This window comes from Henckelia pumila, chromosome 1, assembly GCF_033568475.1.
Source record: "Henckelia pumila isolate YLH828 chromosome 1, ASM3356847v2, whole genome shotgun sequence".
Taxonomy (NCBI): domain Eukaryota; kingdom Viridiplantae; phylum Streptophyta; class Magnoliopsida; order Lamiales; family Gesneriaceae; genus Henckelia; species Henckelia pumila.
In genome coordinates, this window is record NC_133120.1 from 99,598,376 (window position 1) to 99,662,927 (window position 64,552).

At 34.3% G+C, this 64,552-nt stretch overlaps 6 protein-coding genes across 8 annotated transcripts; 4 read left to right on the forward strand and 2 right to left on the reverse strand.

Annotated features, from left to right (window-relative positions):
* Positions 1 to 4,753: 4,753 nt before the first annotated feature.
* Positions 4,754 to 9,119, reverse strand: LOC140886037 (phosphoglycolate phosphatase 2). The gene is made up of 11 exons (XM_073292569.1): positions 8,920 to 9,119; positions 8,725 to 8,792; positions 7,189 to 7,281; positions 7,039 to 7,110; positions 6,445 to 6,516; positions 6,242 to 6,301; positions 6,108 to 6,160; positions 5,756 to 5,853; positions 5,581 to 5,680; positions 5,155 to 5,258; positions 4,754 to 5,068 (listed from the first exon to the last, which is right to left on the reverse strand). The coding sequence occupies exons 1-11, from the start codon at positions 9,023 to 9,025 to the stop codon at positions 4,968 to 4,970; spliced, it is 927 nt and encodes a 308-aa protein (XP_073148670.1). The 5' UTR covers positions 9,026 to 9,119; the 3' UTR covers positions 4,754 to 4,967.
* A 17,371-nt stretch (positions 9,120 to 26,490) lies between these two features.
* Positions 26,491 to 30,227, forward strand: LOC140877908 (farnesyl pyrophosphate synthase 1). The gene is made up of 11 exons (XM_073281512.1): positions 26,491 to 26,729; positions 27,923 to 27,947; positions 28,093 to 28,208; positions 28,306 to 28,392; positions 28,487 to 28,603; positions 28,687 to 28,775; positions 29,086 to 29,137; positions 29,232 to 29,327; positions 29,470 to 29,514; positions 29,610 to 29,699; positions 29,787 to 30,227. Exons 1-11 carry the CDS (start codon positions 26,598 to 26,600, stop codon positions 29,985 to 29,987), a joined length of 1,050 nt encoding a protein of 349 aa, XP_073137613.1. The 5' UTR covers positions 26,491 to 26,597; the 3' UTR covers positions 29,988 to 30,227.
* A 698-nt stretch (positions 30,228 to 30,925) lies between these two features.
* Positions 30,926 to 33,782, forward strand: LOC140874709 (protein phosphatase 1 regulatory inhibitor subunit PPP1R8 homolog). The gene is made up of 3 exons (XM_073278065.1): positions 30,926 to 31,110; positions 31,559 to 32,168; positions 32,723 to 33,782. Exons 2-3 carry the CDS (start codon positions 31,711 to 31,713, stop codon positions 33,525 to 33,527), a joined length of 1,263 nt encoding a protein of 420 aa, XP_073134166.1. The 5' UTR covers positions 30,926 to 31,110; positions 31,559 to 31,710; the 3' UTR covers positions 33,528 to 33,782.
* A 492-nt stretch (positions 33,783 to 34,274) lies between these two features.
* Positions 34,275 to 37,889, reverse strand: LOC140876071 (zinc finger protein CONSTANS-LIKE 10-like). Its single transcript, XM_073279928.1, has 5 exons — positions 37,571 to 37,889; positions 36,689 to 37,304; positions 35,229 to 35,456; positions 34,811 to 35,112; positions 34,275 to 34,735 (listed from the first exon to the last, which is right to left on the reverse strand). The coding sequence occupies exons 2-5, from the start codon at positions 37,196 to 37,198 to the stop codon at positions 34,606 to 34,608; spliced, it is 1,170 nt and encodes a 389-aa protein (XP_073136029.1). The 5' UTR covers positions 37,199 to 37,304; positions 37,571 to 37,889; the 3' UTR covers positions 34,275 to 34,605.
* Positions 37,890 to 49,516: 11,627 nt separating this feature from the next.
* On the forward strand, positions 49,517 to 53,793 carry LOC140882523 (calcineurin B-like protein 3). Of its 3 annotated transcripts, XM_073288694.1 has the most exons (10): positions 49,517 to 49,923; positions 50,000 to 50,083; positions 50,787 to 50,940; positions 51,190 to 51,272; positions 51,394 to 51,453; positions 51,792 to 51,900; positions 52,235 to 52,287; positions 53,030 to 53,110; positions 53,269 to 53,381; positions 53,477 to 53,793. In XM_073288694.1, exons 3-10 carry the CDS (start codon positions 50,817 to 50,819, stop codon positions 53,532 to 53,534), a joined length of 681 nt encoding a protein of 226 aa, XP_073144795.1. In that variant the 5' UTR covers positions 49,517 to 49,923; positions 50,000 to 50,083; positions 50,787 to 50,816; the 3' UTR covers positions 53,535 to 53,793. The 3 variants fall into 3 exon arrangements, with proteins under 3 accessions (XP_073144795.1, XP_073144878.1, XP_073144716.1); XM_073288777.1 differs by lacking the exon at positions 50,000 to 50,083 and having other exon boundaries at positions 51,816 to 51,900; XM_073288615.1 differs by lacking the exon at positions 50,000 to 50,083 and having other exon boundaries at positions 49,518 to 49,923.
* A 1,091-nt stretch (positions 53,794 to 54,884) lies between these two features.
* Positions 54,885 to 58,542, forward strand: LOC140882451 (subtilisin-like protease SBT5.4). Its single transcript, XM_073288504.1, has 11 exons — positions 54,885 to 55,090; positions 55,215 to 55,324; positions 55,458 to 55,555; positions 55,662 to 55,826; positions 55,983 to 56,091; positions 56,210 to 56,744; positions 56,884 to 56,978; positions 57,059 to 57,304; positions 57,392 to 57,506; positions 57,593 to 57,806; positions 57,904 to 58,542. Exons 1-11 carry the CDS (start codon positions 55,019 to 55,021, stop codon positions 58,437 to 58,439), a joined length of 2,295 nt encoding a protein of 764 aa, XP_073144605.1. The 5' UTR covers positions 54,885 to 55,018; the 3' UTR covers positions 58,440 to 58,542.
* The last annotated feature ends 6,010 nt before the right edge of the window (positions 58,543 to 64,552 follow it).

The window sequence follows — 64,552 nt, forward strand, 5'->3', positions numbered from 1 at the left end:
GAACATGAGCAACATGATGTTCAACAGTAATTCTCATTGACATACAATAGTCATTGAAAGTTTGGGAAGTAAATTCTCCAGCATTATCAAGTCTTATTTTTTTGATTGTATAATCGAGAAATAGATTCCGCAATTTTATTATTTGAGCCATTAATCTTGCAAATGCCACATTCCGAGTTGACAATAAGCATACATGTGACCATCTGCTGGAGGCATCGATCAATACCATAAAATATCGAAATGGTTCACATGGTGGATGAATTGACCCACAAATATCAACCTGAATATGTTCAAGAAATATGGGTGATTCTATTTTGATTTTAGTTGGCGATGGTCTTATAATAAGTTTTCAAAGAGAACATGCTTTACATTGAAACTTATTATTCTGAAAGATCTTCTGGTCTTTCAATGGATGACCATGTGCATTTTCAATAATTCTTCGCATCATTATTGAACCAGAATGTCCCAATCGATCATGCCAATTGGTTAATATTAAAAAACTATTAACCATCATATTTGATTCGATTGGCCTTATATGTGTATAATGCAATCCAGTAGAGAGCATTGATAATTTTTCAACCACATATTTCTTTCTTGATTTATATGTGGTAAGACACATATATTTCTGATTTCCATCAGTTATCGTCTCAGTATCATACCCATGAGAATATATGTCATTAAAACTCAACAAATTTTTTTTTGATCCTGGTGAATAAAAAACATCATTTATCAAAAATTTTGTATCATTAGGTAAAAAAAATGTGCTTTTTCACAACCTTCAATCAAGTTTACAGGACCTGATATTGTATTCACCATTGTTTTTGTTGGTTTTAATTCCAAAAAATATCTTTTATCTCGGAAAATGATGTGTGTTGTACCACTATCGGGTATGCAAACTTCCATGGGTTTATCTTTGCTCATAGCATTTTCCATACTTCAAAAAAATGCAATAAATAAAATCAAGGATAATATTTATATGCAAAGTATAGAATGTTTCATAAGAATGCATGAAAAATATAGCATGTTACATTTCAGTCCCACCAATATATTAATCAATGTTTTCGAAATCATTTGAAAAAATCGGCAGCATTGAAATAAGTTGAACCACTTAAATGGTTACTGTTTTTCAACAAAATTGGTCTATTTTTCTTTTCCCTTTATCGATACTTTAAAGAGCTTACATAAGTGCTCAGGGATATGTGACCAATGTATTGGAGTGTCACATTTATAACAAACACTCTCATATCTTTTTGAGTGATTTTTATTTTAACTCATATTTTCATGCAGCCTTTTTGGGTGGTTCGTGAATTTTAAGATTAGTTATTGAAGTAACTATCTCGATTATTTTCATATCCACGGCCGTAACCACGACCGCGATCATTTCTACGTCCACGTTCATGACCACATCCTCGACCTCGACCAAAATCTAGTTTATGCCTTTGATTTTGGTTTTCATTTTTTACTTACGACATTTGCTTCTGGAAATGTCGTAGATACATTGGGTCGGGATTTATGATTTCTCATTAACAATTCTTTGTTATTTTCTAGTGATATCGAGAGCAACGAATTTAAGCTTTGTCAAATTTGACATGGTGGTACCAGAAAAATAATAATGCATTTTATAAGTTAATTTACATTAATATGGCAATACAAAATAATAGAATAACGAAGATTACAAGTGCGTGCACAAATAGAGAAAAAGTATGTGGTGGAAAATCACTGGTGAGTACAAGACCCGTGAGCATGATGATCATAATCGTTATGAAAAATAGCCTTAGAAATGCCATCATCTTCATCTTCGAAAAATCGAGGAGAAATTATTTTGAGAGAAAGAGTGAATTTGGTGTGATTGAAAATGAGTTTGAGTGAACATATTTATAGGGCAAAAACTAGCCGTTTGTTACCGTTGGGGTAAGAAAAAAAATTCGTGATAATCATGTGATGCATATAATGATAATCATAATTAAATAATTATGTATATCATATCACATTATTATAAGTTCGATGTCATAGACAACCTTTTAAATAATAATATGAGATTATACGAATATGATTAGTATATAAATACACAATAATATATATCATATCACGTTATTATAAGATCAGTGTCATAGACAACCTTTTATATAATAACATGAAATTATACAGTTAGTATATATACATAACAAATATATATCATATCACGTTATTGTTTAAAAACCTTAGAGGCTTTTATACTTGTCGTATCCCTTACTGGGAGTGTGGGATGTCGTCTTAACATCCTCCCTGGATTTATAATAAGTTTTTAAAAACTAATTTTTTTTTGATCATTTCTGATAATAACATGATATTATATATTAAATATATACACAACAAATAAATAAATAATAAAATAAATATTCTTACTTTTGTTACCTTTTTCTTGTGTTTTGGAGCTTGGAAAAATATGGAGGACTTTTAGAGCTTCGTGTTGATATCGTGTTGTGAAAAAGTAAAAATTTATAATAAAAAATAAATACTCCAAAACTCAAAATATATCAAACTCTACACTTTATAATATTTTTTTCTCAACTCAATTGTATTTTTCATCACAAATGAAGACCTATTTATAGATCCACATTTGAGATTAGTCCAAAAATTAATATATCATCATCTACATCATCACACACTAATTTTCCACATTTTACAACTCAATATTCAACATTCAACTTAAATAATAATAATAATAATAATAATAATAATAATAATAATAATAATAATAATAACAACATATTTTCAACAATAAAAGAAAATGTGAAAAGCACTTTTTTTAAGCAATCTCAAACATGGTAGTGTTTGTTGGTGTATAATTGTCACATCGATTGGATAAAAAAAAATGCTATTTAGTTGTCCTAGTAAAGATCATTGGAGTATGAAATTAAACTATTATGGAGCGTAAAAATATTTGTCTAACTCTATTTATGAAATTCCGAGGAACTTTAAACTATACATGAAATTCTCAGGAATCTCAAAAGTGTTCAAACACACAATAAATTACTAGCGTTTTGTTACACGCATTGCGTATTAAACAATTTGTTTTTTATAATAAAATTATATTTTAATTAAAATTGTTAAATAAAATGATTGTACTATATATTAAATACAAAAATTAGGATGAAAAATGATTGAAATAATTAAATAAAAAAAAAATTGATCAAATAGCGGAGTAAAACGGTTTATGGTTGTTACTTAAAGTGCAGGCACCACGAGTCCTGATGGTGAAGGCTCTAAGATTTCATTGCGTGCAAAAGACAAATAATATATTAAACATCAACAACATTAGTTAGAGAATGTTTCGTGAATAAAACAATTGATCAATCTTATCTTGTAATTCTCTATTATTTGAATATATTCTAAGATTTCGTAAGAGAATTGAATCCCAGAACTTTCACCATAAAAGCACCGTAAGGCAGAAAACAAGAAAGCTGAAGCATTCCATGAGAACCAGAAAGAGAGGACTAGATAACGGTGAAGGCTCTGCGGCGGAGTGCAAAAGTCCAACTCCCTGGCCGCCGGCGCCGCCTCTCCGTACCTTCGAACCGCGGCCTCCGCCTCCTCTTCCTCCTCTCGCCACCACGTGATCCGCCGCGAGCACGATGGCTGTTACTGTGAGTGCAAACACCACGAGTCCTGAGTTCGACAAGGGCTTGCTCCTACCCATCGCATTCGTATATGTTATTGTTAGCCACCAATATATATATACACACATACATATATGATATATGATGGGCAGAAAATCTACGTATACATATTATGTGTATATATATAATTCAAAACCCGTTAAAGATCAGTTGGAGTTTGTTACATAAGTTCCGAGAATTGAGATTGAAAGGGTCGTATATCTTTATCCTGTAGATATCGATATATAGATAGATGTAAAAAGAACGCAACATTTGGGGGGGGGAAACACAATCACGTTTCATCATCCGTGCTACATTGGTCGATTTCATTGCACATTTCCATGGGCACATGAAGTCGTGAACTTTTAGAGGTAAGGTGACAGCTTGCCAATTAGTATTGACAAGGATCTTTCGTATAAATAGTATTTGAGGCTCATAACTAGGGTTCAAACGAACTGAACCTGTTCGTGAGTTTTATGAGCTCGCTCGATAAAATTTGATTTATATTCGAGTTTATCGAACTCGAGCCGAATTTGAACATGTTCGAACTTTTTTTCGAGTCGAGCTCGAACCGAAATTATATTGTTCATCGCGAACCTTAATATTTAATTAATATAATATAATTATATAATAAATATATATACATTTCAAACTTTTTTCGAACATTTCGAGCTTTTCGAACCATAATATCCGAATAGTTCACCAATAAGTTCGAATATTTCGAGCCGAACTCGAACTTGAACTTCATTTCGAGCCAAGTCCGAGCCAAAATATTTGAAATTATCGAACTTCGAATCGAGCTCGAACTTGAATATACTATTATCGAGCCGAATTCGAGCCTTAAAATTTTACCATTATTCGGCTCGATTCGGTTCATTTGCACCCCTAATCATAACGCGGACGCCACACATAAAACACGTGTTCTCTATTTTCTCTAAAAGCTTCTAAAAGAAAAGTATTCGGAACCCACCTGCTTGTGTTTTCAATTTATGATTTATAAGATCCATATATATATATTTTAAAACTATATATATATATATAAATTTAACTGCTTATACACAACAACAAATTTAAAAGAATGGAGTGGTAAAAAATGATCAAAAAGATTTCTTGCCATTAGGAAAAAAGGAAATAGAAGATGAAGAAAAGTGTCATATACAAACAGACCATAGAATGCTAGTATTTTTTTATCACATAACAGCTGAAACCAGAACAGACAATCTATGAGGAACTAAATTTTCAGAATTGGAAATATCATCAGATAACGGAAGTTTAACACGTACAAATAATGGTTGCCTATAGCTAGCTTACTCAGGCTGGAATAAATCATCAATCATCCAATAATGCAATGATATCCGACACCGTGTTCGTGTAATGCTCGGGCCAAATATGATTTGATGGGTCTTCAAGAGTTGCTATATTTGTCACGCCTACCAATTCAAGGTACAAATGATACGCAAAAGCAGCAGCAAAGAAAAAAAAATCATAAACAAACTAGATAGATTTCAAATTCAACCTGAAAGAACAAGTAGAGTTCTACAACCGGCATTCTGTCCAAATAAAATATCAGTGTCAAGTCTGTCCCCAACCATGCACATTCTTGAAGTTGGGATGTTATATCTGAGGCAAAAAAAATAATAAGATGTAAATGTGTTTAAAGTGGACAATGTCAATTTTTGCCTCATGTATCTTAATCGAAACAATAGAGCGACATATCAAATTATCATTATAGTCCTACTAGCTTATCCAAATTACCCCCACCACTTCCCCTGCTGAGTTGGTATTTGACAAAAGCGCCAATAGTAACACTTAGGGTTATAACAGGCGAGTTTAATCCAAGAGACTGGCTTCTTATGTAGGCAACGGACTTAAAACCTTCAATACTACTCAAAAAGCTTCATATTAATGTGACACTGCACCCATGATTTTTAAATCGACTTACTTCTGAAGTAAAAAGTCCATCATAAAGGTTGATGGTTTTCCGACTACAATAGGCTCTCTTTGTGTCGCGCCACATACTGCAGCAACCATGCATCCCGCACCTAAACTCAAGAAAATGTTAACGTCTAAAGTCTCTTATCAATGACGATGAGGTTATCGAAAAGAAAAAAGCTTACCAGGCCATTCTTGCAGATCAGTAAGATGGCCAACTGCATCCCGATTTGTAGCAATAAAAAGACACCCTGGATTTTCCCGTATGCAAAGAGTTCCATATCTTTAGATGAGTAAAATTGGGTGCTTTAGATAAAATTTGACTGATCAAGCCCTAAAATATATATCTACATAAACGAAATAAAAGCATGGATAAATTGACTGATCAAGCCTCATCATGGCCATAAGGTAGAAAAGCAAACTTCGGCTTGACTTGTATGGTATGGTGTGATATTAAGTTATACTACCATAGCATATTGACGATATATGCAGATGATTTAATCAAGTAAAAAAAACACCAAGGAAAGTGAGACTTACTGTAGCTTGTAATAATTTATATACTGGTCAAGTCCAACCACCACAGCTCCTACCTGGAATGAGAACCAGCAATTCTGAATCAAAGAACAGCATATATATGAAGATAGAATACTGGGGAAGTTGTTAAATTTTACACTCTTGTCGTGGTCAAACAGAAAGTTTGGTCTCAACTGGACAGCCTTCTCCCCATCTTCCTGCAAATTGTTAACATAGTTATTCTTCTAAATTCAATATAAGAGGAATAATATTCAATTGACTCAAAGAAAACAAAATACTGAAAGTTATAGATGACATTAGATAAAAAGAATCTCGAGATTGAAACAAAAAGAACACTTACAGTGCCACCAAGACTGGTAAATCCCGCGAGCTCCAGTTCCTCACGTATGCCTTCTTCACCAATTACATAAACCTGAAAACACGATGCAACAATACGAGGCCCTGAAAACAATGACATGAAGCAAAAAGAAATTTGGACAGTATAAAGATTTTTCCCCAACTATATATAGCCATAAAAATATCCAAGAGATTAAGTTCCTATTCAGGACTCAGGAGTTATGTTCTTTCTCTTGAGACCTTGCTGCTACCTCTATCTAAAAGCAGATCATGTGACTTATTTTGTTCGGTCCCTTTAATATGAACATGTATAACTAAGAAGAGGATTTATAAATCAGTGTACAAGATCCCGTGTTACATGAGATGATACTCATGTAAGTTGAGGATAAAATGCTTTCGATCTTGATTTTGATTTTGATTTTGATTTTGATTAAACAAATCATTGGCCTGAATCTTCCTTATGACAAGTTAATAATGGGGTTATATACAACACTTTTTCTTACCCATGTGATATAATGGTATCAACCTCTAGCGCACCAGAAAATCTTGCTGCCTAAAGAATACAGTAAGACAAATAGCAAGTGAGGTGAGATCAAACCTTCTTATCTTTAGGAAAGGAATTGACCTTCAAGTACATGGCAGCAGCAAATGATGAGGAAAATATTTCATCCTGAAACCAGTACAGGACTCAGTAAATATTTATAAAAGACATACTGCATTAATAAGAAGACTGACCAATGTACCAAACCTCGGTAACGGAAATTCCAAGGGAATTGAACTTCTTCGTATATTGCCTTCTAGACTTGGTTGAATTGTTAGTCACGAACACTAGCTTCTTTCCCTACGAGGGAAATTTACGATGTCACAGACTCACAAGACTGAACTTGGAAAAGGAGAATAAACAAGGAACTAAACCGAGCAATAAATAATTATCAAAGCCATATACCAATAAAGAGAGGTTGAGGGCAATTCACAGTTTTTAACTAGATTAAAAATTAATAATTATTTTGGGTTGGGATAAACTGCACGTGGCACCCAGCTGCTTGGTCCAAGGATCAAGCAAATATATGTAGACATCACACGTGATCATTCAAAACTGTACTAGTAATGCCATAACAAGGAAGAAGTGTTGAAAGAACCATAGAGTTTGTAACATAAGAAAAACTTCGAAGATGAGTTTTCTGCTTCGTTGTGGCACAATATGTATTGCCGAAAAGCACAATGCAACAACAAAAATAAATGGGAAAAAAAACCTTCGCTACAATCACCACTAGTAGAAGTGCTAGCTTCTTTCCCTACGAGGGACATTTACAATAATGTCACAGACTCACAAGACCGAACTTGGAAAAGAAGAATAAACAAGGAACAAAACCGAGCAATTAGTACTTATCAAAGCCGGATACCAATAAACGGAGGTTGAGGGCAATTCACAGTTTTTAACTAGATTAAAAATTAATACTTATTTCGGGATGGGATGAACTGCATGTGACACCCAACTGTTTGATCCAAGGATCAAGCAAATATATGTAAACATCACACGTGATCATTCAAAACTGTACTAGTAATGCCATAACAAGGAAGAAGTGTTGATAGAAGCATAGAGTTTGTAACATAAGAAAAACTTCGAAGATGAGACTTCTGCTTCGTTGTGGCACGATATATATTGCCAAAAAGCACAATGCAACAAAAAAAAAATGGGAAAAAAAAAACCTTCACTACAATCACCACTAGTAGAAGTGCTAGCTTCTTTCCCTACGAGTGACATTTACAATAATGTCACAGACTCACAAGACCGAACTTGGAAAAGGAGAATAAACAAGGAACAAAACCGAGCAATTAGTACTTATCAAATTGTATACCAATAAACAGAGGTTGAGGGCAATTCACAGTTTTTAACTAGATTAAAAATTAATACTTATTTCGGGATGGGATGAACTGCATGTGACACCCAACTGTTTGGTCCAAGGATCAAGCAAATATATGTAAACATCACACGTGATCATTCAAAACTGTACTAGTAATGCCATAACAAGGAAGAAGTGTTGATAGAAGCATAGAGTTTGTAACATAAGAAAAACTTCGAAGATGAGACTTCTGCTTCGATGTGGCACGATATATATTGCCAAAAAGCACAATGCAACAAAAATAAATAAATGCGAAAAAAAACCTGCGCTACGACCACCACTAATAGAAGTATAGAACCAACAGACAGTTCAGCACATCACTAACATGAATAGTTATTTACAGCTGAAAATAACTGATAAGAAGCGAGAGATTAATTAACCATTGATCTAAGAGCCTCTAGAGTCTCCGGAACGCCCTCGATTAAAGCATCTCCCTTCCATATCACACCTGAAATATCCAAATCATAGATTGAAAAACAGACGCAAAAAAATACGCCTTTAGATTTCAGCAACTAGTAAATGTCGATGATGTTCTTTGGATAAGTTTTGAGAAAGTGTGTCTGTTACGTACGGACCATCGCAATCGAAGAGAAAAGCATCGACGGAATCGACGAGGTCTCTGGTGTTTGGAGGCGTTAGAATCTGACAAATCGCCGTTGGTTTCGAGTTCTCTCCGTCCATCGCCGCCGCCGGACAGTGGAGGAGGTGGTGTAGCACGTAGAGAAGTAGACGTTAAAGTCAAGAGGCGATTTCAACTTGGTCCGTTCTTTTTAAAAAAAAATATTGTTATGAGATTGGGGTTGATTGTCCAGGGGCCAGAGATTTATTATAAAATTTTATTTATTATTTGATAAATATTATTGATTTTTCATTGGTTAAATAAAAAAACTAAAAAATAATATATGAAATGCAGAACTGATAGTAATAGTAAATCGTATTCATTTGTTTATATTTTTTTAAAATTAAATAGACTAAACTTGGTAATACAATTTATGAATGAACTTCAATATTTTTTTGTATCAAACTTGATTATTTTTTAATTTAAGATCTATTTCTAAAATTTTTCCCCACAATTTGATTAACTTGGATACAAACCAAATTATCGATTGTTTGGTTTCAGGTTTCGGTATAGATTTCGGGAAAATTTTTAAAATATTCTACTTTTATTTAAAAACTCGAATAAATTTTTTTTTTCTCGATTGTTCTTTAAAAATTTATACTTGAAATTATTTTTTAAAAAAAATTAGAAGTTCTATTAAAATTTTAACCAAACTCATGCTTTTATTTATTTTTTTCTTTTTCCTGTCAAAGTATCAAACACTAAGAAAGCTTTTTATGGTACTTGTCAAGTAAAGCCTAAGTTGGACAACCAATTACATCTCTTTATATATATTGAGTTATAGTAGACCAATGCGTGTGATCCTTAACAAAGAGTAGAAAATGGTATATAAATAATTCGAGGTTATTAATTTTTGAATTCGATCAAAATAATGATAGAGTAAACATGTAGTTTCGTTTGGTTTTAAGATTTGACATGAAACAGATTCAACGATAAGTTTTTTGTATAATCCCCACAGTAAATTGGGGACAGGTATACGATGAATGAAACAGATTCAATGATAAGTTTTTTGTATGATCCCTACTATAAATTAGGGACACGTATACGATAAACCTATATAGCAAGTACTTCGTATCCGTTCTCGCTTTACGAAAATGATTAACCCAAGTTGTTATTGTAACAACCTTGTTTTCTTAAAGATTTAAAAATTAAAAAGTAAAAATGCTGACTATTTTTTTTACAGTTATTTGCACCAAATATCCCTATGAAATATTGAAAATGCAGAATTTTTCCCTGTGAAATTTTAATAGAAATCTTCAACCATGACCTTTTGTAACATTATGTTAAGAATAGTCAACCAAAGTCCCACATTGGAAGATTATTAGGAATGGTCAACCAAAGGCCCACATTGGATGACCAAAAAAGTCCCACATTGGAAGTTTAAGTAAAAAGATCATGGATTAAAATATGGAATGATATCTCCATTGGTATGAGACCTTTTGAGTGGGTTCCCAAAATCAAAACTATGAGGGCTTGTGCCCAAAGTGGACAATATCATATCATTGTGGAGATATCTGAATTCCATTGAACTAACAAATGGCGCCGTCTGTGGGAATGAGTCATGATCTGATAAAAAACAAATGTTGGGTGGAATCCTCGGAAACTCATGGAGAATAAGTGTGAGACCTCGATTAAAGATCCGTGAAAAAGCTCTCGAGGGACGCTCCCGAAAATTCATGTAAGGCGTGTGCTGCAACGCATTGAAGGTGAGTAGGCTCGATTGGAGGGACGGATTGAGGGGAGGCCTGGTGGAACTTCGTTTGAGGGGAGGATTGTTAAGAATAGTCAACCAAAGTCCCACATTGGAAGATTATTAGGAATGGTCAACCAAAGGCCCACATTGGATGACCAAAAAAATCCCACATTGGAAGTTTAAGTAAAAAGATCATGGATTAAAATATGAAATGATATCTCCATTGGTATGAGGCCTTTTGGGTGGGTTCCCAAAATCAAAACCATGAGGGCTTGTGCCCAAAGTGGACAATATCATACCATTGTGGAGATATCTGAATTCCATTGACCTAACACATTAGCACACGTGCCCCTTCATATGAGTGATTGTTGCGCATGCGCCCCTCATGCGATTGTGCAAATATTTTGATTTTTTTACACCAAATACCCCTATGAAATATTAAAAATACATGTTTGACCCATTGAGAGTATACTTTTTAAATCTATTCAACTCATGATACACGAGTTTTATTAAGATTCAATTATAAAATATTTACCAAATATTTTTCATTTTATGAATTTTTGTTTTAATTTTAAATTTATTTCGTAATTAATTTGTTTTTGGAAAAAATATTATTACTCACTTCGTTATTTTATTAAATTCATTTCGTATTTCTAATTTTTTCATTAAACATGCATTCATAAATAATAATTTAAACACCGAAACGTACCAAAATATTAAATCAAAATGATAAGTTCATGCATATTTTGATTTTGGTACTTTTAGGTTTTTAAATTCTTATTTATGAATGCATGTTTAATAGAGAAGTTGGAGACACAAAGTGAGTTTAATAAACTAATGATAGCAAAATAAAGTAATAATTTTTTTGAACCAACACATTAATTAATAATAATAAATTTAAAATAAAATGAATAATTAATAAAGTAAAAATTTTTGATAAATATTTTATAATTGAGTCTTAATAAAAAGTGTGTATTTTATTTACTGCGAATTATGTAATACATCTTTTCGAAAAATTTAGATTTTGTTTCCAACTATATAGTACTAAATCAAAAAGTAATATGCATGAACTTATTATTTTGGTTCAATATTTTGTTACTTTTAGGTATTTAAATCTTTGTTTTATGAATGCATGTTTAATATAGAAATTGGAAAACGAAGTGATTTTAATAAAGTAATGATAGCAAGATAAAATAATAATATTTTTTAAAAACAAATTAATTAAGAATAATAAATTTAAATAATAAAATTATTAAAATGAAAAAAATTGATAATATTTTGTAATTGGATCTTAATAAAAATTGTGTATTATTATTTACTGCAAATTGTGCAATGCATCTTCTCGAAAAATTTAGATTTTGGTTCAAAACTTTATAGTCCTAAATAGGGGTGTTATCGAGTCGAGTCGAGCTCGAGTAGCACACTACTCGAGCTCGAGCTCGGTTGTAGTTCGAGTACTCGAGCTCAACCTCGAGCTTTTATATTATATATATATATATAAATTAAAAATATATAAATAAATAAATAAATAAATAAAATATTATATTATATATGTTATAAAATAAATATATATATAAATATAATAAATAAATTAAATATTATAAATAAATTAATATATCAATATAATATAATATTATATATATTATATTTATATTTATATATATTTATATTATTTTTTAATATATATATGAGGCTTGTCGAGTAGCTCGCGAGCTACTCGATCACATAGTTTCAAAGCTCGACTCGAGCTCGATTGTATGCTCGAGCTACTCGAACTCGAGCTCGAGCTCGGTCAAATCAAGCTCGAGTCGAGCTTTGACCGAGCTACTCTCGAGTTGCTCACGAGTAGCTCGGCTCGTTTACACCCCTAGTCCTAAATCTAAAAGTAATATGCATGAACTTATCATTTCGATATTTTTAGCCTTTAGATATTTAAATCCTTGTTTATGAATTCATATTTAATAGAGAAGTTGGAAACACAAAGAGAATTTAATAAAATAATTATAGCAAGATAAAGTAATAATATTTTTTAGAAAAAAAATTAATTAAGAATAATAAATATAAATAAAAATATAAAATTAGTAAAATGAAAATTTTTAATAAATATTTTATAATTGGATCTTAACAAAAAATGTGTATTATTATTTATTGCAAATTGTGCAAAAAATGCATATTCACGAAAAGTAATATGCATGAACTTATCATTTTGTTTCAATATTTTGATGCTTTTAGGTATTTAAATCATTGTTTATGAATTCATATTTAATCGAGAAGTTGGAAACACAAAATTAGTTAATAAATAATGATAGCAAGATAAAGTAATAATATTTTTTTTATAAACAAATTAATTAAGAATAATAAATTTAAAATAAAAATAAAATTAATAAAATGAAAAATGTTTGGTAAATATTTTATAATTGGATATTAATAAAAATTGTGTATTATGAGTTGAATAGATTTAACAAGGGGTCAAACATGTATTTTTAATATTTCATAGGAAATTTGGTGCAAAAAAAAATCAAAAGGTTTGCCCAGTCGCATGAGGGGCGCGTGCGCAATAATCACTCATATTAAGGGGCGAGTGTGCTAATTTTATAAAAAAAAAATCAGGGTTGAAGATGCCTATTACAATTTTACAAGAGAAAATTGTGTATTTTCAATATTTCACAAGTGTATTTAATGCAAATAACTCTTTATATATATATATATATATATATATATATATATATATATATATATATATATAGGGAAGGGATTTAACATAAAATAAAACAAAATAAAGGTCCTTAAAAATAACTCAAACAGTTTTCCAACAATTTTCAGTATTACAAAACTAGAATAAAACGTAGTAATTACCACCAATGAAAAATACTATAGTTTCTTAAAACCTTAAAATATTCAGCTTCCAACATAATAATAAAATTCATTAACAGTTTTCTAAATTTGCGGAACTTCATGGTCTTGGATGGGTGCATGTCTTCTCACAACCACCGTCCTCACCAGAATACACTGCATCATTATTTCTCACCTGCATCGATGAAGTCTAGTGAACTTAAAGACCCAACAAGTAATACCGGAAATAACAAATACATATAATAATAACTTTAAAATTTCGATACCCTTAACCCTTTAAAATCCTCGACCTCAACACAAGCAAGCAAGCACACACATGCATACTGTGGGGATCCGGGTTGCTAATCTCATCTTAGGGCAATAAATGATTAATTAACAATTAATCAAACAATACAAGAATAATAAACCAAGAGCTAATTTTTTTTTTTAAATAAGGCCCCTCGCTCGATCGGGTAAATGTTACCGATCGAGCGAGCATAAAATTGCAGCTCTCGGTCTGAATCCATTTTGGCCTCGCTCGATCAGTGAAAATCTCCCGATCGAGCGAGCCCAAAAACTTACTCCTCTGTTTTGGCAAAATACAGGCCTCGCTCGATCGGTGAAGATCACCCGATCGAGCGGGCACCCTGTCCAGAGAATAAAAATGCTTCTTTGCTGTATAATTGATTCCAAATCTCATACAAACTTCATATAAATTTCTCAACATTATTCTACATAATTTACATGCATTCAAACTCATACTAAGTGATCTAGAATACATGAACTCTCAAGTATAAATCAATACTTGGCAAAAATAATATATACAAAGGTTCTTGCTTTCTAACATGTTTACCAAATCTTAAATACATGTCATCTGCTTAAAACCCGAATCACCACATGCTAACTCTCTTCACACATACAAACAAAGCAACAGCCGGATAACTCCGGTGAGAATAAATCTCAGTATGAAAGACATGCATATACATCATGAAAGCATATGGAATCTATATGCTATAAAACTCTAAAATCATAAAACATGTAATAACATGTAATTCATAGAATCATCATCGCCGCTTAAACTCTTAACACATAATGATTCATCTAAAGCAATAACACACATTCATATCTAGAATAGTGTATCACAACATGCTAGCATTTATAACTGCATAATCTAAACCATAAAAAAACTCTAGGTTAATGCATAAATGCAATGCATGTGCCAAGGAAAAGGCTATCAAATCTGATATCAACAAAGCTTAGTTCTTTGGGATCCCGAGGAATAAAATAACTATCAAACCACCGACACTCCCAATCGAGGCGGCATCAAGTATCTTAATCCTCTGACTTTGGTGCAATTATAGAGAGTCTTCTGGCTCTGAAAGCGAAGGCTGCAATCCATGCCACTCAACTATAATTCTCCAAACGTCATTTCGCAATCTAGGCTAATCTGCCCTTATGCTTTACATGCTGGAGTTCAAGATGAATGCAACATAAGCTGTATGCATTAAAGACTATAAAACATCTTGAACATATAATCACATAATCAATCAAAGCATCAAAACTCATATAAATCACATAAAAGCACTGAAACAACTACGTATGTGATTTCAGGATAACTCGAAAACCACCACGTTCTCGAATTGTTCTACCTGGCAGGAATAATGTCGATTCATACCTGTGATCGGGATTCAATCATCTTGAATCATTGCAAAGTCTTGCAAATGCTGATCAATAACAACTTTCCAATTCTGTCATCTCAATGCTAGCCAAATCGGTAATCAAAATCTGCTCATTTCAATCAGTGCTACTTGAAGGTATTCTTGATTCAACTTCAAACACTTCAAGTCATTCGAACTCGAACTCGTCGATTCGACTTCGATAATCTTCAATTCAAATCTGAAATGATTTATAACATAGCTAAACATCAAGTTCAAATATGAATCGATGTTTCATTAAAACTTATTCAGTTCAAATCTTGCTAAGACAATCGGAATTCTATCGACGTCGCAACTATTCGAGTTCGATAAATCTTTCGATTCAAATATCATTATATCTTCATTCTAAACATAATCTCATATTCAATTCATCCACAATAAACTTGAAGATGAGCTCTAGACATTTAAAATGCATAACAATTCAAAATCTTGAACCGGCGGCGTAACGGTACGATTTCGATCTTTCCAAAAGCTTAAACATCAATATGATTACCACCTTAACATAATAACATCAACAATATCAGCAGATTATACACGTGAATATCATCCATAAAAATCAGATTTTCGAGAAATCTTTCAATATTCCAAAATATGTCCAAACGACGATTTTTTCTCGATCCGTCTTGGATATGCTATCGTCGTATATGCTAGAACATGTTTATACAATCAAATCTTAATTCTAACAACAACTTAAAATTCAAACATGGTAGAACTTCATAAAACTTACGTCAAAACGTAGCACTCGGAGCTGTGATCGCAAATATATGTTCAATTGGAAATTCTACCGGACAGATCAAAAGATATCGGAGTTTGAAAAGGCAAAAATGTCTTAACCCTTCTCTTTTCTTTTCTCACGGTTTCTTTTCTGATTACCCTCTGAATCCCACGTGAATGAGGGCTAGGAATATGTTAATTTAGATATATATTGGCCTAATTGCAATTTAGTCCCTGAATTCTTTAATAATTGCAATTTGGTCCTCGGCCAATCTTTTAATTCAATTTCAATCCTAAATAATTTAAGAATATTAGAATTCCAATCTAAACTCTAAATATTCTCAAATTAAATATTCTCGGATTAAAATTAAATCATTTCGGACCTTATCGCATTTTAGTCCTTGAACTTCTCAATATTTGCAAATGGGTCCTTTCTCGGATTTCATACTCAAATTAAATCCTTGATATTTATCATCTTGAAATTCACATCTTAAATTCCATAAATATCAATTCAAATGTTTTTAATCTTTTAATTTAAGAATTCCGGATATTAAAATCTTAAAATCCAAAAATCCTCAAATTAAATATTTCTGACCCGAAATTGAAATCTCTAATTTCTTAACTTCTTCAATTCATCTTTTCACTTTTATTTGGAATTTAAATCTTAAATCCCGTAATTAAGAACTTAATATTTTCGGGCCTTACAATTCCTCCCCTCTAAGGAATGATTTCGTCCTCGAAATCGCATTCGATCTTACTACTGATTCTCGTAAGCGTATAACTAACTGAAGTAATACTTACTTCAATTCTCTGAGCTTTCGATATCTTTTCTTCTATCGTATCTTAATTTTTCTTTCTGATTGCTTCTGCAATACATATAATCACTGAGTCAACTTATATCTAAGTTGCTCTTTCTCGTGATCGAATTCTGCATCAGTTCATCTGTCTTGCTTAACATCTTATCTACTTCTGTTGTATCTGAATTGAATGCACATACATATTGTAGCTGATATTCTTTAGCCAATGCATATGGATAACAATTCATCTATCTGACAATTCGAGTATTAATCCATAAGCTAGATCAAATACTCATAGGAATCAATTCTGAAACCTCTTTCTGAACCTAATGATTCTCGAAAAAGAACTTCTTAACTGATCATTTTGTTCAGGCTTCAAATCTATATTTGTTACTCATTTGCTCATTCTGTCTATACTGTTCTATTCTTATTCTGTTCAAAGCCATCTTCACCTTCGCTATCATTTCGTGACTCATAGCTGGTCTGATAGCTGATATTTCTGAAATTTTATTTCAATATAAAGACAATTCTGTGTTTCTGATCAATCAATCATCAAAATACTGTCTTTATATCTATCAAATAGCTGTTACAGGAATTATGGTAATCACGTGGCAAATAATCAATCAACTAGTACCGAATCTAGTACTATAGTTTTGAGCATATCCTCAAAAATCTGGATAATCACATCTGATAGTCCACTAATCAGAGGATGGTATAATGAAATCTCATACAACCAAACACTCAGAACATCTGACAATCAATGCCACAATCTAGAAAACAAATCTAAAGTCTCTATCTCGACAATAGATTTCAATAATTCCTGTAATCTGATTATCTTGCTAAATACATCACAAGTATCTTTTTATGTTTGTATCATATCTAATACAACATATTCATGAATCTGTCGATATCTACTACAATCTAAATTGTAAAATCATGACGATTTGAGTAGATTCGAACTAAAGTCGTTCACAAATTTGATCTGATTTCAACTCTTATGTAACTAATCTGTTACATAAACCACTTGCGTTCTTCTTTTCTGCTTCTTTTACTGGAATTTTCGTATTGGTACTGTCAATTATGTCGTATCTGCTTTCATTTCTTTCACCAATACTCATCTCCAAGTAAAGACTACATGTACCTCATACATGTTTAGACAACTGAATGGATATTAAATCTGTTGTCATATGCCTCTTTCAGAATCTGATATTCCATGTCTAGAATATCTGGCATAATCAAACGATTAATCACCACAAACATTCATCTGTTCTGCTCTGCTGTCTTATCTCTTATCTTAATCTAGCATTCTCAATCAATATTCTATTGCTTGATCTAAGATCAATATTGTTTTTATCTTTCCAAACTAATTCAAGTTTATCTTGGATCGCAACAATTCTGATTGTTTAAGTATTTGTCAAGCATAAACATACAACAAGTACAGATCTGTACCCAATAAATCCAGCAATTAGCTAAAACCCAAAAATCTTGCTAATAGTCTGAATCTGAATTTCTATCAGTTACAAGCCAAATTCTTCAAGATAAACTGAATATTCACATCAAATAATCCAGAATTCTCAAATTTCAAATCAAAGGAACTCGCTCAAGTCAAGGTCACCCAAAATCAAACATTCTGAATGACAAAATCTGCACAGTGAAAACAACTCACTTGCATATCAAAACTTAAAGCGAGTAAATCAAATCAGACTCTAGCAAATGAATAAGAGTCAATCAAAATCGATCGAGGTCGAATACAAAAACCTCAGAATCGATAGCAAAAAATTCAAGAATCATGATTTCTATGATGGAATAGCTTCAGCAAAATTGAAGAAAAAGCTCAACTGTAACTGATTTTTCTTATTCTCTATTGATATAGTTTCATTTATTAATTCTTAATTCTCAGCTGACAATAGTCGAATATACTCTTTTCGACTTAACTTATTGTCATAGAATTAATCATCATTTCGGTACTACATAACTCTTTTCTACTAAATCTGCTAGCTGTTTCTGAAGTTCTTCAGTTCAAGTAATGCTCTTCTATACTAATTGTCATAATACCATTGTACTAGACAACACTCTATATAGAACTGCATTCATGTCGTAGAAAGGTCGAAATATGGCATTAAACTATTTCTGTACATTCTAACCACTGACATAGCTGTCAATTCTAGGTTACTGTTGTACTAGTTCAATATATCGACTAAACTTCTACTGACATTCTTCTACGGTCATCGTGATATAAACAGTACCGACATAATAGAAATTTATTTCTGCACCTCATATCAAATAGATCTCTACTCATTGCTATTGCTGATCTAACTTAATCACTGCACATAATCAATCAATTCTTATCTGATACTCAGTTATTGCATTAATATCTATAATGTATTCTAGCTTAATATCTCACGTCTGATATTAGCATATTCAATTTTATTTCCTCAAGTCTGTATTTCATAGAATCTTACAAATATATTCCATCTACTCAAAGGCAAAATTTCAGCAAATACGATGAATACAGGCTCATCAGATACAGATTATAGCATAACAAATCACTGATCTATGAATGTATGCTATGCAATCAATATATAAGCGGTTAACTATAATTAACTCACTTACCTGTAATATTCTTATCTGATACAACTTGAGCCTTATTTTCTGTACTTTCATTGCCTATGACCTTATCTGTCATTCACATGTTCTCTCAATCTGTTTCAGCTAAGGAAGCTATGCTTATATGTCTTCATCTGCTGGCATTTAGACTGAATCAATCTTTGCTGTTGTTGCCACTATCTCTTGCTTCATAGCTATACTGCTATGGAAGTTGTAGTGGAGGTGATGATCATAGTGTTTCCACAATTACAGAGGCATGAATAAAATTCAACTCTGCCTCGTACTACCGGTTCATGATTTCGTTCTTCTCTTACTGGCTTGAAATCAACTTATGTGTCTCTACTATTCTATCATCTTTAGCAATTTCACCAACTTCTTGCTAAGTCCTGGAGTTGATATAAAATCAGGCTGGTTCTATGTTCATCTGAATATGCTTCTCTTGAACAACTGATCCACCTCTTCAAATAAACTCCTTTCTAGACATATCATATTCTGTATCTTTCTGAGTTGATGATTCATAGCTTTGGAGTTGTTCAACTAACATACTCCTCAGTGCAATCGGCTCAAAAACATACCTTAACATTGTTCTGTTCTATCTGCGGTTCTGTTCTATCTGAGGTTCTCATACTCTCTGCATAAGCTGTCTTATTCGATAACAGAAGCAATATATATGACAGAGATTATAACATACAATTGCAGTATAACATACATATAATCTCATGCTTCTGAATAGAACACATACTTGCAAATACTCATGTTTTTTTCACATAGTACATGCTTAAGACGAATTCACTATTTCTAATGAATTCAATAACTCAGGCATACATATCAGCATATAAGCATGTAATTCTTATCTCAATAAAGCAAGTCGTGTTCAATCAAACAATCATCGTCGCATACAATTCTTTAAATCAAGTAAAGCATGATCATGCAATACTATAAATGCATGCGACTCCATCTACCCCGCTCAACTTCTATCTGAGTTCAAGACTTTATGCTCCAAGACTTTACGCTCTGATACCACCTGTTGTGGGGACCCGGGTTGCTAATCTCATATTAGGGCAATAAATGATTAATTAACAATTAATCAAACAATACAAGAATAATAAACCAAGAGCTAATTTTTTTTTTAAATAAGGCCCCTCGCTCGATCGGGTAAATGTTACCGATCGAGCGAGCATAAAATTGCAGCTCTCGGTCTGAATCCATTTTGGCCTCGCTCGATCAGTGAAAATCTCCCGATCGAGCGAGCCCAAAAACTCACTCCTCTGTTTTGGCAAAATACAGGCCTCGCTCGATCGGTGAAGTTCACCCGATCGAGCGGGCACCCTGTCCAGAGAATAAAAATGCTTCTTTGCTGTATAATTGATTCCAAATCTCATACAAACTTCATATAAATTTCTCAACATTATTCTACATAATTTACATGCATTCAAACTCATACTAAGTGATCTAGAATACATGAACTCTCAAGTATAAATCAATACTTGGCAAAAATAATATATACAAAGGTTCTTGCTTTCTAACATGTTTACCAAATCTTAAATACATGTCATCTGCTTAAAACCCGAATCACCACATGCTAACTCTCTTCACACATACAAACAAAGCAACAGCCGGATAACTCCGGTGAGAATAAATCTCAGTATGAAAGACATGCATATACATCATGAAAGCATATGGAATCTATATGCTATAAAACTCTAAAATCATAAAACATGTAATAACATGTAATTCATAGAATCATCATCGCCGCTTAAACTCTTAACACATAATGATTCATCTAAAGCAATAACACACATTCATATCTAGAATAGTGTATCACAACATGCTAGCATTTATAACTGCATAATCTAAACCATAAAAAAACTCTAGGTTAATGCATAAATGCAATGCATGTGCCAAGGAAAAGGCTATCAAATCTGATATCAACAAAGCTTAGTTCTTTGGGATCCCGAGGAATAAAATAACTATCAAACCACCGACACTCCCAATCGAGGCGGCATCAAGTATCTTAATCCTCTGACTTTGGTGCAATTATAGAGAGTCTTCTGGCTCTGAAAGCGAAGGCTGCAATCCATGCCACTCAACTATAATTCTCCAAACGTCATTTCGCAATCTAGGCTAATCTGCCCTTATGCTTTACAGGCTGGAGTTCAAGATGAATGCAACATAAGCTGTATGCATTAAAGACTGTAAAACATCTTGAACATATAATCACATAATCAATCAAAGCATCAAAACTCATATAAATCACATAAAAGCACTGAAACAACTACGTATGTGATTTCAGGATAACTCGAAAACCACCACGTTCTCGAATTGTTCTACCTGGCAGGAATAATGTCGATTCATACCTGTGATCGGGATTCAATCATCTTGAATCATTGCAAAGTCTTGCAAATGCTGATCAATAACAACTTGCCAATTCTGTCATCTCAATGCTAGCAAATCGGTAATCAAAATCTGCTCATTTCAATCAGTGCTACTTGAAGGTATTCTTGATTCAACTTCAAACACTTCAAGTCATTCGAACTCGAACTCGTCGATTCGACTTCGATAATCTTCAATTCAAATCTGAAATGATTTATAACATAGCTAAACATCAAGTTCAAATCTGAATCGATGTTTCATTAAAACTTATTCAGTTCAAATCTTGCTAAGACAATCGAAATTCTATCGACGTCGCAACTATTCGAGTTCGATAAATCTTTCGATTCAAATATCATTATATCTTCATTCTAAACATAATCTCATATTCAATTCATCCACAATAAACTTGAAGATGAGCTCTAGACATTTAGAATGCATAACAATTCAAAATCTTGAACCGACGGCGTAACGGTACGATTTCGATCTTTCCAAAAGCTTAAACATCAATATGATTACCACCTTAACATAATAACATCAACAATATCAGCAGCTTATACACGTGAATATCATCCATAAAAATCAGATTTTCGAGAAATCTTTCAATATTCCAAAACATGTCCAAACGACGATCTTTTCTCGATCCGTCTTGGATATGCTATCGTCGTATATGCTAGAACATGTTTATACAATCAAATCTTAATTCTAACAACAACTTAAAATTCAAACATGGTAGAACTTCATAAAACTTACGTCAAAACGTAGCACTCGGAGCTGTGATCGCAAATATATGTTCAATTGGAAATTCTACCGGACAGATCAAAAGATATCGGAGTTTGAAAAGGCAAAAATGTCTTAACCCTTCTCTTTTCTTTTCTCACAGTTTCTTTTCTGATTACCCTCTGAATCCCACGTGAATGAGGGCTAGGAATATGTTAATTTAGATATATATTGGCCTAATTGCAATTTAGTCCCTGAATTCTTTAATAATTGCAATTTGGTCCTCGGCCAATCTTTTAATTCAATTTCAATCCTAAATAATTTAAGAATATTAGAATTCCAATCTAAACTCTAAATATTCTCAAATTAAATATTCTCGGATTAAAATTAAATCATTTCGGACCTTATCGCATTTTAGTCCTTGAACTTCTCAATATTTGCAAATGGGTCCTTTCTCGGATTTCATACTCAAATTAAATCCTTGATATTTATCATCTTGAAATTCACATCTTAAATTCCATAAATATCAATTCAAATGTTTTTAATCTTTTAATTTAAGAATTCCGGATATTAAAATCTTAAAATCCAAAAATCCTCAAATTAAATATTTCTGACCCGAAATTGAAATCTCTAATTTCTTAACTTCTTCAATTCATCTTTTCACTTTTATTCGGAATTTAAATCTTAAATCCCGTAATTAAGAACTTAATATTTTCGGGCCTTACACATACAAACCTCCACTTTTCTTTAAACTTTAAACCTCTTTAGTGTACTCATAAATACCTCAATAAAATAACGTATCAAACACTTTACACCTCAAAACTAACAACTCAACATTTTCGACTAGTGGTTCATAAATTACCTCTTCTTTTAAAATGGACGTTTGATCAAGCTAATGCAAGGAATTTCAGGTTTGACGGGGCATTATGACCTGAAGGTCTTATTCAACACGGCAACACGCCGTCAACCTCAATCGTAACTTCATCACAAGTCATAAAATATCTTACCCCTTTTTTTCCTCAAAAATCAACACAACACACACCAAAATAACACACCTCAAGATACACACACACACTCACACCCATACACACACATACACACACACCCGAACACACACCTACACATGCATACACACGCATACACCATCTCACAGTACACATACTCACACACAATGCACACACACACATCACACACTCCCACACACAGTACACATTTTTCACACACACACAAATATACACAGTATACATATACGTATTGTATACATGTACAGTACCCGTATACACATAGTATACACCAAAATACACACATTAATTTTTGAAATACACACACTATTTTCATATACTTATGTATAAATCATCATATATCATCTAGACCATTAAAAAACACCCTCAAATCCTTTAAAAACTATATGGATTCAACGATACATGAAAAATACAGATTTATACTTGCCTTATACATCTACATCATGAAAATATTCATTTTTAATATATATATTTTTAAAAAAATTAGGGTAGACTATAACATACTATAGTCCCAACATAAATCCGTCCATGCCCCGAAAAATGACAAACCACCCTGCCCCGTTGCTATTCAAATATTATTTGAAACGAGGATGAAAACACAGATGCCCATTTAACTCCCATGGGGTCGGAGATAAAGATTCATCGATCATATAAAACCAAGGATGATGACGGGGAGGAGACTTAGTCCATACGAGGATGAGGAATCTTTGATTAGAAAATACAGGGAATAAGAGTCATAAGACGATGATGATGAATAGTTTTAAATTCGAGAACGAGAATGAAAATGACATCCTGTCCTAGATCCTAGTATTATATCTCCATACTTTTAATCAGTGTTTTCGAAAACGAATCGGACCGGCCTGTTCGATCGGGAACCGGTCGTCGAACCGGTCCGGTCCGACCTAAAAAACCGAAAAACCGGTCCAACCGGTCAGAACCGGTCAAAACGGGTCAAGAACTGGAAAACCGGTTCAACCGGTTGAACCGTTTTTTTGAATTATTTTTTTTTTTGAAAATTTAATTTTTTTATTTTTAAACCTTAGATTTAATGTTTTTATATATAAAAACATTATTATTTGAAATTTCAACTTCATTTAAAAAAATATTTTAATAATTATTGGTTTTTTTAAAAATAAATAATTTATTTTTTAAATAATTATAACTATAATTGATATTTTAAATATATTTACATATTTATTTAGCTTTCAAACTATGTTAAATATATATTTTATGTCTATTTGTATAATTTTTGAGTTTTTAAAATTTCAAAATATATTATTTATTATATTAAATTATATAAACGGTTTTTCGGTTCGACCGATTGAACCATTTTTTTAAGTAAACCGATTCGATCACCGGTCCGATTATAAAAACACTGTTTTTAATTACTCCACACGGTGACTCGCACATAACAAGATTGATAATAAAAATCTGAAACCAATAATTGTATATAAAAAGGTATCAATAAATATCGTAACATCACATATATATGAGTATGTCTTTCGTGAGACAATTTCATGGATCTTTATTTGTAAGTAAGTGACTAAGTCAGATCCACTCATATTTACAATAAAAAAAAATAATAATTTTAATGTAAAAATTAATACTTTGTATGTATGACTCAAAAAAGAGATTCGTCTTTTAAAATTGATCAGTTAAATTGTTTCTAGAAGTTTGTGAGTACATATATGTTTTTGAAGGGATTTATTTATTGTTTTATTTGAATAAATTATTTGAAGGATTCAAAACAATTATATCACCAACTTAAAATTTAAATTACGTTATTATATATATATATATATATATATATATATATATATAGGTATATCAAAGAATATAATAATAAAAACAAATTTAACGTTTTACACGTTTCGTTCTCGGTATAATAATTGAAGTTGTACCGCCATGGCCCTTATTTAAAAAAAGAAAACAAATTGGCGAGTGGCCCATAATTAATTTAAAATTAATTGTGCGCAGATCTCAAAGTCCACACAAACAATAAAAAAATGTCAAAAATCAAACAAAGGTGCGAATCTCTTTCCTCATTCCGCCAACCCATATCTGCATAGACACGTGTTCACTCCTTATTGGAATTCGATGGGAATTAGGATCCCGTTTAACAGTATGTCAATTTCCATATTTACCCTCCACAGATTGGTCTCCATTACCAACCTTTATCAAATTAAATAGTAACATTTCAAATAACCGAAATGATTAACTGCTGCATTTTTTGCACTCATCAAAAGATAACTTGTACAAGTCAGTGTTTTAAAAAACGATGGAAAAAAACGTCGGCTACAAACGATTAAGAGTGAGTTTTTCTTCGTTTTTGGCAAAAACATATAAAAAATGGTTAGTTTTTGGTTAATCGTATGAAACCTAAAAAGACGTAAAAAACGCGAAAAAACGGAAAAAAAAATAACTTTTAAAAATAATATTTAAGGTAATTTTTTTATTTTTAATTAAAAATACTTTTTTTAAAATTTTATTTTAAATAAGAAATATTAAATAATATAAAGTGTATATAAAAAAACCTTAGACATTAACATAAATATTTCCTCCTACAATTCATTTCTTTGTGATTAAGAGATGAAACTTGAATACATACGAAAATTTGTGATTTTGAAACTTACGTTTTTATAACTTGAAAATTTATATATTTATTCTTAAAATATTTAAGTTTGTATGTTATTTATTATATTAATCAACTTTATAATTAAAATTATACCAAAAATAAAAACCACTTTTTCACGATTAAACTTTTCTTAATTTCTTTTTTTTTGTTGCTATATATGATATGGAAAATAGAATCTTTTCAGTTTAAATTTTTTTAATAAAGTGTTTGATATTTTCACTGAAATTTTGTTTCCCGAAATATAATTTCGTAGTTGTGAGTTATGACTTGTGAACTCATAAAAGATTACTGCTTTTGTAAAAATCTTATACTGCTTTTATTTTACGACAATAGTTTGGTAGACCCAGATTCGGTAATTCCAATAAAAATGAAGGCAAATAGAATATTTAATTTAATTAATTTAAACACATAATAAAATGCAGGTGATACCGCACTTTGCAAGTGCTACAAAAGCTGAGAGCCAAATAAACAGTACTGAACGCAGGAAGCATTTCTTGACCGCTGAATTCTGCAATCTTCGGGCGGAGACATGGCGAATCTGAACGGAAAGACGTCAGATCTGAGGGCGGCGTTTCTGGAAGTGTACTCCGTGCTCAAATCTGAGCTTTTGAATGACCCTGCTTTTGAATGGACTGATGATTCTCGCCAATGGGTGGAGCGGGTTTGTTCTTCGATTTTTTATTATTTTCTTCTGTTCATTTTGTTTGATACTGGAATGTGATGTGTGGTGTGGTGGAATTTTCTCTTCGGATGATAGTAGGAATTTTTTGAAAAGAAGATCAACCATGGACTTGTATATATGTTACTGAATTATGGCGCGGATGGGTGGAAACCGTTTTGATTTATTGGAATAATTTGATATTTTCGAGTTCTCTGAAATTCATTTTCATGTTGCCGAAACTCTCAGATCGTGTATGGTGGTCGAATCATCATCTCGTCCCTTTCAATTGACATGGCTACGGTTTCTGTACGATCTTCAAAAAGCAAATTTTCGGAAAACATATCTCAAACATCACGGTTACTTTTGGAAGTATCCACAACGAAATGGATTGATATTAGAGACTCCTAAAATACTTGAATGCTCCTCCAGTATTGGAGAGTGCTGTAAGAGTTATGCGTGTGCTGGCATGACAGACGTGTAATGCTGTGTCACGAGCGTGTTAAATCACAGCTGATCTAAAACTGGAATTGGCTGTAACATACAGCTATATTGTTTTCAGATATTATTTTAAAGGTGGGAAGGGCATATGGAATTATGGATTGTTTGGTGACGAGATAGCATCATAAATACCTTTCAACACAAAGTGCTCTCCCTTTAAAGTGAGCATAGAAGATGCTCTTTTTCTTGAATATGGGATGCTGATCTTTTTGGTGACATACTTTTGTTTATCTGAAGTTAAATCAACTTTAGAGCATCAATTAGTTATTCAAGTGACTGGTGTCTCCTTTTACAAGATCCTATCATCGATTATAGAATCAAATCATAATCTAGTTCAATAGGCGAAAATTCCCTCTTTCAGAAAAAAGTCAACTAAATATATAGAAGTCCTAATGTTCGTGTAAGGCAATTTATGAAATCCTTGTTTAATTGCAGAAGATGTTAAAAGTTTGTTTTTTTAAAATTAAAAGTGATTATACACTTTCAGAGTAAGTATTGGTTTTTCAATGGTTAGAGCATCGAGTGCTGTCATTTCTTCCATCTATTAATGTTTTTAAATTGTAGAATGAAGTGGGTGTTAATATTAGCTTAAATTGCAAAAAATGATGATAAAATGTTGATTATGCTCGCATGACATTTCCTGCTTTACAGTTTGATTGTTGTTACTGACGTGCCATTTTTAATATCTGTGGCAGATGCTGGACTACAATGTGCCTGGAGGTTGGATGTGAATCATTTACTTCATTTCTAGAGCCAAGTTCCCGACTTGCGTGTTTTTGCTCTAATGTTAAAAAAAAACTATATATTCATCTAATATTCTTAAAACCAAAAGATATTAGTCTGAAGATTCAGGTGTTACTTGCAGGGAAGTTAAACAGAGGTCTGTCTGTTATCGATAGCTATAAGTTACTTAAAGAAGGCAAAGACCTGACAGAAGAAGAGGTTTTTCTTGCTAGTGCACTGGGCTGGTGTATAGAATGGGTGAGTTATTCTATTTCTTATTCTAGGTACCACAAATGGATCCATCTTATGCATTTTTCTGCACAAGAATCTGACTTATATGAGTTATAATGGGCAGCTTCAAGCGTATTTCCTTGTCCTTGATGACATAATGGATAATTCTCACACGCGGCGTGGTCAACCATGCTGGTTTCGAGTCCCCAAGGTCTGGCTATATGTTGACTAATCGTTTTCATTTACAACTACCATCCAAAGGATGTCTACTTAACCATTCACCTTGATTGAACCTTCTGCTTTAGGTTGGTCTGATTGCTGCTAATGATGGAATCATACTTCGGAACCACATCCCTAGAATTCTCAAAAAGCATTTCAGGGAAAAGCCGTACTACGTGGATCTGCTGGATTTATTCAATGAGGTAAATTTACTTATGAATTACTTGGACCTGCTCAGAGGTTTTACCATGTTACCGCATGTCAACTTCATTTTGTCATATTTTAGGTGGAGTTCCAAACTGCCTCGGGACAGATGATAGATTTGATCACAACTCTCGAAGGGGAAAAGGATTTATCAAAATACTCTTTGTCACTGTGAGTCCCTGAAGGGTTTTGCAATAAGTAATTTGCAAAGCTATCCAGCGCCAAAATACACTTGCTTCAGATGCTAGATCTCATGATATGCCAAGTTACTGTATATATTGTATATTCTGAGACTAAGGACTTATTATTTGTTTAGCCCTTTCATGAGCCTGACGATTAAAAATAAATAGCAGCACTACTCTGCAATACTATTTTCTGCCGGACTTCGCAACTGATAGATACCAATTTCTATGTTCATGTGGTGAGACTCAATATTTTTCTGTTATTTATGGTCAGATTGATTTTTTTTAAATTTGTGCAGTCATCGTCGCATTGTTCAGTACAAGACTGCTTACTACTCATTTTACCTCCCAGTAAGTGGGAAAAATTGTCACATCTGTGACTCCACATGATTGTCAAAATGCAGTTATTCAGAATTTGACCTGAACAGTACTGATTATTTCTCAGGTCGCATGTGCATTGCTCATGGCCGGTGAGAACCTAGACAACCACATAGACGTGAAGAATGTTCTTATTGATATGGGAATTTATTTCCAAGTACAGGTAATATTTTCTGCTTTCTCTCTCTTGGATATTGATATGCATGTTAGAGATTATGTTTGTTGATTTAAAGTCTAAAGATATGTGTTCAAGCAAGGGATCAATTTATCATATTTTATCATCATTCTTTTTGTGGTTTTCTCAGGATGATTATTTGGATTGTTTTGGTCATCCTGATACGATTGGGAAGGTAAAGATCTGAACTTGTGTGTTGGATTGGAACCTTCGTAAATCTAAGGTTTTTTTTCAAGGTCTTCTCTTTTTTGATTGCCATGTAAACACCAGATTGGAACGGATATTGAAGATTTCAAGTGTTCTTGGCTAGTAGTCAAAGCCCTGGAGGTTTGCAATGACGAGCAAAAGAAAATTCTATTCGTAAGAACATAGAATCAAATATCTCCACTATTCTATTCTAGCTCTCAAAAACAAAAACTGTGTATTAACATATAGATTTACCGCCAGGAAAACTATGGTGATCCCAATCCTAGCAAGGTGGCAAAAATCAAAGCCCTGTACAATGACATTAATCTCCAAGGGGTATTCACAGAATATGAAAGCAAGAGCTATGAGAAAATAACAAGCTCTATCGAAGCTCATCCGAGTAAAGCTGTGCAGGCTGTTCTGAAATCTTTCTTGGGAAAGATTTACAAGAGACAGAAGTAGGACGGATAGCTGGTCGCAAGAGATTCTGAATCAAGAAATGAAGCAGGGGAAGTTCTGATTAGTCAAAAGAAATCCTATTTCATTTCTCGGTATGTGTTTGTATTCTATGTTAGGGGAAAGGGGTAACAAATTCCCCTGTTTTGTTGTTTGTATTAGTTTCTTGTGGTTTCACTACTTTGTCTATTGTAATTTGTAACTTCAAGGGTTGAAAATAAAAGGAGGTTGTCTCACCCTTCTATATCTGAGTTGATTTCTGTCTATACCTGCAGTACAGCGAAAATTAAATAGGTAATATTTATAGCATAAAAAATATCACTTTTCATTAGTCGAGGTGAGTTGGAGATTTGTATCACAAAATCCATCCATAAAACCATTTTATTGGAGTTTGAAGTATCGGCTATTTAGATTAGTCTGATCTGTTTCGGTTCAATTAATTTCTTCCACCGCCAAACAAATCGCATTTGTTAGGGTAAAAAGAGTACGTTTCTTTGGGACGATATTAGAGATATATATACATTATCCGTGAGACGAGTATATTTTGGTGAAACGAGTCAAACATATTTATATTTTGGTGAAAATTATAATTTTCACATAAAAAATAATACGTTTTTTAACGGAATTCTTGGATTAATTGATTTATACTTCGAGATTTAAAAACACTAAACAAGACTTTCTTTAAAAAGGAAAAAAACACTAATCAAGTCATGATAAATTCATTTAGGGATTGTAACAAAATTGATTATTCACGAAATTATCCACGAATTTGAAATACCTCCATTCAATTAATTTCAAATTTCCTGAAATTAAATAATTTGAAATCTATCCAATCAAATTGAAAATAATGAAAAGAACTAAACTGAAATTTTCTGAATAATTAAGAAATGGGCCTTTAAATGACCGTACCGATACGGTAACAGATAATCCCGGGGGCCCAACAACGTTCTCCGACTTCTGCCCCTCGCCATCGCTTTGCTTCTTAATTTTCCTTTCTCCCATCAATTTACTCTCTCTCTCAATTTTGTTGCCGATCAGTGTTCTCTTCACCTTCGTATTGATTTTTTTTCTTTCCTTTTTTGATATTTCTGTAAATCCATAAATGGGAGTTGTAAGTTTTTATCAAGAGGTAAGTGTAAATCTCCGTATTTTCACCTCACTGCTTTTTTTAACGAACCTTTTGTGCCCGAAGTTTGGAAGATGGAGTTGTTATAGATCAGTGATAACAAATTTAGATGCCCCTTTCTTTGATTCCGTTGCTTATTTTTTTTGTTATGGCCGGATGAACGGCCTTTTTTCTTGTGGGTTGAACTGATTCCTACACTTGCATCATCGTTTGGAAAATGCTTATGTCTAAGCGAAGCTGGTTTTAAATAATGCTTGATTATATTGGTATTTGGAATAACAATTTTTGCTTGTTTGCCTACCAAATTCAAGTTTTGTTAGTTGAATAATAAGGTTAGCAAATTGAGTATCCGGGGTGCTGGTGTCTGTTCGAGCATTAATTCTATTTGACATTGTTGTTTTGGCTACTCTTATATGGAGTTTTATTCTCAGTGGAGTTGGGTTTTTGGCAGGGGCGACGTTGAAAGGAAGCAAGAGAGTTTCGTGGGTTGCTTTTCTTTAGATTAATAGGTTAATACAGTACAGTGGTGTTACGAGGTGGTCTCTTTTAATTCCTTTTTAAGTGTTACAAAAGGATTTGTATGAGCAGTACAGTCCATAAACTATGTATGGAAGAGCGGGTCTTGATCGTTTCAAGAAAGCGGAGTCCTTGGAACCCTTCTCTGTCACTCCAAATTCAACCACAAAAGCAGCTGCTACTCAGCCAGCTTCAGCTTCAATAATTCACCCACAAGTTTCGTACACACAAAACCAACACCCAAGCCAACATAAAACACCGGAAAATGCTGCAACTTCAGATGTTTTGCCAACTGCTGTGCCCACTCAACCATTGACCCAGATTGGAGGGGGTCAGTCCTCCTGGAAACCTCCCGATTGGGCAATCGAGCCTCGCCCTGGTGTTTATTATCTTGATGTCATGAAGGATGGGGAAGTTTTGGATGTGATTAATTTGGACAAACGGAGGAACATATTTGGTAGGCAGTTTCATACTTGTGATTTTGTGCTCGACCATCAGTCAGTCTCACGCCAACACGCAGCTGTTGTCGTTCACAAAAACGGAAGGTTTGATAACTATGCCACCATTTTGATTCTCTATTTATGTTCTTTCTTTCGTAGTTGAAATGTATTTTTCTTATCAGATTTACGGTCTCGAATCTCAAATGGACTTGCAAATGCTCTAGTTAGACAGTCTATATTTGCTTGGTAGGTAAACTTACTTGTTTGAATGACAGATATGCTTTCTGTGTTAAAATGCTGAAGTTGAAAGAAAGTGGCTCTGGATGGGAAGGTGTTTGGCTGTTTGCGAGGCTTAGTTTCTTTGTTTTAGCTATTCATCATGGGTTCATGTTATTATGCAATATGTTGCTGCTCTGGTGGAACATAGTTTTGGGCTTAAAATGTTCATGCTAATGGTGTTCTTTTCATGTGATTTATCACAATGCACGTATATAGTTAGCCACTGCAACGCTGTATAACATCACTACTCCCCGAAACATGTGGACAAATGTATGATCGAATTCATACGTCTGAATAGAAAACATATATCAGTTAAGCCTCATTGACCATTCTGAAGCATGTTCCATATCATATGCACTGACCGGGTATCTTTCTTACAGTGTATACGTAATTGATTTAGGATCTGCCCATGGTACATTTGTCGCAAATGAGAGATTGGTAAAAGATTCTCCTGTTGAGCTCGAGGTTGGGCAGTCCCTCCGGTTCGCTGCATCAACTAGAACTTACATTTTCAGGAAGAATAACGCGGCTCTTTTCCCACCACCCCCACAACCCACAGAGATTGATTTGCCTCCGCCTCCAGATGCCTCCGATGAAGATGCAGTTTTGTCTTATAATACATACATCAATCGGTCTCTAAACGGGGTGAGAAAACTTGATATAATTTCAAAATCTCCAGGAGCAATAAGCTCTTCAGGTACAAAGGATGGAAACCAGATAACGGAGAGACCGCATAAGAGAATCAAAAGAACAAGAGTTACATTCAAGGATCAGGTTGGGGCCGAGCTGGTTGAAATAGTTGGATATTCAGATGGAGCTGATGTGGAGACAGAACCTGGTCCTGTTGGTGTAAAAGAAGGCAGTCTTGTTGGGAAATATGAATCCCTTGTACAGACAACCGTCATACCGAAAGGAAAAGAACAACAGACCTCCGTGAAGGAGTCAAATTCCCACAAACAAGGTGTGACAGAGAAACTTCAACAAGTTTTAAACAAGGTCAAGGCTGCTCCTGCGAAGAATGGTGGAATCTATGAGGATCTTTACGGGGAATCATTCGGTTTCAAAGTTGGTTCTTCTTGGGCGCGCACATCTTCGGGATCTGGTGGTGGAGAAGTGTCTCCTAGTAAATCTGAAAGTGACATTGGCAATAATGACGATGAGAATGATGACGACCTGTTCGGTTAGGCAGAATTTGACGATTCTACTCAAAGAACAAAAGTTATTATTCCACCGCAGGCATATGATCTCCTTGCGCGCTGGAAAGTTTTGTTGTACCTTATTTTACCCGTTCTCTTTTCTGTGATGTGCCCCTGGATGTGCAACCTTCAGTTTGGTTGTTACTTTCCGTGCTTGGTATATACGTGTAAGACTGTTGAGAATTCATTTCACTTTCTTGAATCTCTATATCGTTACTGCTATGTATACACGGGGATTCTACTCGCTCACGGAGGCAGCATTTTGTGTTTTAAATCTTCATTGAAGAACATCAAGTGCAAAATATTCTGACGTACTTGATCTCTTATGGTTGTCCAGCAATAATAATAAAAAATGTAAATTTAAGTTTTTTTTATCTCGCATACTTGTTATTTTTTAATTAATATAATAATATATATTTCTCATTCTTCAAATTTATATACAAAAAAAAAAAAAAAAAGCATAACCAGGCATGAATTGGGCTAATATTGCAAAAGTGTAGAGTTTTTGACGGCTTTTAAAAAATACTTTTCAGTTTTTTCTTAACAAAATTTTCAAAAATTCCAATAACAAAATTTTCAAAAATTTCAAACACTACCTAACTCTCAGGAGGAAGCTCAAAGTGAGGACCCTGAGGCCAATGTGGAGCAAACTAGAGAGACCTGCTGCATTGCACAAGCAAACGCAAGAAAAAAAGGAGGCAAAAGATAGCAGGAACACAATAAAACAAAACGAATCTGCTCACAATACATACTACATTATCACCGAAATACAAAATGTTTTTGAGCTCAGCATTAGCTGACAATGCTGCCATCCAAAGTCAAAATTTTAACAAGTTGATGGCGTAAAAGAGAAGAAGAAAAATTACAGCATGTATCTAACATTTGTACAGAAACTGCAAAGTTTATATATGGAAGGATACTCATGGCCATATAAATATACAAGAAAAACAAGCTCGGCACACAAGAATCCACCACCACCACCACGTAAAACAGGAGAGTCCAAATCCTCCAGATTTTCATGTTCTCAGTTTCTTGTTTAACGGTACATCATTTAGAGCATCGTACATTCATTGGCTTGTTGTCAGGTGTGAAGGATCATAATCATATGGATCACCAGTCTTCACAAAACGTCCCTTCACACGCTTCCTAGTATCTGCCCTCGCCTTGCGTGAGGCATATCTTATCTTTCTATCAAACCTGTTGACAAGTTTTCAGTAACATTATACTTGGTTCTCGCTCCCAGACTCGAGAGTTTTCATAAATTTTACATACCTGCGCGATTTCTTCTTCTCTTTATATCGCAAGACTGCACTATCCCGTGTAGCGGCCAGGAACTGATTTTCAGCACAAGGGATATCGAATGAATTTCCCCCCGTTGATAGCATTAGTGACACTCCACATTCTTGGTGATCTCCGGTGCTACTCTCATTGGTATAACCCGAAAAAGAAACTGAGAGAGTAGATGGTGCGGGTGCTCTAGGGAAGCAAATATTTCGGTCAGATTTGCAGCTTGTGATGGAATTAGACGAGAACATGCAAGCCTGCAGCATTGTTTTACTCTTTCGGTCTGAGCCCTATAATATTTCAACAAATGAATGGTAACTCATAACAGTGTCCCAAAAAGAATATGACAGAAAACATCAAGAGGGAGAAAGGCTAAATGGAAAAATATGGCATGATATGGGCAAACCTTTGTAACAGGTATACTCTGTGCATCAAATTCAGCATCAAGAACGTTTCCAATTTCAAACAAGCTATCAATTCCTCCATTTTCAAAAAACTGTTGTGGTTCATCAAAAGATATACCAAAAAGCACACCAAAGTCATCCAAACTCAAGTCGATATCTGAGTTGTTGAAGTCTTCATGGAGAATCTCATCATGCAACGATCCAAGATGTTTTATTCTCGATGTACTTACCTACATCATCGGCTCAGCCCATTACATTCAAAATCTAATATCATTTGAATATAAACTTAAGCTATGCAAAAATCTTGAATACTTGAGCTTAAACCATGGATAAATCTTCAATTTCCGAACCTCATGTAATATAACTTATTCCACTCACATGTCATATTCTTGGGCGTAAATTGACAGAAACGATTTTGGCAAATTTCATGCATAAGAACACGCGAAAATCAAGCTTATCATATTCCCCCCTTTCTTGAGGGAGTTGTTGTCCCAACTCCAGGGGACAGGGGTGCTCTCGGATGAGGGTTGTGATTTTTAGAGATGCAGGATATCTTATAGACTGGTCTCTGATTTTTTTGCGAGCATTCTGAACTCTTTAGCTAGATTTTCTGAATGTTCATATTCCATAACCCCCCACTGCGAGCAATATACATATTACCAACCGATTATCAAGAACCAGTTGGTTCCTATGTAATTACCATAATTCAGACGGGCTAATTTTAATTTCCAGACTTTGAAACATTAAGCAGGGCTTATAATAATCAGAGTGTGTGCTGATTCAAACACTAGACACTTGAACAGCATTAGTACCTAGGCAGCAATTATCATGAATAAGGAGCTATTAGATTGAGTTTGTAGTCACGCTATGCTACCCTTTTGCACCTCTATCAAATTTTAGCCCAAAAAGGTTCTAAAAGACTGGCAGTTGCACTAAAACTGGCCAGTATTTATACTGGAAATGGAGCAAGGATACGTACCTTCTTGTCATTTAAAATAGAACCAAGGATTAGTTGCATACCTTCTTGGAATTCATCTCCCATCGACCAACAAACAGCCAAAATAGCAGGAATGCAGGGGAATTGGACCTATTATTTTATGCATTTTTAGACTGGAAGATATTTTTTTGCAAAATAGAAGAGAAGATAGTAATACTACTGCTCCTAATAAATAATCTAGCATCCGGCTGTACAGCAAACCAAAAGGACAGATGAAACTTGAACATTTGTGTTGTCCCATTGAGATAGAAGAAAACAAGTATTGCCAAAATATTTTGGGGGTGATAAAAATACTTTTCAACTGAAAAGTGAAAAGAATTCAAGATTTAGATGCAACCTTCAAATGAAGGGACCTTTTCCCCTACAATGCTGCTGGTGAACTTGACATTAAGAATACCTTTTCGTGCATGGAATGCTGAACGTAAGAATAGAAAAGGAGATATGATTTCGAAAATCTCAGGTTACCTTCTCATCAACAAGATCTGAAGACCCACTTCCACGAAATCGGTCAATATCAGAAGCCATGGGATCCATAGCAGCCTCTTCTTTATGGTCAATCAGCGATAATGGACGTTGAGAGAGCTTTTTACCTTCTTTTTCAAGATTCGAAGGGCCTTCTTGGGGGTTGGAACTTGAACAATCGATCGAAAAGAAGGACCAAATCCTGGATAGCTCAGCAGCAGAAGGACATCCCGAATAACAATTGATCGTCTGCCTTTTGTGCCCTTCACGGGATTCGGGGGCAGTATGGCTAGACCAATTACAGTTTTGACAAAGTGAAATCATCTCCTCAACACACCTTACGACTGCAGGATGAAAATTGCAGCGTTCGCAAACAAGGGTTCTTGAATGGCGTCTAGAAAGTTCATTGGCGGAATGAACGTTTCGATCACAGGATAAACATAAGAAGGCAGCATCAGACCTACAATAAACCATAGATCTCTGCTCCCCGCAGAAATCACAAAATTGACCCATACTCTTCCAACTCAAAAGTTCTCCACTTAGCTTGCTTAAATGACAATAATTAATAAACAATTGCACCAAACACTGTCCAAAACCAAAAGTTGAGCATCTTCATCATCTGCGTGAATATCATAAGTCAAGAAAATTTCTCAATACAACAGCTCAATCGCAAATAAACAGTTGAAAATGATTTCCACGCAAGGCAACAATCAAAGGGCTGGCTTGCAAATGAAAAAGCTATAAACTTTCAATCCAAGGAGTGATCTACCACACCAAGAAACCATAAAAATCAAGCGAATTTCTTTTCTTGTGATCACTAACCATCAAGAAACCATAAAATCAAGAGAATCCAGAGCCAATAGAGTCTGTGAGGGTGTTTCTTACCTCCAAGAATGTAAATAAATCCGAACCATGAAGCCCGCAGACAGATTATATCTCAATATACACACAAAGTGAACAGTCGAGAATCACGCATAACACAGAACACACATTTTCTTTAGAAACATGGTGCAGCAGAGTACACGGATGCATTCGTGCCTGTGTGATTTGGGATAAAATGCAAAAAAGTGTAGAGTGGGATGTTGGGAGCCATATGATGCTGATTAGGAGTATAAAGTCCTCCTTTTCTCGCTCCTTTTTGACTTGGGAATGTGGAAAATGTCCCTTTTCGAATTTGCTGGCATCAGTTGTTTTTTATTTGATCTTATCGCCCCACGTACCCACTCACTCTATATCCTTTGGAACAGTGTCAAAGTTCCAACTTCCAAATATAAGTTTTTTTTTAATTCATTCTTGATTTTGAGTTTTTGAAAACTTCTTCCACCCTTCCCAACTTATCCACTCGCATGGATATAATTATTCCTTTTCTTTTGTTTTTAAGTGAAAAAGAAATTTTTTTAGATTTAATTACGGATAACAATATTTCGATTTTCAACACACTACCTGTCTATTACGATATTAAAGTTGAGCAATGAATAAGTATGCGATATGACATTCTCATGTTATCCTATCAATTTTTATAATTATCATATTACTTTTATTATTTTTAAAAAATCACAAAAATATCTTTGTCTTCTACAACTTAATTACACAAATTGGCAACTCAAAAGAAGGGAAAAAAAATTACAAATACCAAATTAGAAACAAAATTACAATTATAAAGGAACATATCGCTTGCTTCCGATTGCTGGTTATTATTAATCTTTTTTTTTTTTGAAATCGTCATTATTAATCTTAATCTTCAACATTCAAACCATAAATGATATCATTTACATTTTAATTAAAATTTTCCTATACTTACTCATTTTTAATTGATTGTTTTGGTAAAACTATATTTAAAATTATAATTATATCCTTATCATATAACGTTATTAATGATTTTTTTATTTTCCTAAAATATTTATAACAAATATTTCAAATATACAACCACGCAACATGTGAAAAAAAACACAAGCGTGGTTTACCTGACTAGCGTGGTTTGCAGGACTTGCCTAGTGTGGTTTACCTGACTAGCGTAGTTTGCATGTTATTGAATTAGTCTAGGGTTTACTCAGAGCGCACCGAAAGGTAGCTGTAACACCCGGTATTTTTAATTACATAAATCCGCCTGCATAATTAAGATATTTAATTATTTAAATTTATGATTTATGGGTTAAATAATTATGTGAATTATTTGTGCATGATTTAATTTATTTTTTTTTTAAGCATTTAACCCATAATTAGTAATTTTTATGATTTTTAGTATTTTAATTATTTGATCGCGTAGACGGGACCGTGGACGGACGAGATGACAACTTTCCACCCAAATCATTTTATGAGCCTTTTTAGAGCCTTAAAATATTATTTTGAGTTTTATTATCTCAAAATTTTAAGTATTTAATTTTATTTAATTTTAGGAGTCCATTTTTATTCAAATTAAGCCAAAATATTGACTTTTTATTATCTTTAAAATTCCCTAAAATTATTATTTCGAGATTTTATAATATTTATGTTAGTATTATTATTTTTAAAGTTGGGATTATTTTAATTATGTTATTATCTTCCTATTTTAATTATTAAACCATTATCTACCTAAAATAATCCCCAAACCCTACGCCTAGCATCAGCCGCCTACCTCCCCTCCATTCTCCATATTCTTCATCAGATAGCATTCTCCAAGGACTCCATAGCCTCAATTCGTGTGGTTTTCAAGCCGAGTCATCGTCCCGTCGTCCCGGAACCGCCCCACGCTCGTGTTTTCTCGTCATCTTCGGTGAAAGGCATGATTCCTTCTCTTAATTTCGTGCCATATCAGTATAATATGTGGGTATTGTGTATGTATCAAAAAACTTTCAAAAATTTTCAGAAAAGTTTCGGCCATCATGAAATTTATGGCTTGTAGTGTGAGTTTGATTGTCATGCTCATGTTTCTTAGCCATGGGTGTGTCTAGGCTGCTGGACAGGGTCCCTAGGATGTCTAGGGAGAGTCTAGGCTCGATTGGCTCGGACGGTTCGAGCCAAAAGAGCCCAGAAATTGAGCTGGTTCGTTTCTGCCTCTCCAAGTGCGCAGAACAGGGTTTCAAGGAAGGGAGCTTCGTTCTCCTTCCTCAGACCACGGTTTAGGGTAAGGCCGGTTGGGTTAGAACCCCATTTGAGTTTTCTAAGTTTTTGCAGAAGGTTGCATGGGCTTTCGTGGTCGGAGCTTCGAGGACGAAGGGTTTTCCCGCAGCTGCTCGGGTCTGCGCGACAGTGCAGAAGGGCCGGGTTGCAGGGCTTCGTTCTCACTCCATAGTCGACGGTTTGGGCTGGTTCTTGGCTTGTTGGAAAGGTCTGGATGTGAGCTAAGTCCTAGGGGTGGTGCTCCGGCCGGTGGGTGGCCGGAGCATGGCGGCCGCCGGCGTTCTTTGCAACTGCTCATGGCCGCAGCAGTGCAGGGAAGAGGGTGATTGAGTTGGGGCTTTGGGAGTGGTTCCGGGTCGGGTCTTGGGTCCGGGTCGGGGCGGTTAGGTAGTGGGTCGGGTTAGTGAGTTCGGGTCCGAGTTTGGTGGGCCGGGCTCGAGTTTTTTTATTTTTAAAGTATTTTACGAATTTATGTGTTTTTGGGTCAAATAAATTGAAATAAAATTATTTGGACTCCCAAATAATTTTATTTGGACTTTTAAAATTTTAATTAAGTTAGTCCATTTATTTTATGGACTTTTGGGCCCATAAAAGTTAATGGGCCAGTCTTTGGTTTTTGGGCCCAATGGGCCAGTTTAAGTGTTATTGGGCTTAGTGTAATTTTAATGGGCTTTATTAATTTAATTGGGCTTAGAATAATTATTTGGGCTTAAAGTTTGAAATAATGGGCTTAAGTATGTTATTGGGCCAGTTTTAAGTTAATGGGCTTGAGTGTTAGGGCCAGCAGTCCAGGACCATCCATGAGAAAATTTGCATGTGTCCTGAATATATATTTAATTATTTATATGCATTTAAGTTATTTTAATATTTATATGTTAGTAAGAAATTAAATTAAATATATATGATGGACACACATTTTATTCAAGTACATGCATTCATGAAATAATATTTTATGCATGATTTAATGTTTAAGTTGAGCAATAAAAATATTTTATGTTGGAAGTTGAAGTAGTGTGACAATTTAAGGGGGATTCGTCCCCATATGATTGAAGGGCAGTTTACTGTCAATTTAAGAGGTGATTCGTCACCGGCCACGTACGTAGGTTTCCACGCTGATCAGTATTTAATGTATGATTTAAGGTTACACTACGGATACAACCATGCTATGTTAGAAAATAAATTGCTCAATAATGTTATGTATTATGTTATGTATTATGTTTATTTAATTAAGTTATGTTATGTAATTTTTAAGCATGCTCATTCATGTATATGTATGTATTAGTATTAAATTGGTTTAAATTATTTTAAACCCTTGTTATGTTAGCATGTTGGGCCTCTAGGCTCACTACACTGGTATGGTGCAGGTGAGTACGTTGAGGATGACATTGTACCCACCGGAGGCGAGGACGTATGAGCATGCATGCAGTGGCCCCGTGACCGTGAAATATTCTGAGTCGCTATGCATGTGATTGTTCTTGTCAGCATGATACATTTTTATTATTTGTCAGTGGTTGTGAGTTTAGAATATTTTATTAACTATTTTCAGTGCATGCAAATTTTATACATTTTATTTATGCAGTATTTTTTTTAATTAAATGTTTGACTCAGATATTTATTTTATTTTTAAGAATGCATTTTTATTTAAGTATTTATTTGTTTATTTATTTAGTTATTTTAAATCTTTTTATTCTGTTCATATACGTATGGGCGTATATGTACAATACTTTATTTAGTAAGTAAGTATAAAAAAAAAAAAAAATTTTTTCCGCATATTTATTTATTAATTATAGAGTTAGGGTCGTTTCAGTTGGTATCAGAGCACGGTCCTCGGAGGGGTCCTCACTGCTATGCGAGCTCAGAAATCCACGCTACCGGTCTGTAAGTTTTAAATGTTTATAGCATGATTTAATTTCTAGAATTTAAGTTAGTATTAATTTCAAAACACTTAGTTATGCATGGCGATTTACGTAAATAAATATGTGGTGGTGCAGAATGCCTCCCAGACAGGTGAATCGACGTGGGAGACCTCCACATCCACCTCCACCTCCACCGCCACCTCAGCAGCACCCCATGACGGCACTGGAGCAGGCCAGTGCCACGATGATGGCGGGTATTACTGCCTTGCTGGAGCAGCAGGCAGCCCGTCCCAGACTGTCCCACGAGGAGGACGTCGCCGAGAGGTTCCAGAAGAAGGGGCCTAAGGAGTTCTTGGGGACCACCGATCCGTTGGTGGCTGAGGGATGGATTCGCTCACTTGAGTCCATCTTTGACTATATGGGGATCACAGACGCCGACAGGGTGAGTTGTGCTACATACATGATGCGAGGCGATGCAGCCTCATGGTGGGAGGGTGCAGTACGAGGAGTCCATCTACCTACTCTGACATGGGCTGAGTTTAGGCGTATCTTCTACGCCAAATATTTCACTGAGGATGTGCGCAGTCGCATGATCCGGGAGTTCATGAGTCTCCGTCAGGGGGACAGATCTGTGGTGGAGTACATAAGCCAGTTTGAGAGGGGCTGTCGTTTTGTGCCCATGATTGCCGATAGTCCGCAGGAGAAGCTGCGACAGTTTGTTGAGGGCCTGAAGGCTGAGATCAGGCATGACGTGCGCATGGCAGACGTGTTTACATATGAGTCTGCAGTCAGCAGGGCCTTGCGTTCTGAGGAGGGTCGGAGAGCGATCCAGAGAGAGCAGCAGGGCAAGAGGCAGTTTGTACAGACAGGATATCAGCGACCATCTTCGCAGCCACCTGCGAAGAAGCAGTATACAGGGCCGGCTAAGGGCCCGAATCAGCAGCAGAGGCCGCAGCAGCAGCAGAGGGGCGGGGCCCCTAATGCCATAGCTCATCCCACTTGCCCGAAGTGCCAGAAGATGCATTCGGGACCTTGCCTATTGGGAGCAGGAGTTTGCTTCCACTGCAGAGAGCCGGGGCATCAGATTGCTAACTGCCCCAGGAAGAAGAACACCGCTGGTAGGGTGTTCGTGATGCAGGCTGAGGAGGTCGATCCTGACACCTCCTTGATCACCGGTACATCCTATCCCTAGTATTTTCATAAATTCTCCTTTGGTTAAAGATTTAGTATTTAATTTGAAATTCTTGTTATTTGGGTCATTTAACTGCATGTTAGAATAGGAAGCATGTTTTACTTGTGATTAGAATTAAGAACTTGTAGTGACTCGTTTGGGAAAAAAATTAGAAGTGGTATGAAACTGTTGGGAATTTTCTGCGTGCAGGGAGAATTCTAGTTGGGGGCAACTCCACGTTTGCGTTGCTAGATTCAGGGGCTACGCATTCGTTTATCTCCCTGGAGTTTATCAGACGGGTAGGCATCACACCTGAGAGTAGTGACAGCGGGTATGATGTTACTATGCCGTCAGGGCAGATTATGTCTACCTCGAAGGTTATTCGAGGACTGGAGTTAGAGCTGCAGGGACACTCCATTCGAGCAGATGTAGTAGTCTTGCCTTTGAGTGGTTTTGATCTTATTTTGGGTATGGACTGGTTGACAGTCAATGGAGCTTCGATTGATTTTCGTCGGAGATCAGTGTCAGTGAGACCTACAGGGGGCGACCCGTTCACTTTTTATGCATCTCAGAGCAGTGATATTCCTCAGGTGATATCCTATATTCAGGCGAGGAAGTTGTTGAGACGGGGTTGCCAGGGGTTTCTAGCGAGTATTGTCACGACTTCAGAGCCATCTAGCAGATCATTATCAGAGTTAGAGGTGGTTCGTGACTTTCCGGATGTCTTTCCGGAGGATGTGGCAGGAATTCCACCAGTGAGAGAGGTGGAGTTCAGTATTGACTTAGTGCCAGACACCGTGCCTATCTCTAAGGCACCGTACAGGCTTGCTCCTACCGAGATGAAAGAGTTGAAGGAGCAGATACAGGAGTTGTTAGAGAAAGGCTTCGTTCGACCTAGCTTTTCTCCTTGGGGAGCTCCGGTGTTGTTTGTGAAGAAGAAGGATGGCAGTATGAGACTGTGCATCGATTACCGAGAGCTTAACAGAGTCACAGTGAAGAACAAGTATCCACTGCCGAGGATAGAGGACTTGTTTGACCAGTTGCAGGGAGCTTCAGTGTTCTCCAAGATCGATCTGCGATCTGGTTACCATCAGTTGCGTGTTAGGGATGCAGATGTGTCCAAGACTGCTTTCCGGACACGATATGGGCATTACGAGTTCTTGGTGATGCCATTTGGGTTGACCAATGCTCCAGCGGTTTTCATGGATCTCATGAACCGAGTCTTTCAGCCATATCTGGATCAGTTCATCATAGTCTTTATTGATGATATTTTGATCTATTCTAGGAGCATCGAGGAGCATAGACAGCACCTTCAGACCGCATTGCAGACTTTGAGGGAGCATCGGTTGTATGCCAAGTTCAGCAAGTGCGAGTTTTGGCTTGAGCAGGTGGCATTTCTTGGCCACATTATTTCGAGAGATGGAGTTGCAGTCGATCAGTCTAAGGTGGAGGCAGTGCAGAATTGGGGCATTCCGAAGAATGCTTCAGAGATTCGCAGTTTCTTGGGTTTGGCCGGATACTACAGGAAGTTCATCAAGGGTTTTTCCTCTATTGCAGTACCCTTGACTTCCTTGACCAAGAAGAATGCGAAGTTTATATGGAGTTCAGACTGTCAGAGGAGCTTCGATCAGCTGAAGGAAGCACTCACTACAGCACCAGTGTTAGCGATGACAGTACCACATGAGGAGTTAGTGGTTTACACCGACGCGTCTAAACTTGGTTTAGGCGCAGTGCTTATGCAGTGTGGTAAGGTTATTGCGTATGCGTCGAGACAGTTGAAGATTCATGAGCAGAACTACCCGACGCATGACTTGGAGTTGGCAGCAGTGGTTTTCGCTTTGAAAATCTGGAGGCACTATCTTTACGGCGAGAAGTGCAAGATTTTCACCGATCACAAGAGCCTCAAGTACTTCTTCACCCAGAAGGAGTTGAACATGAGACAGCGCAGATGGTTGGAGTTGGTGAAGGACTATGATTGTGACATTAGCTACCATCCGGGTAAAGCTAATGTAGTGGCCGATGCTTTGAGTTGGAAGTCATCAGTGGTAACATGTTTGACTGTGCAGTTACCACTACAGACCGAGATTCAGAGATTTGGTTTGGAGTGCTATCCGAGTGGCCATGCACCGAGCTTGTCAGTGTTGACGGTGCAGCCAGTTTTGAGAGATCGGATTAGAGAGGGACAGTCCACTGATGAGGAGTTACAGCGATGGAGACAGAGAGATGAGGCTAGAGGTAATCTCTTGTATACAGTGGAGGATGGCATCGTTCAGTACCGTGGTAGGATGTGGGTACCGAACGTCGATCAGTTGCGAGCTGAGATTTTGACAGAGGCTCACGCATCTCCGTACTCCATTCACCCCGGAAGTACGAAGATGTACAAAGACTTGCAGCTATTGTATTGGTGGCCCGGTATGAAGAGTGACATCGGGAGAGTGGTGTCAGAGTGCTTGACTTGTCAGCAAGTCAAAGCAGAGCATCAGCGTCCAGCAGGACTTCTTAGACCTCTCCCCATTCCGGAATGGAAGTGGGAGAACATTACGATGGACTTTGTGGTTGGCTTACCGAGGAGTACCAGAGGGTGTACAGCGATTTGGGTGATTGTGGATAGACTCACCAAGTCAGCTCATTTCTTGCCGGTAAGGATTACATACACTTTGACACAGTATGCAGAGCTTTACATCAGAGAGATTGTTAGACTGCATGGCATACCAGTGTCTATTGTGTCAGACAGAGATCCGAGATTCACCTCAGCATTTTGGAAGAGTCTGCACACAGCTTTGGGAACTAGGCTTTTGTTCAGTACAGCATTTCATCCCCAGACAGATGGCCAGTCTGAGAGAGTGATCCAGGTTCTCGAGGATCTTCTGAGAGCTTGTGTTATCGATTTTCGAGGATCTTGGGAGACTAGACTGCCTTTAGTGGAGTTTACCTATAACAACAGCTTTCAGTCGTCTATAGGTATGGCTCCATATGCAGCACTTTATGGGAGGAGATGCAGATCTCCGGTGCATTGGGATGAGGTTGGTGAGAGGATTTTGTTGGGTCCGGAGATTGTGCAGCAGACAGCTGACATTGTGACGCAGATTCGAGACAGGATGAGGACAGCGCAGAGTCGGCAGAAGAGTTATGCCGATGCCAGACGACGCGATTTGGAGTTCGCAGTAGGTGATCACGTATTCTTGAAGGTGTCACCTATGAAAGGAGTAGCGCGTTTTGGACGCAGAGGCAAGCTTAATCCGAGGTATATAGGGCCATTCGAGATCTTGGAGCGAGTTGGCACGTTGGCCTATCGTTTAGCTCTACCTCCAGGGCTAGCGGCAGTGCACAACGTTTTCCATGTATCCATGCTTCGGAGATATGTCTCCAATCCGTCGCATGTGTTGGATTTTGAGCTCTTACAGTTGCCACCAGATCTTGTTTACGAGGAGAGACCAGTGCGGATTTTGGCTAGAGAGGAGCGGAGGCTTAGGACGCGGGTCATACCGATGGTCAGAGTCCAGTGGCTGAATCACTCGGAGGAGGAAGCTACTTGGGAGACCGAGGAGGATATAAGGACTCGCTACCCGGAGATGTTCGGGTAAGTACTTTAATTTCGAGGACGAAATTCAATTTAAGGGGGGGAGAATTGTAACACCCGGTATTTTTAATTACATAAATCCGCCTGCATAATTAAGATATTTAATTATTTAAATTTATGATTTATGGGTTAAATAATTATGTGAATTATTTGTGCATGATTTAATTTATTTTTTTTTTAAGCATTTAACCCATAATTAGTAATTTTTATGATTTTTAGTATTTTAATTATTTGATCGCGTAGACGGGACCGTGGACGGACGAGATGACAACTTTCCACCCAAATCATTTTATGAGCCTTTTTAGAGCCTTAAAATATTATTTTGAGTTTTATTATCTCAAAATTTTAAGTATTTAATTTTATTTAATTTTAGGAGTCCATTTTTATTCAAATTAAGCCAAAATATTGACTTTTTATTATCTTTAAAATTCCCTAAAATTATTATTTCGAGATTTTATAATATTTATGTTAGTATTATTATTTTTAAAGTTGGGATTATTTTAATTATGTTATTATCTTCCTATTTTAATTATTAAACCATTATCTACCTAAAATAATCCCCAAACCCTACGCCATTCTCCTAGCATCAGCCGCCTACCTCCCCTCCATTCTCCATATTCTTCATCAGATAGCATTCTCCAAGGACTCCATAGCCTCAATTCGTGTGGTTTTCAAGCCGAGTCATCGTCCCGTCGTCCCGGAACCGCCCCACGCTCGTGTTTTCTCGTCATCTTCGGTGAAAGGCATGATTCCTTCTCTTAATTTCGTGCCATATCAGTATAATATGTGGGTATTGTGTATGCATCAAAAAACTTTCAAAAATTTTCAGAAAAGTTTCGGCCATCATGAAATTTATGGCTTGTAGTGTGAGTTTGATTGTCATGCTCATGTTTCTTAGCCATGGGTGTGTCTAGGCTGCTGGACAGGGTCCCTAGGATGTCTAGGGAGAGTCTAGGCTCGATTGGCTCGGACGGTTCGAGCCAAAAGAGCCCAGAAATTGAGCTGGTTCGTTTCTGCCTCTCCAAGTGCGCAGAACAGGGTTTCAAGGAAGGGAGCTTCGTTCTCCTTCCTCAGACCACGGTTTAGGGTAAGGCCGGTTGGGTTAGAACCCCATTTGAGTTTTCTAAGTTTTTGCAGAAGGTTGCATGGGCTTTCGTGGTCGGAGCTTCGAGGACGAAGGGTTTTCCCGCAGCTGCTCGGGTCTGCGCGACAGTGCAGAAGGGCCGGGTTGCAGGGCTTCGTTCTCACTCCATAGTCGACGGTTTGGGCTGGTTCTTGGCTTGTTGGAAAGGTCTGGATGTGAGCTAAGTCCTAGGGGTGGTGCTCCGGCCGGTGGGTGGCCGGAGCATGGCGGCCGCCGGCGTTCTTTGCAACTGCTCATGGCCGCAGCAGTGCAGGGAAGAGGGTGATTGAGTTGGGGCTTTGGGAGTGGTTCCGGGTCGGGTCTTGGGTCCGGGTCGGGGCGGTTAGGTAGTGGGTCGGGTTAGTGAGTTCGGGTCCGAGTTTGGTGGGCCGGGCTCGAGTTTTTTTATTTTTAAAGTATTTTACGAATTTATGTGTTTTTGGGTCAAATAAATTGAAATAAAATTATTTGGACTCCCAAATAATTTTATTTGGACTTTTAAAATTTTAATTAAGTTAGTCCATTTATTTTATGGACTTTTGGGCCCATAAAAGTTAATGGGCCAGTCTTTGGGTTTTTGGGCCCAATGGGCCAGTTTAAGTGTTATTGGGCTTAGTGTAATTTTAATGGGCTTTATTAATTTAATTGGGCTTAGAATAATTATTTGGGCTTAAAGTTTGAAATAATGGGCTTAAGTATGTTATTGGGCCAGTTTTAAGTTAATGGGCTTGAGTGTTAGGGCCAGCAGTCCAGGACCATCCATGAGAAAATTTGCATGTGTCCTGAATATATATTTAATTATTTATATGCATTTAAGTTATTTTAATATTTATATGTTAGTAAGAAATTAAATTAAATATATATGATGGACACACATTTTATTCAAGTACATGCATTCATGAAATAATATTTTATGCATGATTTAATGTTTAAGTTGAGCAATAAAAATATTTTATGTTGGAAGTTGAAGTAGTGTGACAATTTAAGGGGGATTCGTCCCCATATGATTGAAGGGCAGTTTACTGTCAATTTAAGAGGTGATTCGTCACCGGCCACGTACGTAGGTTTCCACGCTGATCAGTATTTAATGTATGATTTAAGGTTACACTACGGATACAACCATGCTATGTTAGAAAATAAATTGCTCAATAATGTTATGTATTATGTTATGTATTATGTTTATTTAATTAAGTTATGTTATGTAATTTTTAAGCATGCTCATTCATGTATATGTATGTATTAGTATTAAATTGGTTTAAATTATTTTAAACCCTTGTTATGTTAGCATGTTGGGCCTCTAGGCTCACTACACTGGTATGGTGCAGGTGAGTACGTTGAGGATGACATTGTACCCACCGGAGGCGAGGACGTATGAGCATGCATGCAGTGGCCCCGTGACCGTGAAATATTCTGAGTCGCTATGCATGTGATTGTTCTTGTCAGCATGATACATTTTTATTATTTGTCAGTGGTTGTGAGTTTAGAATATTTTATTAACTATTTTCAGTGCATGCAAATTTTATACATTTTATTTATGCAGTATTTTTTTTAATTAAATGTTTGACTCAGATATTTATTTTATTTTTAAGAATGCATTTTTATTTAAGTATTTATTTGTTTATTTATTTAGTTATTTTAAATCTTTTTATTCTGTTCATATACGTATGGGCGTATATGTACAATACTTTATTTAGTAAGTAAGTATAAAAAAAAAAAAAAATTTTTCCGCATATTTATTTATTAATTATAGAGTTAGGGTCGTTTCAGTAGCGGCTGCGGTTCCTACGTCAAAAAAAAAATTTGTTTTGTTATTATTAATATCATTATCTTATTATCCTATTCAATCAATTTTAATTTATTCCATGCAGGTACTAGGAGGAAAAAGAATCTTTTTTTTTTCCTATTAAAAAATCTTAATTTTAATAATAATAATAATAATTTCTTAAATGCACGTGTTGTGAACAATGCAAAATAAAATGAATGAAAGTTGATATACAGCACGTGAAAAAGGATCATTTGGCCAGCGAAGCGCCATTGCCGCAGCCAATATTTCCATCATTCCGTAGATACTTCTTTTCGCCATTCGCTGCAAGTGCCACCCCACCCTCTTCTAGGTCTCCGTACCTGGAACTGGAAGAATCTATTCCTCAATTTTTTATAAATTTTTTTTTCCCTTTAAAATATCTGTCCCCCATTATCTTTTCATCATTTTTCAATCTTGCCACCTGCAATTATTTCCATTTGTTGCCAGCATTCTTTATTAATCTGGGAGAAACAAAGGATTGGAAATCACAAAAAACCCTCTAATTGTTTGAAATTGCCATTCCAAGATTTGAACTTTAATAAAGAGTGGAAGCCATTCCAATAATGTCCCGTCTCTATTTTTTTCTTCCCAATTTTGCCTAAAAGGTATGCTTTTTGTTTTTGTTTTTGTTTTTTTTTGTTTTTGGCCTACTCTCACGTATGTATACGTATTAGGATTCAGTTGTCAGGTGCCAAATTTGGAGTGTGAAATAGACATGGATTGGAATTCTCTGGGTGGTATTAATTATCTTTCGGGTTGGAATGGGTAATGCATGTTAAATTTATTAATGCTGCTTACAATTAGATTTTATATTTTCAATGGTTTTCAATGTGGTGAGTTCGATATCGACAATCTGATTTTCATGAATTAGTTTTTGTTGTTAGATAACTGAGTGTTTTGCTTAGTGTTAACTTTGTCATTTCCCAGTAGATATGCTATGTAATTTAGCTGGTTAAATAGCTTTTCTTCGATTCCCAGCGACGCCTCTTAGGATTCTATGGAAAGGATTTGATTAACCCAATCAAGAGTACTATAGTTGGATATACCTCTGATTGTGTAGTCCATTTTCAAATAATTTAACTTGGATAAAACATTAACCATTTTAGTTTTCAGGTCCATCAACTGCGGGTTGCTGTGATTTGAATAACTAATACAGGGCTTTTTGCTTGCCCCATCATAGCATTTGGAACTTGGAACTGAAATATTTACGAGCATTATACTTTGTCATTTTTAAAGAAAAGCCTGTCATGTTTTGCATATTTAGTAAAATTCCATTAAACTGCAGTCAAATGGTGATAACAAATATGTAAGATAAATTATTGATTTTTTTTTTTCCATTGTTTTTCCTTTATCGGTAATCTATGTGTAGATTTGTTACTTTCTGTACACCAGTTGATACGATTACTGCTATATCTATTTTTATTGTGTTGGGTATTGCGTAAAAAATTTCGCCTTTATTTACTAACAGGCATCAAGTAATGATTTCTGGAAAAAGACCATGGTGCAGTGCCTGGATGGGATAAAACATGTACTTTCAGCTGTTGCAAATTGCTGTAATTCTGAGATATATAAACAACCCTGGGGCTTGGAAAATCCCGAAGCTCTAGCAAGTGAGACAGTATGTAAGTGACCTTACTGTGTGAAACTTTCAGCTTCTACGACAGCGAGATTGATATTTCTTGATATGTTTCATGATTTGTTTGTTTTAAAGATTTCACTGTGTTCATCCTGGTAAATTTGTCGCATAATTTTCTTAACTTTTTATTGTCATGATTATAGTAATCTGGTTAACCGGCAGATACTTAATAAAAACATATGATTGCTTGCTAATCAGTACATGTGGTTTTATGACGCTTCATGCTCTGATGCAGTCAGTGTTAGTGAAATAGAAGCCTTGTATGAACTATTTAAAAAGATAAGCAGTGCTGTGATCGATGATGGGCTCATCAACAAGGTAATGAATGCCATTATCATGATCATCATAGAATTTAATTATTCCTATGCCTTTTATTTTGTTTTGGGTTCATTTCTTGATCTTATTTGGTACACCTGTCTCTTGTTTTGGTTATTCACAGGAAGAATTCCAGCTTGCATTATTTAAAACAAATAAAAAGCAGAGCCTGTTTGCTGACAGGGTTAGTTTCATTCATTGCATTGCCTAAAGGAATTATTTATTCGTTATCAATGTCTCCGTAACTTTCTCATTTAAAATCATGGTAATGTCTAATACTTCTAGGTCTTCATGCCCACAAGTTTTTGTCCTGTATCTGTCCCATATTTGGCATCTTTTGATCGACACCTTCTAATCTTCTTTTGTAACACTTCCTTTGATCGGAATCATTTTGTTTTGTCATTATTATTGTTCTCGAGATAAAATTTCACTTTTTGTTATGTGTGTTACTTGACTAGCTTCGGTGTTCTGGAGTTCTTTGATACTGTGTTATAGGAGCTTTGCTATCTTATTGATTTCTAGGTATTTGACTTATTTGATATCAAGCATAATGGGATGTTAGAATTCGAAGAATTTGCGCGAGCTATTTCAGTGTTTCATCCAAATGCTCCTATTGAAGACAAGATCAACTGTGAGTATCATAATTTTGAGAAAGTCGCATTTTCTGGTCTTGATGAAATTTTCCTTTATATTTTCTCTCAGATTATCTATCAAACGATGCTCATTCACACATCTGCGTTGTTTAAAAATAATGGATAGTAAATACTCGAAATTGTAACTCTTTTCAATCTATAAATTAAAATCGTTGTGGCATTTTGGTTAGTTCATCTTGGGAAAGAAGACTTAAAAGTATTTGTGTATCCGTTAAAGCTGAATATTTTTAGCAGTGTATCACATGTTACCTTCTCTGTTTTGTTTTGAAACACGAGTGCTGATGTTTTTTGTCAAATCGGTGACGCCTGCAGTTTCTTTCCAATTATATGATCTCAAGCAGCAAGGATTCATTGAAAAACAGGAGGTAAATTCTTATTCTCGAGAAACAACGACAAACGTATGTTCAGAAATTTTGGAATTCATTAACGACGAATGTATGTTCGGAATTTTTGGAATTCATCAATTGTATGTTTGGTCGAAGGCTTTGGAACAAATAATTTAAAATTCATATATAAACTCGCTACTTTTGTTTGGATAACTTTGAAATATCCTTTACCTATAATTACAAGCCTTTCCATTCGATTATGACAGTGCATTTCAAATCCTCGAAATCTATTTCTTAAATGAAAATTTTCAAAAACACAACCTAGGAGTTGGGTTCACTTGTCTTGAATCTTATGTTTCATTTGGATTTACTGATTTGATTTGGACAAGGAATTTGAAGTACCTCAATGAACGAAGGATTTGAAATCCATTACTTTGAATGAAAAAAGAAAAATCGAGAGCTAAAGATTTTCAAATCCATGAACCATCCAGACAGATCAAGAATTTGAAATCCAAATTCACCGAATTCTCCATTCCAAATGCGGCCTTAATTTTTCTTTCCCTCTGCTCACTGATGGCACATGAAACACAACCTCTTGCTTGATGCTACTTGCTATTTTATGATATACATGACATATCTGAGGTACTTTATATTCTCTCATACAAAAAAATTGTCCTCAAACAGTAACTTATCGACTTGTAAATTTAATGTGTCCTGGAAATTTTCCATTTTTTCAAGGCTATGTTGTGGGTATCGTGATCATGTCATATGGCTATTGCAGGTAAAGCAGATGGTTGTGGCGACGCTGGCCGAATCTGGCATGAACCTTGCAGATGATGTCATAGAGACTATCATCAATAAGGTGATGCCGTAGCCTCATACAACTCAAGCATTGGGTTGTTTTACAGTTTAACATGAATTTGTGCATTTTTAAAAGGTTTTTAAATGGCCAGGAAAGATGTTTCCGAGCGATGTTCCGTCCCCTTGAATCTTTAGTCATTATATGATCTCTTGTTTCAGACTTTTGAGGAAGCTGACACCAAACATGACGGAAAAATTGACAGCGAAGAGTGGAGGAGCCTTGTTATGACGCATCCATCTCTGTTGAAGAATATGACCCTTCAATATCTCAAGTGAGCTTCGTTTTCCAGAATTCTATAAAAATTTTCTAATTCGATTTAACAAATTCTGGCAAACAAGCTAATACTCTTCCTTTTTTGATCAACAGAGACATTACAACCACATTCCCCAGCTTTGTTTTTCATTCTCAAGTCGACGATTCTTAAGTGTCGGGTATGCTGACGAAATGGCAATTAAGCATGATCTATAAAAGAGACCTCTCTGGAGTCATCTGTCAAGAACATATTCTTTTGTTCCATTGTTGAGCAACAAAAGCTATCTTTGTACAAAACCAGACACTGGTAGACTACTTGTTTCGAGCCTGAAGAGATTCTCTGTGCTTGTTTTGGTTTGTTTTCTATTGGAAAGAATGAACGAGGATGTTTTTCCAGAGTGCTTTAAACTTTAAATTAGTATTCCATTTGTTTCTGGCTAATAATCGTCTCTCCTTCTAGCAATGCTACGCAAACTTGTTGTTTGACACGGCAATATTATATTATATATTAATAAACCACAGAGGCATAGGCGAGTTGGTAAGGCCTGAGGTAACGTGGAAGGAAATTCCTCAGCGCTGCGGGTTCGATCCTCGTGTGGAGCATATTCCCTGCTGAAATATTGTGGGGTATGATCTGGGGATTGGGCCATGTGCTCCCTCCTTCAGGTCCCTGCCGCTCGTGCACATCCCTCGATTTACCCTCCGCATGAGCCAATGGGCCTCTGACTCATGTGGAATGGGGTTCCCTTCGGGGTCAACCCTTTTGAAATGCTACGCAAACTTGTTGTTTGACACGGCAATATTATATTATATATTAATAAACCCGCTTAATCTTCTAATTTTTCAATCAATCAACCAATCAAATAATATAAATTATTTAGTATTAAACATAATTATAAATATTTGTATATATGATTTAAAAAAAATAATATTTTATTGATAAAAATAAATATATGCGCATATATTGGAATTTGGAAAGTAGTACTATATTGAAATTATAAATTTAATACTTGACATATTTATATATATTTTAATTTATGTTTTTTTTTCTTTTCATTTGAAATCCTTAAATTAATTACATATGGTTTAAAAATTATAATAACAAAATATTATTTTATCTATCTAATTGTTATGCTCACGCGGCTATTCTTATCTGATAATGAAATTAATATATAATCATATCATATTTATATATTTGTGTAATAAGAAATATAGCATAAAGTGAGAACATTAGATTTCACTATGTTTAAATTTTAAAATAAATTCTGGCAATTATGGAAAGATTGAAGCAACATTATTTCAGTCTTCAGAAATTTGAATGTAGTCATAATTGATACGAGTCAATTTATAAAATATACTCATTTATAGAATCCAAACTTTAAAAGGTATTTGCCAAACATCATGCAGTAACATCAGAATACCAATGAAGAAAATTTAATTGTGACAGATATGAAATCAAATATAAATTGCCAAAATCATGGAAACAAAACCAAAGACCAGAAACAGATAAGACATACTTTATTTGATCGATCCTTTCGATTTTTTTTTTAATATTGAGAGTATCTGCAGATTCCCTTCAATAACTTGTGCTTAATAATCAAGCAAAATTAATATAAAAGAATCACTACATCTCCTTTTCATAGTGACAGAAGCAAAATGCTTTCATATTTTCTTGCACTTTTCGTTCTTTTTGTTGTCTTTCAAGAATCAGTTTCAGCCACGAAAAAGGTACACATTGTTATTGGTCATTGTCAATTTATTTTCAAGTGTTTCCTGTTATGCAAATTAAATTGTTGGACAATTTTTTTCAAAACACAAAAATTTCACCATTCTTTTGTTGATCTTTGTGCAGTCTTACATAGTGTACTTAGGAGCACATTCTCATGGTCCAGGAGTAAATACTGCTGATCTTAACAGAGTTGTAGATTCTCACCATGAATTACTTGGCTCAACCTTGGGAAGGTACAGCACCGTGCCGAACAAAGTTCATGAATTCGCTGCGAATGAATCAAGATTACACTTTTGTATCTTGTAAACTTGTATGTATGATCTTGATCACATTGTTTTTTGATGATGTTGTTTCTGAAAATTACAGTAAAGAGAAGGCGAGAGATGCGATATTTTACTCGTACAAGAGACATATAAATGGTTTCGCTGCTGTTCTTGAAGAGCATGAGGCAGCAGAGATTGCAGGTTTGAGTTGACACATTAGTTCTCAAACATTTATTCCTCTGGTTGGTTTCATTGCATAGTATCTTTCATCAGTTTGTGTACTAAAAATGCATGTTTTTCATGATAGAGCATCCGGACGTGGTATCTGTTTTCTTGAATCAGGGCAGAAAATTGCACACGACACATTCATGGGATTTTCTCATGCTTGAGAAAAAAGGAGAAATTCTTCACAACTCAATATGGAAGAAGGCTCGATTCGGTGAAGATACCATCATAGGGAATCTGGACACTGGTAAGGGCATAGCTTTCCCACATTACTTTATTCATTTGAATCATGCAATGTGTTGGCATAGCTTTCCCACATTACTTTATTCATTTGAATCATGCAATGTGTTGTGCTTTGATCTGAATGTGAGATTGTATTCATGGTTTCTCATGGATTTACTAGGTGTTTGGCCGGAATCGAAGAGCTTTAGTGACAGAGGATTTGGACCAATTCCATCAAAGTGGAAAGGTACATGTCAGATCAATGACAAGTCAAGAACCTTCTGCAATAGGTGCCCTCCTTTTCCCCCATCTCTTGACAGTAACACACCGTCTGTCTTTTCTCTGATTTGAAAATTGGGCTTGAGTATATTTCGACGAAATTTCACCGGTTATGATAAGCTAATGCAGGAAAATAATTGGAGGAAGATACTTCTACGCAGGCTACAAAGCCTTTGGAGGAAAACTCAACTCTTCATTCGACAGTCCACGGGACTATGAAGGCCACGGCTCGCACACACTATCTACTGCTGCAGGAAACTTTGTCCCTAGTGCGAGTGTATTTGGCATCGGGAATGGAACAGCGAAAGGGGGTTCACCGAAAGCCCGGGTGGCAGCATACAAAGTGTGCTGGCCTCAAATCAATGGCTCTCAATGTTTTGATGCTGATATCGTGAAAGCCTTTGATATGGCAATCCAAGATGGCGTCGATGTTCTTTCTGTCTCTCTAGGAGGAAGTCCTGTTGAATATTTAGCTGATGGAATAGCAATTGCATCTTTTCATGCTGTGAAGAACGGAATAGTTGTGGTAGCTTCCGCTGGAAACTCGGGACCAGCTCCAGGATCTGTTTCCAATGTTGCACCATGGATTATCACTGTAGGAGCGAGTACCATTGACCGTGAGTTCCAAGCTTATGTCGTGTTGCAAAATGGCATGCGCCTTAAGGTCTGACATATTATTTTAGACTCGCCCTCGCCCCTGCCCCCGCCCCCGCCCCCGCCCCGCCACATACAACCACAACGAAGAAAGTCCTTTTTTTCTAATATATATCCCAAAGTTATTTTCTTTATGGTATGAATTACAGGGAACGAGTCTTTCTGAAGCATTACCAGCTGACAGATCATATCCACTTATTAGCGCTGCACAAGCTAAAGCTGCCAATGCATCTGCTAAAGACGCGTAAGGACTTGATGAAAGTGCTATTCTTGAAGAGTTTGATCTAATTCTTGATATGAAAAGGTTTTGGTAAATTTCTGCAGCATACTGTGCAAACCAGGAACATTGGACTCGAACAAGGTGAAGGGTAAAATATTAGTCTGTCTGAGGGGGGAAACTGCTAGAGTGGATAAAGGCGAGCAAGCTCTTCGAGCTGGTGCCGTTGGAATGATTCTTTGTAACGATGAGGCGAGTGGAAATGAGATTCTCGCCGATCCTCACTTTCTTCCAGCGATTCATATAAATTACAAAGACGGTCTAGCAGTCTTCGCCTATGTCAATACTACCAAGTATGAGTTCAAAATGTCCCTTTTTTTTTTTTTTAACTTTTGTCAAAGTCTAATGATGTCATTGATTCTTGATAACTTTTTTCTCAGAAATGCAAAAGGGTTGATTACAGCTCCTAAGGCGCAGTTGAACACGAAACCTGCTCCATTTATGGCAGCTTTCTCTTCAAGGGGACCGAATACTATTACTGCCGAAATACTCAAGGTTTGCAAAATCTCAAAAAAACTGAGGAGCGTCGTTTGTTTTTTTATGAAGTTTTTGTAATGAAGTTCTATGATTCTGCCCTCCAGCCTGACATTACAGCACCAGGAGTAAACATCATTGCTGCTTATAGTGGAGGAGTAAGCCCAACACAGGAAGAGTACGATACACGGAGAATTCCTTTCAATTCTGAATCCGGAACCTCAATGTCATGTCCACACGTTTCTGGGATAGTCGGGCTACTCAAGACCCTCCATCCGGAATGGAGCCCTGCAGCAATACGATCAGCCATCATGACAACTGGTGACAGACTCGAAAATCTCTTTTAATTCGATAGTCTTAAATCCTATAATCTTGTGTATCTAGCTTTGATGAGATGTGTTGATAATCTTTATGACAGCAAGATCAAGAGACAACACGGGGAATCCCATGCTCGACGCTGACTACAAGAAGGCGAACCCCTTTGCTTACGGCTCAGGACACATCAGACCAAATCGAGCCATGGATCCTGGATTGGTCTATGACTTGGACGTGAATGATTACTTGGATTTCTTGTGTGGTGTTGGCTATAACAGCAAGATCCTTCATCTGTTTTCGGGAACTTTTCGTGCATGTCCTGTGAAATATAACCTCCTAGACTTTAACTACCCCTCCATTACTGTTCCAAACATCGCTGGATCAGTTACGGTGTCTAGGAAGCTGAAGAACGTGGGCAGACCGGGGACATATGCAGCTAGTGTGCGTCAGTTACCGGGCTTTTCAGTCTCTGTGGAACCAAAGATTCTGAAGTTTGAGAAAATTGGAGAAGAGAAGGGATTCAAGCTGACCATAAAAGCAAGAAAGGCCACAAAGGGATACAAGTATGGGCAGCTGATATGGACGGACGGCTCCCATTATGTTAGAAGTCCGATTGTAGCTTCAGTTACTAATCAGTAAACACAAGTACCAATACAAGAAAATAGACTTATTTCTCTGATATTCAATCTTATTTGATTCAATCACTCTCTTTGGTTATTTGGAAGGTAATATAGCAGCTAAATGTTTATGGGATAAGTAAGAAATGCAAATCTAGTGTCATTCTTTCAGTGTCACTTTGTTTTTCCTTGGAAAAGATACATTGCAATATGCTGTGATATTCAAGAAAGCGAGGAGATGAAAATACATGATAAAAGAATGACTTGAAAGGGTTCAATTTTTATTATTATTTTTTTTTTTACAAGAAAGGGTTCAATTCTAATAGGATAGTAATTAGTAAACAAGAAGAGCAAAACAAAAATTATTAATATTTTTAAGATAAAAAAGCAGAAATTCTTGATATTCTTTTTTAAAATAAAGACAACAATGCGTGTGAAGAAAAAAAATTAATTACCTATATCCAAACCGTTTTTTAATTATGAAATCGTAACTTATAAATATGTAGTTAACAAAATAAAACAATAAATAAGTCGAAATGCTTTTGTGACAAACGATTCATATGCAATTTTTTAAGAGAAATATACCTTAATATAAAACCATTACTTTTTTTTTTTCGAAATATAAAACCATTACTTAAATATTATTTTATTATGCATTTATATTTTTTTTTAAAAAAACAATATAAATAGTTTTGGATACATCATCCCAAAAAAAAGATTTTTATTCTTTAAAAAAATTATTAAAAAAATCATATTTCTTTTGAGTTTTGAGAAAGTATTGTTTTTCTTGATGAACTACCTATCTAAAAAGAGTTATTTGCACCAAACACCCCTATAAAATATAAAAGATGCACACTTATCCCCTGTAAATTTTAATAGGCATCTTCAACCCTGACCTTTTAAAAAATTAGCACACTCGCCCCCTCATATGAGTGATCGTTGCGCACGCGCCCCTCATGCGACTGGACAAAGATTTTGATTTTTTTTTTTTGCACCAAATACCTCTGTGAAATATTAAAAATACATATTTGACCCCTGTGAAAATAATTTTTAAATCTATTCAATCCATAATACACAATTTTTATTAAGATCTAATTATAAAATATTTAGCTAACACTTTTCGTTTTATTAATTTTATTTTTAATTTTTAATTTATTATGATTATATAATTATTTTCTAAAAAATATTATTATTTTATCTTGTTATCATTATTTTATTAAACTTTCTTCTTGTTTCCAATTCTCAATTAAAAATGCATTCATAAACGAGATTTAAATACCTAAAAGTACCAAAATATTAAATCAAAATGATAATTTCATGCATATTACTTTTCAATTTAGGATTATAGATTTTGGAACCAAAATCTAAATTTTTAAAAATGCATTGCATAATTTGCATTAAATAATAATACACAATATTTATTAAGATCTAATTATAAAATATTTTTCAAACATTTTTAATTTTATTTATTTTTATTTTTTATTTTAAATTTATAATTTATAATTAATTTATTTCTAAAAGATTATTATTTTATCTCGTTATCATTATTTTATCAAATCACTTCGTGTTTTCAACTTTTCCATTAAACATGATTCATAAATAAGGATTTAAATATCTAAAAATACTAAATATTGAACAAAATGATAAGTTCATGAATGGATTTTTTTCGATTTAGAATTATATAAGCATGTTATTTTTTTATTATTTATTAAAATTGTGCAATGCATATTCTCGAAAAATTTAAATTTTTGTTCAATAATATATAGTGCTAAATCGAAAAAGCAATATGTTTAAACTTATCGGTTTAGTTCAATATTTTGTTACTTGAAATTATTTAAATACTTGTTTATGAATGCATGTTTAATGAAAAAATTGGAAACAACAAGAAAGTTTAATAAAATAATGATAACAAGATAAAATAATAATATTTTTTAAAGAATAATTATATAATCATAATAAAACTAAAATTAAAAATAAAATTAATAAAACGAAAAGTGTTTGCTAAATATTTTATAATTAGATTTTAATAAAATTGTTTATTATGGGTTGAATAGATTTAAAAATTATTTTTACAGGGGTCAAATATGCATTTTTAATATTTCACAGGGGTATTTGGTGCAAAAAAAAAATATCAAAATCTTTGGTCAGTCGCATGAGTGGCGCGTGCGCAACAATCACTCATCTGAAGGAGCGAGTGTGCTAATTTTTTAAAAGGTTAGGGTTGAAGATGCCTATTAAAATTTCACAGGGAGAATTGTGCATTTTGAATATTTCACATGGGTGTTTGGTGCAAATAACTCTTTCTAAAAATAGTTTTTGTTTTTAAAAAAACAACCTTTTAAAAAAAAATTTTGTCCGGACACCGTATTTGGCTATTTACTTGTAGAATTACATAGGAATGTAAATGATCCAAACTGTTCACGAGCTATTTGGAGCTCGGATCGTGAAAAAGCTCGTTCGGGCTCGTTCGTTAAGCTTATCGAGCCAAGCCCGAGCTTGATTTTGAGCTCGGAAATTTTAACGAGTCGAGCTTGAGCTTAAGGATGTTCGGCTCGTTAGATCGCGAACATGTTCGTTAATAGGCTCCGAAGCTCGAGCTCGAGCTCGGCTCGTTAGCTCGGGCTCTGGTTCGGCTCATTTAATTGCTCGTTTGCTCGGCTTGTTTAGTGGCTCGCCAGCTCGAGCTCGGGCTCGTCTTGTTTAGTGGCTTTCCAGCTCGGGCTCGGGCTTGCCAGCTCGGCTCGTTTAGTGGCTTGCCAGCTCAGCTCGTTTAGTGGCTCACCATATTGAGCTCGGGTTTTGGATCGTGCTCGGCTCATTTTGTTGGCTCGTGAAAATATACTAATTTATATAGTTTCTTGAACTCGGTCGGTTTAGTAATTTATATGTAACTGAGTAAATTTAAATTTATAATATTTAAAAATTAAATTAAATATTTCTTGAAAAAAATTCTTGTTTTTTTTAAATAATAAAATTTTGATTTTACTTAAAAAATCAAATACAAAACCTTTTTTTATATATGTCAACTAGTATTAATGAAAAAATTGTATTTGAATGTTTATCTAAAATTATTGATATGATATAATAAATTTATTTGATTTTAAAATATTATTGTAACAAATATTAATATTATTTTAGATAACGCTTAAATATAGATGATAATTTTGTGAGGTTAAATTAGCTTTTTTATCTTAACTGTGTGAAATCGTTAATAATAGAAAAATATAAATAAATATCTAAAGAATAAATATCAATTTTATTTTTCATTGTCGATAAATATATTTGATTACATTAATTATTTTTTATTCAATAAGGGTCGGTTATAATATCTTATAGAAAATTATAATATATATAAACAAAAAAAATAACTATTTTTTTAAAAAAATGATAATATATTATCAAAGTTCAAAATTTTATTTGAAAATTAGTACACATATATGTGTCATTTATAAAAAATTTCATGCATATGTGGATACAAAGAATACATGTTATTTATAAAAAAAATTATGTAGACGTCGATACAAAAAAATTAACTAAAATAAAAAATTAGTTATAACATTCAATCAAATTTTAAATTTTGAATAAAAAATTTGTGTGCAATTAATACCATTTAAGAAAATTTAAACATATATATGTATATATAAATATATGAACACAAAAAATACTGATATTAACATCATATCAAATTTTCAATTTTAAAACAAAAAGTAGTATATTATAATTATAATAAATATAAAAGTCTTAATAAGTGATAACATTTAATCAAATATAGAACTGAAAAATTTTTATATTATCGTATATAGCATTTTTAGAAATGTTAACGATATGCCGACACAAAAATTAAATGAAATAAAAAATTAATCATAACATTTGATCAAATTTCAAATCATGAACCAAAATTCAGAATATCATTATAGATAAAATTTATGTATATTTTCACATGTATATGGATTCAAAAAAATTAAGTGTAATTAAAAAATAATGATAACACTTAATCAAATTTAAAATTTTGATAAAAAAATAAATACATTATCATCTATATCATTTGTGGATATTTTTTTACACAAAAACTAGTTAAAATAAAATGATGTGACATAAACAATCAGTTTGGTATCATGGACAACAATCATAAGTACTTACATAAACAACAAATGATGTGAAACTTTGCACATCCAATCAGTTATTGTCACATCAGTTGTTGACCATGTAGGTGTCTATGATTTTCACGTCAAAATTTGAGGTAAAACACAAAATATCTATAAATTTAATATACTTCGGGTTATATTAACAAAATATAATAATTTCTTAAATACATGAGTTCCGTATATGTTGTTTAGAAAAACAACCTTAATGAAATAAAATTTTGATTTGCATATATGACCCAATGAAAAAGAAAAACAACAACATCAACTTTTTTTTTTTTCTCTTTGTGTACCTCATATCAAATGTAAGATATATAGGTTTATAATTTATATTGTATTCAATAATTTGGTTTACACAAATACATGATTTAAAAACAAAATATTGATCTATTAATTAATTTATGAACTACAGTAGATTATACATGGATTAAAATAGAAAACACAAAACACAATTTTGTCAAATGAAAATTGTATTTCGATTCGGTATGTTTTCTCTTCTCGATTTTAAGTTTCTATATATGTTAACAAATTCAACCTATATATTTGATTATCATTATATCATCTTCTCTTTGTTTATTTCATATCAAATGTAAAAGATATAGGTTTATAATTTATATCTACTTAGTAATTTTATTTACAACAATACATGTCTATATTAAACATGAATAAAATAAGAAGCTTTTATACATTGTTTTTCAATGGTCACATAAAATTAAGTTTATCAATGTTTCTAAAACTTAATTTTAATACGACTAAAACTTAAAACTATGCATAACACTTGTTAAACAATAAGATGTTTATTATGTGATCATTAGAACTACTGAGCTGAATGATATTTAATTTAGAACTCCGCGACAACAATATTTTTAACATTTGTATGTTTTTCTCCTGATCGCAATCTCTGTAAGGACCGATGCTAATTGTCTAATTATTTGATAAGATTTATTGATATTATTTTTAAGTGTTAAATAAAGTAATTAAGCTAGATAATATAATGGGAGTGATATTTACACTCCAATTCTTGTTAAATACACTCCATATTTAATTTTTATAGTATAAATTGACAATGATATCCTCTTATTGATTTTTATATTTTTAAGAAATTTATTAATAATGTATTAATTCCTAAAATAAATTACTTAAAACATTAAATACGTAAAAATTTAGAAAACAATATTACAAACATAATTCATTACCTTATTAATTATCGTTACTTTTGTTTTCGGTTTCTTTTACCATTTTTATTTTTAAATTTTAATATTTTTAATTTTTTTTTTCAACCAATTGATATTTCATTCCCATATTTTAAAATCTTATTCCATGATGATATTTTTATTATAAATATAAAAAATTTAAATTTTCAAGTAAAATATATTTATATTTTAAAACTAATAAAAATTTATAAAAATAGTTAATATATTTGTTTTTATTTTTTATAATAAAAAATGGTTATGGTAATGTTCACAATATTTTATTAAAATTATACAATTTACCGTTAGACATTTTTTTAAAACGAATAAAATAATATAAACTAAAAAAGTAAGTTGTATTTAAATTCTTATATTATTCCAATTTTTTAACAACGCAATAGTTTAAATTATTTCTAAATATGAAAAAATATTATGTAATATCAAAATTATTTTGATATTATATAATAAATAAAATTATTTAAATTCGTATTTATTTCAAATTTTTACACCCCAATATTATGTATACATGATAGAAAATTATAGTAAATGAATGAAAATATTTTAATTGTTAACGTATAATGTATATTGTACTAACCTTTCAGAAATTAATCAATTTCATCATTAATATATATACTTGAAATAGACTAATAAAAAAAAGATATAATTGTCAATTTATGCCATAAAACTTAAAGGTGAAGTGTATTTAACAAAAGATGGAGTGTAATTTGTAAATATCAATGCCTATAATATAATTGTGTGAATATATATTATTAAATTTAGAAATATATAGGATATAGAAATAT

Bases quoted from the DNA above. Each gene is read 5' to 3' on its own strand.
- LOC140874709 (XM_073278065.1), top strand. From the start codon at position 31,711: ATGTATGGAAGAGCGGGTCTTGATCGTTTCAAGAAAGCGGAGTCCTTG. The intron at 32,169-32,722 runs GTTTGATAACTA...TCTTTCTTACAG, and splicing joins GTCGTTCACAAAAACGGAAG to TGTATACGTAATTGATTTAG.
- LOC140882451 (XM_073288504.1), top strand. From the start codon at position 55,019: ATGCTTTCATATTTTCTTGCACTTTTCGTTCTTTTTGTTGTCTTTCAA. The intron at 55,325-55,457 runs GTACAGCACCGT...TGAAAATTACAG, and splicing joins CTTGGCTCAACCTTGGGAAG to TAAAGAGAAGGCGAGAGATG. The intron at 57,807-57,903 runs GTGACAGACTCG...TCTTTATGACAG, and splicing joins ATCAGCCATCATGACAACTG to CAAGATCAAGAGACAACACG.
- LOC140877908 (XM_073281512.1), top strand. From the start codon at position 26,598: ATGGCGAATCTGAACGGAAAGACGTCAGATCTGAGGGCGGCGTTTCTG. The intron at 26,730-27,922 runs GTTTGTTCTTCG...TATCTGTGGCAG, and splicing joins CTCGCCAATGGGTGGAGCGG to ATGCTGGACTACAATGTGCC. The intron at 28,776-29,085 runs GTGAGTCCCTGA...AAATTTGTGCAG, and splicing joins TCAAAATACTCTTTGTCACT to TCATCGTCGCATTGTTCAGT.
- LOC140886037 (XM_073292569.1), bottom strand. From the start codon at position 9,025: ATGGACGGAGAGAACTCGAAACCAACGGCGATTTGTCAGATTCTAACG. The intron at 6,517-7,038 runs GTTTGATCTCAC...TCGTGTTTTCAG, and splicing joins CCTTTCCTAAAGATAAGAAG to GTTTATGTAATTGGTGAAGA. The intron at 6,161-6,241 runs GTAAAATTTAAC...TTCTCATTCCAG, and splicing joins TGTTTGACCACGACAAGAGT to GTAGGAGCTGTGGTGGTTGG.
- LOC140882523 (XM_073288694.1), top strand. From the start codon at position 50,817: ATGGTGCAGTGCCTGGATGGGATAAAACATGTACTTTCAGCTGTTGCA. The intron at 52,288-53,029 runs GTAAATTCTTAT...TGGCTATTGCAG, and splicing joins GATTCATTGAAAAACAGGAG to GTAAAGCAGATGGTTGTGGC. The intron at 53,382-53,476 runs GTGAGCTTCGTT...TTTGATCAACAG, and splicing joins ATGACCCTTCAATATCTCAA to AGACATTACAACCACATTCC.
- LOC140876071 (XM_073279928.1), bottom strand. From the start codon at position 37,198: ATGGGTCAATTTTGTGATTTCTGCGGGGAGCAGAGATCTATGGTTTAT. The intron at 35,457-36,688 runs GTAACCTGAGAT...CCGATGATGTAG, and splicing joins CAGATCTTGTTGATGAGAAG to GTAAGTACATCGAGAATAAA. The intron at 34,736-34,810 runs GTATGTAAAATT...ACTTGTCAACAG, and splicing joins GAGAAGAAGAAATCGCGCAG to GTTTGATAGAAAGATAAGAT.